Genomic DNA, 60,948 nt, shown 5'->3' on the forward strand with positions numbered 1-60,948 from the left:
TGCTCCTGCTGCTACTACTTTGAGTCGGTCATTCCGCTAGCAATCCATCGGCGAAGCCATGTCCAAGAGAAAACCATATGTGCCCACTCTTCCAACGGCACAGAAGCTTAAATTGCTCCTGTCCAAGTCGCTGGTGCTACAGTCCCTCCCTTTTCAAGTGGTGGACTTTAAACCTTTCAGAGAACTGATGGCTTGTGCCGAGGTGGAAAGTCCCAAGCCATCATTTCTTTGCAAAAAAGGCAGTACCAGCCCTGCACAATTTTGTGGAACAGAAGGTGGGCCAGTCCTTGAGCCTGTCGGTGTGTACTAAAGTGCATGGCAGCGCACTTTAGTACACACCGATGGTCTCTTCATGCTGCCACCACCTCTGGGCTGTGACATTAAGCCACTATATGGTCTCCTCATGCTGCCGCCAACTTGAGGCTGTGTCACTGTACCACCATATGGTCTCCTCATGCTGCTGGCACTTTAAATGAAACTTTTTAGGTTCATCTATTTGAAATCTTCAATTTAAATGTTAAAAAATATCTTTAATCTTTTCAATTGTGAGGCCACTTCCACGCAGGGGCATTCAGCCACTATATGGTCTTCTCATGCTGCCGCCACCTCCAGGCTTTGTCATTCAGGCACTATATGGTCTCCTCATACTGCCACCACCTTCACGCTGTGTCATTCAGTAAAACATATGGTCTCCTCATACTGATGCCACCTCCAGGCTCTGTCATTGTGCCGCTCAGCGACAGTGATTCTAATAGCGACACTTCTAATCTGCATGTCATACTGAATAACAGTATTATTTCACTAACCCATCACACACCCTATTCGTGTAACAGCAAGGCAAAGCATTCTACACCCCTATTGACGCTATCTGTAGGCCATAAATAGCTGTTTTTAACCCCTTAAGGACCACAGGTTTTTCCGTTTTTGCACTTTCGTTTTTCCTCCTCACCTTTTAAAAATCATAACCCTTTCAATTTTGCACCTAAAAATCCATTTCATGGCTTATTTTTTGCACCACCAATTCTACTTTGCAGTGAAATCAGTCATTTTACCCAAAAATCTATGGCGAAATGGCAAAAAAATTAATTGTGCAACGAAATGGAAGAAAAAACGCCATTTTGTAACTTTTGGGGGCTTCCGTTTCTACGCAGTACATTTTTCGGTAAAAATTACACATTATCTTTATTCTGTAGGTCCATACAATTAAAATGATACTACTTATATAGGTTTGATTGTGTCGTACTTCTGTAAAAAATCATAACTACATCCAGAAAAATGTATACATTTAAAATTGTCATCTTCTGACCCCTATAACTTTTTTTTTTACCGCTTATGGGGCGGCATGAGGCTAATTTTTTGCGCTGTGATCTGAAGTTTGTATCGGTACCATTTTTGTATTGATCGGACTTTTTGATCCCTTTTTATTCATTTTTTCATGATATAAAAAGTGACCAAAAATATGTTATTTTGGTAATTGGAATTTGTTTGCGCATACGCAATTGACCGTGCGGTTTAATTAATTATATATTTTTATAGTTTGGACATTTACGCACGCGGCCATACCACATATGTTTATATTTATTTTTATTTACATGTTTTGTTTTTTTTTATGGGAAAAGGGGGGTGATTCAAACTTTTATTAGGGAAAGGGTTAAATGACATTTATTAACTTTTTTGTTACACTTTTTTTTTGTAGTGCTATAGCTCCCATAGGGGGCTATAACACTGCACACACTGATCTTATACCCTGTTCACTGCAAAGCCATAGCTTTGCATTGATCAGGGTTATCGGTGGTCGATTGCTCAAGCCTGCATCTCAGGCTTGGAGCAATCAATAGCCGAGGGGACACGCCGTAGGAAGGTAAGAGGTGGTCCCGATCAGCCCCACTGAGCAGCCGGGAAGCTTTCACTTTCGGTTTAGACGCAGCGTTCAACTTTGAACGCCGCGTCTAAAGGGTTAATAGCTCGCAGCACTGCGATCGCTGCCGCGCGCTATTAGCCCCGGGTCCAGGCTTCAGATACATCCCGTGACCGCGTGACCCTGCGTTATATCGCGGGAGCCGGCCAAGGACGTAAATATACGTTAAGGGGTTGATAGCGATTGGCCGCGAATAAATTCAGACCGAAACAACGTTTTGGGGAAAATTCAGTGAATCTGGTGAGTCTAATTTTTCAAAAATTCGCTCATCTCTAGACATAAGTATTCAGACCCTTTACTTCATACTTAGTTGAAGCACCTTTTTCATCAATTACAGCCTCCAGTCTTCTTGGGAATAATGCCACGAGGTTCAATTTGGGGATTTTCTGCCTTTTTTTTCCTGCAGATCCTGTCAAGCTCTGTCAGGTTGAATGGGGTCCATTGATGGAAGCCATTTTCAGGTTTTTCCAGAGATGTTTGACTGAGTTCAAGTCAGGGCTCTGGCTCGGCCACACAAAAACATTAACAGAGGTGTTCCAAAGCTACTCCTGTGTTGTCTTTGCTGTATGCTCATGGTCATTGGGGGGGATTTATCAAAACCTGTGCAAAGGAAAAGTTGCCCAGTTGCCCATAGAAACCAATCAGATTGCTTCTATCATTTTGCAAAGGCCTTGTTAAAAATGAAAAAAGCTATCTGATTGGTTGCTATAGGCAACTGGGAAAGTTTTCCTCTGCACAGGTTTTGATAAATCTCCCTCATTGTCTTTTGAAAGGTTAATCGTCTGCCCAGTCTTAGGTCCAGAGCACTTTAGATCAGGTTTTCATTAAGAATATCTCTGTAGACATGATACTTCTAAATTGCACCAAAAAAAGTACAGTCTTTTTTTTATCAGACCAGAGAATCTTGTTTCTTACATTCTTTGAGTCCTTTAGCTGCTTTTTACAAAGGTTGGCTTTCATGTGCCTTTTAGAGAGGAGAGGCTTCCTTCAGGCCACTACGCCATAAAGCCCAGATTGTGAAGTGCATCAGTAATGGTTGACCTTCTGGAATTTTCTCCCTTCTGTACACAGGATCTTTAGAGCTCAATTTAGTTATGTGGGACGGCCAGTTCTAGAAAGAGTCTTGGTTGTTCCAAACTTAACTCCATTTAAGAATTATAAAGGCCACTGTGCTCTTAAATCACAAGACTGCAACATAACTAAATATGAAAAAGTGACTGAAAACTTTGTATGTGAATTTAACACACATAGAACAGCGGATCCTAAAAACTCACCTAAATCGATAGATGCAGATATACAAAAAGACCTGTATACAGATACACAAAATGACCTGTATACAGATACACAAAATGACCTGTATACAGATACACAAAATGACCTGTGATTAATTAAATACTGGAGAGTGGAATTCATCAATGCTGACACAAGAAAACTGTTGTGAAAAATAGTACTTTTTGTTTAAAATTGTTTCACAAAACACAGAAAAGTGGCATAAAGTAAAGTAAGGTGGCTGGGCGCTTCTCTCACATCTCAATCATTACTAAACAAGACGGACTCAATAGTAAATCTATGAAACCCATTGTGTTCTGCAACAAGTGGGATGGGGAGCACAGGACTTATGTTAGCATTCTAGTGATCAGAGGGAATCTGAGCACCAAAACTTAACGTGTCTTTTTCATATTTCAAGAGTTTATTTTTAAGTACCAGGGACATCTGAATCTTTTCCTACAAACCTATATTTCAGTCTGTTTATCTGCTGCTCTAGAACATGTTGTTACAGATAGAACATCATGCTCAGTGTGACAGGTTCCCTTTAAAAGGATGTGCTAAGTAAATTATATTAAATCTATTAAATTACTAAAGCTTAATTTTTCTGGATACGATCCAAATTGTGTAAAGGTGGAATTGCTATCATGTAATTATGAACTGTGCTACCTTTATAACACCGACACATTAAACGGTTCCTTCCTCTAGGGTCTGCTAATAAAACTGCCAAGGTGAACCCTCACTGTAATGAAGTCCATATTCAATGCTGTGATGCTGATTAAATTAAGATCAGGACAACAATATTGATAGGGCCCTCTAATAAGTGTCATGTGACTGCAAATCACTATTGACAGAATTCTACAGATATCTAGTACACTAACACCAGTCCAGCTTTGTCTTAGTATGCAGAATGTGTCACACCTCCCATAAGAGAATACAGTACTGTATATCACCCAGCTCTATATGCTATATTTTCTCATTCTCATATATAATTTTAATATTTGATATCTACCAGGAGCTACAGTCAAATTGTATTGAATCTGGGCCAGGCTGCTCTACTACAAGTGTTAAGTGACACACACGCAGACAGTAATAGTAGAGAAGGATTTTATGAGTGCACTCTTAAGTACCTTAATAGAATCAACAGATGTCTGGAACACTTTAATAACTGGCACTGGCACTGCCAAAGTCACTATAACAACCAAGTCTTTACATAACTTAACCAAATTATTTTCCAAATATTTGTACCCCACACTTAGACGATACAATAATGATACATAACTTTCTTAAGTGGAGAATTGGCCTTAAATAATCATCTGTACTATGGAAAGTGAGAGATGGAAAGTACCTGTCGCTCACATCTAAGCCCAAGTCTATCATGCTAAATGATCAATCTGCAGCTACAATAAATTCTTCACTATGGCACAACAGTGGGAGGAAGTGATTTGTAGATATCTCTGTCTGCCTGATATGGTCCTGACATTAAGTGACTGAAAGACAAAGCTCTGAATTAACCTTTCCATCACAGAAATACTGGCTTGAAGTCCCACTGGAGTTCTACTTCTCCAGACTAATTACTGCTATCCACACTGCACACTTTACTTCTGCCAAGGATAGCACAGCAAGTCAGTACCCACATGCTGCAGGAGGGAGTGCGCGCAGCTCACAGCTGCTTCTTGCTGCTATCAGAAGAGGTTCTAGCCTCAGAACTGTTTAAAGACAGTCAGCCTCTGTCTGTCCTTCTTTTACTATTGTTATGTACTTAGTACATGATAACTTCAAGGGGAGATGTGAAGACGTGAATCTTTACATTATAAGTTAATCTTTTCATTAATCTACAAGGTTACTGAGATGACACAGATTCAGACTAGTTAATCATGTATCATTCTGCAAAGAGGGTTAAATTATCTGCAAAAAGGGATGAATTATCTTATCTTATCTGAGAGCAGGATATGATAGAGGGAAAGATGCTGAGTTCTGAAATATATAGATTTATATTATATATAGGGCACAATTTCTAAGAAAGTAAATCCTGACAGTACAAAAACACACAAGTATTGTACACCTGGCACTGCTATGGACCATCAGGTATGATGTCCTCAGTGTAAGACGCTCTTTCTTCCAGGAACAATGGTGCATTCTAACAGACTGTTCATGTTGCTTGCCGTAATATAGCCAATAGTAGTACTCAAGGTAGAAAAGATATTGCTGCACTCCCCAGTCTATAGTAAATTATTTTATTCATCTCACCGACATGACACACAAGGTAGCAGACGGTGTGAAGAGAGAGCAAGAGCGTCGTAAGGCAACAGCTGTTTCGTGCCTCCACAAAGCGGCTGTTGACTTACGACGCCTCTGCTCTATCTTCACTTCCTCTGCTACCTTGTGTGTCATGTTGCTGAGACAAATAAAATCATTCTCCATGGACTTATGAGTGCTCCATTATCTTTTCTACCTTGAGTGACTGTGTAATTCCTAACAGGATTCCTAGGAGAGAAAAAAAAAAAGTCTGTCTTGCCCGGCCCACACTCTGTAAGCGACTGCCTTTTCTGTTCACACACTCACACACTGATACAGAGAAAGCTGTCAGTCATTGTGTAAGGACATGAGTAATCACAAGTCTCAGTGTGTCTTCTAGAAGTCTTTTAGGATCTACTCTGCTTTTTATTCAGAAATCCTTAAAAATGTATATATCACAGGGCTTAGCTTATCTTCCTCTATCAAACACTAGGACAGTATAAATCACCTGATAGGTTCACTTTAAAGGGGGTCTAAATATAAGGAAATGTAGTCTATAAGTTAAACCTTCCCAAAATGGCTGCAATGTAAAGATATGAACAGGGATGCCATGAGACTGTTTTAGTTTATAGCTTCTGAAATTAATCCCAGCCTCAAACCAAGTAATAAAAGTTTTTGATTATCTATGTTCAGCCTGGTAAATATTCACTTGGAAAGAATAATCGTAAAGGGAACCTTTAAAATATTGCTTTTAATTTATCCTTAAAAAATGTACAAAAAACAAAATAATGAATGAAAGATTTTTTAGGAAAAAAAAAAAATTTTTTTTGAAAAATTATTATTTTCTTGACCGCCACCAGTGTATATAATTTACTATTGTTCAAACAATGTTCATAATTCCGTAATAATTCTGAAAGTTCAAACAATGTTCATAAGTTCCTGTGTGTTAAAGGTCTATTGATCAATCTCAGTATCGGTGCCTATTCACATAGGTAGCCGCTGTGTCTGCGTTATTATCCTTTTCTTATTTCGGTATATAATAGGTGCATCCACATTGGAATACCAGTACAATACAACAACAATTCCGTAATATATTGCTCATAGTGCTGTGTTAAATTGCAATTAATCCCATATTGCTATATGCTTGTTCACATTCATGCCGGTTGCGATATGTTGGTCGTACTCCACATGGGTGTGTTCATTAGTACACAGGATTAGTCGCCATCCCGGGCGTGTATCCAACACCCTATATGTGCGCTTGTTCACACTCCTGCTAATGGATCGTCAACCTGGGTATATGTGCGAACCCCTATGTATGTGCTTATTCACACTGCTGCCGGTTGATTGCCCTTCTGGGCGTATGTCCAACACCTTATGTAGGTGCTCATTCACACTCCTACTGGTTGTGATATTTGAATAGTTTTCAGATTGAAGTTCTTAAATAAATCGTTTTATCACCGGCTAAGGCGTATATCCTCCACTGTATAACACTCTCCGATTGGGATTAATTTAAATCACATATGAACATATACGGTCCTAGTTATTCATCCTCGTATTTGTTTTATTTTTGTAGTTCTAATATCCAATCTGCGTTATTAGGTTTTAGCTTTCTGTTCACATTGGTGTATTCATGTCTCAGCCTTTTTTAACCCTCTCCATGAGACATTCACAGTCACCACAGCACCTCATTCATACAGTGTTATCTGTTAATTACTATTATACTGAGGTGTATATATTCACTGCACTGTAGAGCTCTATATAGTGAATATTCAGGGTGTAATTCATACACCTCGATTCTTCACTATTACTTGTAGTGAGTATATTACTATGTATGTGAGCCCATCAATCATCACAATACCAATAAATCACCACATGCATATTTCACACAATTTGTAGCCTTTTTGTTACTCATGCACAAATAGATTCAGGTATGATTGGACGATTGCATATAAACCTCTGAGTACGTAAAGACTCTGTTCACATTGTATTGCGGTCACACATATTGTTCAGCATATATGGAGCCAATTGCAGATGTGAGGATATTATCCAGTTTAATAATTTGTAGAATTCAAACGTTAATAGTCATTGATTGTAGTTGTATTTAGTATGCACAGTCTATAATGCGATTGTCAGCAACTTATGACCTTTATCATATTGATATATTTAAATATGCACTTATTTCTTTTTGTTATCCATTTGCATATTTGATATATTTTATACAAGTGTTCCGTAATTATTATTCACTTAGTATCATATTTCCTTTCCCACAGGAATCCATTTACACTTTGCATGCATGCATTGCCTTATATCTTGTTTAAGAGAGGTCAATAGAAAAAAGTGCAAATGGAAAGAAAAACCTGGTGTAGATCAAGGATGCAGTTCACATTGTCTAGGTTCGACGCGTTTCTTTTGCCAGGTCTTCAGGAACCATATTAGGCCATTCTCTTTCATCAGAAGTATAGAGCCATGTTGTTTGATGTCCGACACTGATGGCGGTCAGCACCAAATGCCGCCATTGTATCTTCTTTAAATAGGACGTCATTCCCACTCCACCCTCCTTCCTTTCTGGTTCTACCTATCACTGCTTGCTACGTCAGTTACCTGGCGTGTCTATGTGCAGAGAAGGTGATTGGGACCAGGTGTGTGGGGGAGTGTATTCTGGTCAGGGTTAGGGTATTACTACACGTTCTAACCATTCTGTCAGTTTCTGTTTAGATGGATTTATTGAGGCTGCAATGATATATTAATACAGAGATTTGCATTGTTACCGAAGAGCTGCAAATTCATTGACCGATCCGATATATAACTATGAAAAATTATATATTTATTATTTACTTTATTTTGTTGGTCTTTCTTACTTTGTAAGAAGCATAATAGGGACGCTAGGGGAGGGATTATTTATTTCTCATTTAAATGAAGCTTGAAAATGCTATGAATTCATTCAATCCCTTGGGTCTGACTGAATCCATAAGAAATGTCCATTTAGCTTCTACCTGCAAGAGAATTTTATCCCAGTTCCCCCCTCTAACTGGGGGCTTAACCACTTCCAGCACCTGTACCTTAAGTTCTCTAGGGTCACCGTCGTGGCTACATGAGAAGTGATTTCCCACTGGGGTGTCTCTTCGATGCCTTATATCAGCCAGATGTTCCTGTACCCTATTTTTCAATGTTCTAAATGTTTTACCTACATAGTTGACCGGGCACGGACAACTCAACACATAGACCACCCCTTTCGTGTTGCAATTTGCCCAATGCTTCAGGGGAAATAACTTTTGATTAGTAGCACTCACACAGTGATTACCCCTTTTGATATGTGGACATACAATGCATCCACTACATGGATAGGTACCTTTTGCTCCCGTTTTTAGCCAGGTCTCCTGGTTTGTTTCTGGTTCCAAATTGCTTCTAATGAGTCTATCTTTTAAATTTCTACCTCTTCGATATGTTATAGAGGGATCTTCTGGTAGCACTGTCGCCAGTGTCTTATCTGCCCTCAGGATCTCCCAATATTTATGGAAAATTTCTTTTACCTCCCTCGATTTAACATCATAGTTGCCTACTATTCTGAGAATCTCCTCTCCATCCTGTTTAGGTTTTGGAATCAATAGTTCTGTCCTAGGGCTATTAAGGGCCCTATGATAGGCTTTTTTCAGGACTTTATTGGGGTATCCCCTTTCCCTCAATCGTTGTCTTAACTCCATAGCTTTGGTTTGAAATTCCGAAAGACTTGAGCAATTGCGCTTTACCCGTAGGTATTGTCCTGTCGGTATACCCTTCCTCAGGGGGAGAGGGTGATGACTCTCCCACCGAAGAAGGGTATTTGTGGCTGTCTCTTTCCTATGAAGCGTGGTCTCAATACTGTTACCTACGGGTAAAGCGCAATTGCTCAAGTCTTTCGGAATTTCAAACCAAAGCTATGGAGTTAAGACAACGATTGAGGGAAAGGGGATACCCCAATAAAGTCCTGAAAAAAGCCTATCATAGGGCCCTTAATAGCCCTAGGACAGAACTATTGATTCCAAAACCTAAACAGGATGGAGAGGAGATTCTCAGAATAGTAGGCAACTATGATGTTAAATCGAGGGAGGTAAAAGAAATTTTCCAAAAATATTGGGAGATCCTGAGGGCAGATAAGACACTGGCGACAGTGCTACCAGAAGATCCCTCTATAACATATCGAAGAGGTAGAAATTTAAAAGATAGACTCATTAGAAGCAATTTGGAACCAGAAACAAACCAGGAGACCTGGCTAAAAACGGGAGCAAAAGGTACCTATCCATGTAGTGGATGCATTGTATGTCAACATATCAAAAGGGGTAATCACTGTGTGAGTGCTACTAATCAAAAGTTATTTCCCCTGAAGCATTGGGCAAATTGCAACACGAAAGGGGTGGTCTATGTGTTGAGTTGTCCGTGCCCGGTCAACTATGTAGGTAAAACATTTAGAACATTGAAAAATAGGGTACAGGAACATCTGGCTGATATAAGGCATCGAAGAGACACCCCAGTGGGAAATCACTTCTCATGTAGCCACGACGGTGACCCTAGAGAACTTAAGGTACAGGTGCTGGAAGTGGTTAAGCCCCCAGTTAGAGGGGGGAACTGGGATAAAATTCTCTTGCAGGTAGAAGCTAAATGGACATTTCTTATGGATTCAGTCAGACCCAAGGGATTGAATGAATTCATAGCATTTTCAAGCTTCATTTAAATGAGAAATAAATAATCCCTCCCCTAGCGTCCCTAATATACTTCTTACAAAGTAAGAAAGACCAACAAAATAAAGTAAATAATAAATATATAATTTTTCATAGTTATATATCGGATCGGTCAATGAATTTGCAGCTCTTCGGTAACAATGCAAATCTCTGTATTAATATATCATTGCAGCCTCAATAAATCCATCTAAACAGAAACTGACAGAATGGTTAGAACGTGTAGTAATACCCTAACCCTGACCAGAATACACTCCCCCACACACCTGGTCCCAATCACCTTCTCTGCACATAGACACGCCAGGTAACTGACGTAGCAAGCAGTGATAGGTAGAACCAGAAAGGAAGGAGGGTGGAGTGGGAATGACGTCCTATTTAAAGAAGATACAATGGCGGCATTTGGTGCTGACCGCCATCAGTGTCGGACATCAAACAACATGGCTCTATACTTCTGATGAAAGAGAATGGCCTAATATGGTTCCTGAAGACCTGGCAAAAGAAACGCGTCGAACCTAGACAATGTGAACTGCATCCTTGATCTACACCAGGTTTTTCTTTCCATTTGCACTTTTTTCTATTGACCTCTCTTAAACAAGATATAAGGCAATGCATGCATGCAAAGTGTAAATGGATTCCTGTGGGAAAGGAAATATGATACTAAGTGAATAATAATTACGGAACACTTGTATAAAATATATCAAATATGCAAATGGATAACAAAAAGAAATAAGTGCATATTTAAATATATCAATATGATAAAGGTCATAAGTTGCTGACAATCGCATTATAGACTGTGCATACTAAATACAACTACAATCAATGACTATTAACGTTTGAATTCTACAAATTATTAAACTGGATAATATCCTCACATCTGCAATTGGCTCCATATATGCTGAACAATATGTGTGACCGCAATACAATGTGAACAGAGTCTTTACGTACTCAGAGGTTTATATGCAATCGTCCAATCATACCTGAATCTATTTGTGCATGAGTAACAAAAAGGCTACAAATTGTGTGAAATATGCATGTGGTGATTTATTGGTATTGTGATGATTGATGGGCTCACATACATAGTAATATACTCACTACAAGTAATAGTGAAGAATCGAGGTGTATGAATTACACCCTGAATATTCACTATATAGAGCTCTACAGTGCAGTGAATATATACACCTCAGTATAATAGTAATTAACAGATAACACTGTATGAATGAGGTGCTGTGGTGACTGTGAATGTCTCATGGAGAGGGTTAAAAAAGGCTGAGACATGAATACACCAATGTGAACAGAAAGCTAAAACCTAATAACGCAGATTGGATATTAGAACTACAAAAATAAAACAAATACGAGGATGAATAACTAGGACCGTATATGTTCATATGTGATTTAAATTAATCCCAATCGGAGAGTGTTATACAGTGGAGGATATACGCCTTAGCCGGTGATAAAACGATTTATTTAAGAACTTCAATCTGAAAACTATTCAAATATCACAACCAGTAGGAGTGTGAATGAGCACCTACATAAGGTGTTGGACATACGCCCAGAAGGGCAATCAACCGGCAGCAGTGTGAATAAGCACATACATAGGGGTTCGCACATATACCCAGGTTGACGATCCATTAGCAGGAGTGTGAACAAGCGCACATATAGGGTGTTGGATACACGCCCGGGATGGCGACTAATCCTGTGTACTAATGAACACACCCATGTGGAGTACGACCAACATATCGCAACCGGCATGAATGTGAACAAGCATATAGCAATATGGGATTAATTGCAATTTAACACAGCACTATGAGCAATATATTACGGAATTGTTGTTGTATTGTACTGGTATTCCAATGTGGATGCACCTATTATATACCGAAATAAGAAAAGGATAATAACGCAGACACAGCGGCTACCTATGTGAATAGGCACCGATACTGAGATTGATCAATAGACCTTTAACACACAGGAACTTATGAACATTGTTTGAACTTTCAGAATTATTACGGAATTATGAACATTGTTTGAACAATAGTAAATTATATACACTGGTGGCGGTCAAGAAAATAATAATTTTTCAAAAAATTTTTTTTTTTTTTCCTAAAAAATCTTTCATTCATTATTTTGTTTTTTGTACATTTTTTAAGGATAAATTAAAAGCAATATTTTAAAGGTTCCCTTTACGATTATTCTTTCTAATTAAATTTGGGAGACCTAACCTACGCAGTGGTCAGTACCACAAAAATCTTTTTTAAATATTCACTTGCATATTATGAAATTGCATTACCAGTAATTTACAAATAAACATCTATTACCCAAATTGCTCTTTTCACAAGAAGAAGCTATTTGTAAAAAAAAAGTTGAAAAAATGTGCCTGTAGTCTGTTTATTCAAGGAGCAAAGTGAATATCAGGATGGCTGGCAGCACACTTGAAATTAACAGAATACAGGTCCTGAAAACAATGCCTATATTCTACTGAGAACACCGTGAAAAATATTTTCACATGATTGACTGATGTACAGGGCCAATGCTTGATCCCAATTTCTGTATAACAATCATGCAGGGCAGGGTGGGGTAGAGTAGGGAGTAGGCATGCATGATGCGGCTTGGGGTTGCCTCTATGACACTTGAGCTGCTTGGGAAAAGAATGATAACTTTTTGAATGGTCATCAGAAGACAGAATGGCATGATTACTTTTCTCACCCTAAGCAATATCCACAAAGGGTGCACCACCTATAATAAACAACTGTAATGTATATATCGGGTGCAAGCCTGCATTAAAAAATACAAATGCACAACATGAAAATTGATCATGCGTAAACAAATGGCTGCACAACTGAAAGATTCCAAACCAAGTTAGAACTAGAGATGAGTGAACCAAACCCATGGAACTCAAGTCTGTATTCAGTTTGGATAGAACTCAAACCTTCGGGAAGTTTGGTTCAACAGACCCAGATAAAATAACATTAGCCACATGGCAAAAAGGAGAATAAGGAAGGATAATATGACCTCAAGGAATTCCATAATGCCTTTCAAACAGCTCTTCCAGCCAATCAGGAGGCAGTTTGGAGGTGATGTCAAAGCCACTAAAAAACCTATGCGCATAGTTTAAGAAACCATTTTAGAGATGTTAGGTGAAGATCTCTGTGAGGGACACTTAGCAGTGAACAATACAGATAGCAGTAGGTCCACACATGTAATTGCAGTAAAGCAGCTGAGAACATTTTAGAACTGTTCCGTCAGTGCCAAATCTATTTAAATTGGAAGTTAAGTGTGTAGGTTTTTTTGTTTGTTAGTTTTACACTAATTATGAAAAGCCTTTGGATAGGTGATAAGATGTCTAAGCGCCGGAGTACCCCTTTAAATCCATACAAAAAAAAAAGGTACTAACACTACCAGTCTGGTCCATATGGTCAGAACCCCTGCCCACTGGGCAAATTCCATGCACTAAATATGTTTTTGGTATGATTTTAAATGTTTTTAATTGTATTCATTCTATTTTGATTTATACTATTATCAGATTCAGAGTTTTTCTGTTGTGCAGCCATTTGTTTATATAAGACCACTTAGGGGGAGATTTATCAAAACCTGTACAGAGGAAAAGTTGCCCAGTTGCCGATAGCAACCAATCAGATCGCTACTTTCATTTTGCAGAGGCCTTGTTAAAAATGAAAGAAGCAATCTGATTGGTTGCTATGGGCAACTGGGCAACTTTTCCTCCAGACAGGTGTTTTGATAAATCTCCCCCTTAGTGTCTAGAGGTCTGTACCTGGTACAGTGCTGACAGATTCCCTGTAAGTATTTAAACTTTGACTATTCCAATGTTAGGCTGGGGTCACAAATTTTATTTTGATTAGTATTTGGTCAGTTTTTTTCGTCAAAACCAGAAGTAGATGTAAAACACAGAAAAAGGTGAAAATCTTTCTATTATAGCTTTTCTTCACATTGGTTCCACTCCTGGTTTTGGCTACAAATACTGACTAAAATACTGCATGTGACGTAAGCTTAATGATGTCATATTCTTAAGATAAATGATGCCATATCATTGGGATATGCCATAACACAATCAATAAAGGTTTGACCTTTCTGACCCATCTGTTCCAGAGAACAAAAGGGCAGAAGCTTCTTAGACAGTTTCTCTACCCAGCCATTCAAGTGGGGTTGTTGTTATAGCGGATGCAGAGTTAGTAGGTGCACCTGGGCCCTGCTCTCTGGTGGGCTCAGCAGTTCTTTTGCCATTTAAATTTCTCTGCCATATAAGGTTTGGTAAGGCCATAAGTTATCAAGTTATGGTAGGTCCACCCCATAAAAACCTTTGGTACCTTTCTTGCTGCTGTAGTAATTGCTAAAGAAAGTGATCATACAGTAATACAATACAAGCAACAAATATCTGAAAAAGGGTATTTGAAGTGTAAAGAACTTTTACATGTTTAACCCTTTTTTAGAGCTCATTCAGTATATTACAAATCACAAGAAATGAAGGAAGGGTGATTGTTTGAGAGCACAATGTGAGACAATACTAGACATCTGTTGTCTCCTAATTTAATGGATACTTCACATATAAAATTGTGCCTTTTTTCTCTCCTTGACATATTTCACGCTATGCTGGATTCCCTGAAAATACTACAAGCCAAAACAATCAGATCTAAAGAATGAAAAGGTTTGGCCTATGATTAAGTAACCTGTTGACCTCTCCATAGCTTTGTCATTACCTCCCACCAATCCTGTTTCCCAACTCTATCATGGGCAACGTCTCTGGGGGTCCATTGCTTTTCTTCATCTTATGATGCAGAAAGAAATGATCAGAGTTGGTAGGCCAGCTATTCTGCACCTAACTGAGCCTGGAAGAGAAGAGCAGCAGAAATGTCAGTTATCTTGATGCAGTATTGATTTGTAAAGTCCAGTAATTCTAGGCTTCGATCTACTTACTTCCTTTTATCTTGACCATGGCTCTGCCCTTTATATTGTAGTCAGCAGGCGATGTAGGTTCAGTTTGCCTGAAGGTGTGTGCTTCTTCATCTAGCTCTTCTTTCATCTAGCAAATTTAGAATGGTGTTTCATAGTCATGTGAAACTATTCAGCGGTGATTTCCATTTAATTTATGCATAGCAAATATGTTCTGAAACATGGTAAACACAAATGTGACAGTAACTGCAGCAATAAAGTCTACTCACGCAGTATAAATAAACAGCCCTCTGTAAACGTATGCTGCAGCCTCCCAATGTGCAGCAGTCAACAGATGTATCATGGAGGATATATTTACCTACAGGAATCAGAACTGTTACTAAGCAACTAGTTACATAGTTACATTGTATGGTTGAATAAAGACCGTCAAGTCCGTACATCAAGTTTAACCAAGGAGGTTAGGGGAAAGAATATGGCTGAATAATTGAGAGGGGATGTGATTCTGTTTTTCAGCATATGCATTAAAGGGGTATTCCAGGCCAAAACTTTTTTTTATATATCAACTGGCTCCGGAAAGTTAAACAGATTTGTAAATGATCATCATTTAACAGTTAGACAGAAAACTTCAGAAGCTAATAACTATTGGAAGGATTAAGATTTTTTTAATAGAAGTAATTTACAAATCTGTTTAACTTTCCGGAGCCAGTTGATATATAAAAAAAAGTTTTTGCCTGGAATACCCCTTTAATGATATTTTGCTCTAAGAATGTATCTAAGCCTGTTTTCAAGTCTTCAACATTCACTGTGATCAGTTCCTGAGGTACACTGTTTCATAAATTCATACTGTAGTTCTTATAGTAAAGAAGAATTGTCGTTCCTGGAGACTAAGGCTATGTTCAAATGAGGGATTTCAATGGGATTCTGCGGCACATTTCACATAGCAGAATTTCCACACCGGAAACATGTGGGGAAGAAATTCAAATTCATACACATGCAGGCCTAATCTTTCTGCAGACAACGCATGGAATGATGAACGCATGATATGCTGGCACTCCACATTCATGGGGAATGTCCGCATGAAGATTCTCTGTGAGGACATTCCCCTGTGTGTACACAGCCTAAACTCTTTTTTGCTCTCCAGTAGAAGCGAGTGTCCCCTTATCTTTTGAGGCAGTTTAGCAGATACAGGTTTTCCCCATATTTTTGTATGGGCCGTTTACTTATAGATAATAGATTATAGATGAGTTGATCCTACCTCCCCTCATCTCTTCTCAAGACTAAACAAATCATATTATTTGTATCTTTCCTCATAACTAAGATTTTCCAAGCCTCTTATTAGTTTAGTTGCTCACCTCTGTACATTTCCAGCTCCAGGACATCCTTTTTATGAAGCTCTCCGCAGCAAATTTTTGGCAGTGGAATTTCCTCTGCAAAACATCCGACGCAGGCCCCATTGAAGTCAATAGGGACTGTGAAGGATTTGCCACAGTGAAAACTCTGCTGCTGAAAACGCTGCGGCCCATCCCCATTCAAGCTCGCAGCAGTAAGCTCGCTGTGAGTTTAAAATCCCATCCACTTGTGTGTACGCAGCCTTAAGGTACATTTGCACATACAGGATCTGCTACATATTTTGCTGCATACTTTCTGCAGCTGATTTTGCTACCTATTGAAGTTAAAGGGGTACTCCGGTGGTCAACTTGTTTTTCCATTTTTGGCTTATCCTATTTGTTTTGTTTCATTTCTATTCTTGTTGTTTCGGCTACTCTATTTCCGTTCTTTGTTGTCTTTTTATCCCCCACTTTGTTTTCCTATCTTTGCTTCTATTTCCTGTTTCTTGCTGTTCTGAAAACTACAAATCCCAGCATGCCACATGCCTTGCTGGTTTGTTCCGCCCTTTACCCACCCTACTATTTTCCCGGGTCGGCCCTATTATACACAGCACACTAATATAATCAGCCTTGGTTGAGATACACTGTCATACACACACAAAAGGGACTACAGCTCCCAGCATGTGTCTTCAGGAGTCTTCAGTCTGTGGTATAACACCAGCATGTTACCTCTGTAGTCTCCTGGGGGTTGTAGTTCACCACACCTCTATAAGGCATACACCAGTGTTTCCCAACCATTGTGCCTCCAGGTGTTGCAAAACTACTACTACCAGCATGCCTGGACAGCCAAAAGCTGCTGGGAGTTGTAGTTTTGATACAGCTGAAGACACCCTGTTGGGAAACAATGCACTTTGTTTGTAATATACTGAATAGGCTAGGCTAGAGTTTCCCAATCAGTGTGCCTCCAGCTGTTGCAAGACTACAACTCCCAGCATGCCCAAAGACTGTCAGGGAATGCTGGGAGTTGTAGTTTTGCAACAGCTGGAGGCACACTGGTGTGTAAACACTAGCATACACACATAACAGGGACTACAACTCCCAGCATGTGTCATTCAGGAGTCGTCGTCCCCCTCCTTCACACACAAAAATCATCCCCAGTCCGAGATTTATTCCCATGCCGTTTATACATCCCCAGCTCTGCACTTTGTTATCCTCCCCTTCACATAACACTCTCATCTTCCCTGTCTTCTTTCAGTGCAGACTTGCTTCCTCAGAAGACCGAGCAGGGGTAGGGGAGGTGAGGAGCTGTGTAGGAGCTTCTTGCTCTCATGCACACCTGCATCCTCCAGTAGGGGGAAATGAGGGGGCGTGGTTTATATCTCTCATGCAGTTCTGAAAGAACAGAGGGAAAAAAAGCTATGACATCTTGTCCACAGCCCAATCCTAACATGTGGACAACAGTAAGAGATCCAACACAGAACTACAGAACTTCCTGGCCCACAGGTAAGAAAAAAAGACACATGATACACAAACATATAATGCATTTCAATTGCAAAAAACAGGAACATTAAAAGAAGATGCAAAATAGCCAAAAATCTTAACCACCGGAATACCCCTTTAATGGTTAGCAAAATCTGCAGCAGAAAAAATTTGCCAAAATATGCAGAAGATCCTAAATGTGGGAACACACTAAAAAGTGGTAATATTATATCCCTGTCCCGTGAGTCTATGTCTCTTAGGGTATGTTCACACTGAGGAATTGGAGCAGAATTGAAGAGGAATAATTTCAGTCCATTTTTAGTTCATTTTATGCAGAATTCACGTTGAAATTGTGTGGAATTTGCATGGAATTTGTGCAGACTTCAATGGGCTTTTACTCGTGGATTAATATTCTATCTTCATCAGTGTTCAGAGAAAGAGAACGGAGCACTCCCCTCTTCAGTACTGCAGTCGTGTGAACGTCCACTGTGTCCTGGTTCATCTGGCTCAATCAGGATGGCATCAACAGGTGGCAGTTGTTTCAAGGCAGGGGAAATTGCTGGACACCAGGTGACAGTGTTTCGCACTGACCTGGCGCTTTCGCAAGCCCTTGCTAGCATCGCTCTGTTCTGCTTAAAGGGGCTATCCACCATAAGGTGATTTTAGCACGTACCTGGCAGACAGTAATGGACATGCTTAGGAAGGCTCTGTGCTTGTCTTGGGGATAAATGGCCATGTCATGAGATTACCATGACACTGTGGCTAGCTTTTTGTGAGCTAGTATTTCCTGTTTGACTTTTCTTTTTTTGACTACAAATTCCACAATTCCATTTTCCTCCCTTCCACACATCAGCCACCCCACCCATTGAAACATAAATGAGCTGCAAACCTGTGGTTTTCAATCAGGGTGCCTACAGCTGTTGCATTAGTTGCAGATTGATCTCTCTACCACCAAGCGATCCCTCCACCCATTGAAGCAGACAGGCTCCCTGTCATCAGCTGACTAGTGAGTCAGGTCTCGGCCGCATTGCAAGCTGGGAAAAATCTGCGACAACCGTCATTTTGTATGCTGTTAAAAATAAATAGTGGGGTGAAAATCACATAAGAATTGTGAGAAAACCGTCACACACAGCTATAGACACTATATTATGAACTACACTGACTTTACAACCCCTGTAGCATAGGCAAACAAAAATATTCCTGGAATACCCCTTTAAATAAACTGTTTCTATGAATGAATGGATAAGAGAGAGGGTGTTACGTCATCTTCAGACATACTAAACAATTACAAACAGGGAACGATCTGCAGCCTGTGGTAAATACATATATAGATCTTGCTTGTTCCGTTTTAAGAATGCTCTAAATTCATTTTTGTCATTCAGTCCCAATGGCCCAGTGGCATTTAGACGAATTAATCCATAGTAACCCTTTCTGTAATAGACATTGGTGGCAATCTCCCCCTGCTGGTGAGGTGTCCACCCTTCCTGTCCCTAGAAACCTTAGGCAGGATCCATCAGAAGCATGATGTATGTTCATGTGATTTATAAAGCGGGTGGCTCCTATCCCTGTTCTTAGGGAGCGTAAATGCTCTTTAATCCTCACTATCATTTGCCGTTTGGTTTTGTCTAAGTGGAACATGCCTCATGGACAAACCAGGGCATAAACTACGTAGGGAATTTTACAATTGATGAATTGATTGATTGTGAAATAATGACCACTCAACCAAATATTTTTACAGACAATAGTTAAGAACACAGGGTGAAATTCCCGCACCTATAGTTTCCTACGAGGGCTGCTTTGTTGAGCCAACCTGAATTCGACTTCTTTTGCTTTTTATTATTCAGAGATTTTAGCAGTGTTCCTATTGTGTGGTCCCTATGATGGGTAAAGATGGGTGGCACTGTTACTAGTTCTCTTAAGTCTTCATCCTGTTCTAGGATATACCAGTTGCATCAGACCACATCCCTGATGAGGTTATTCATTGGGCTGTTGTCAAACGCAAATGTGAATCTAGATTTGTGTTTTTTACGGGATTACTTGGTATTAATTAACATAGGAATTAGACAAAGTAAGGCGAATTCCCAAATACCTCAAGGCAGTGTCTTGCCATTTGTAAGGAAAATGCTTTTTCAACAACAAGGTCAGTATCAAAAATATTGACCGGTAGGGCCTCAGTCTTACTTGGGTTTATTTTATAGCCAGAAAGTTTTCCGTAATAGTTAAGGGCACAGTGGAGATAGGCAGAGAAGTTTAGAGATTACAAATAGAGAGGAGGACATAATCGGCAAACAGTGATATCTTGAATATTCTCATATTTATCTGTATGTCTGGGTTATTCCTAATATGTGTGGCAAGGGGTTCTATACATAAAATAAAAAGGAGTGGGGATAAGGGGCAGCCCTGACGGGTTCCATTTCACATAGTAAACTTTTGGGAAGTTGCGCGGGGCAATCTGACTTGAGCTGTAGGAGTAGTATAAAGGCTGGACACGGCAGTGGCAAACGGACCAGAAATACCATAACTTTTTAATGTTGCAAAGAGAAAAGACCAATTTAGCATTTTAAAAGCCTTTTCACCGTCTAGGCTCAAAAAGATTCCAGACTTCTTGGTCTTATTTAGGATAGCGATAAGGTCTATGTTTTGCCTTGTACCATCTCCAGCCTGCCTATGTTGAACGAAACCGACTTGATCCTTATGAATCATAATCGGTAAAACTGTACATAGCATATTAGCTAGTTGAGCAGTTGCTATCAGTCTATAGCTACCATAATCAGCCGGATCTTTACAGGGTTTCGGAATTACTGTGAGATATGAAAGTAACATAGTGGTTGGAATGGGTGTATCGCATAGAAAATAATTAAATAGACTGTGTAGGTGTGGGATTAAAATATTTGAAAACAACTTATAATATAAATAAGTCAGACCAACAGGTCCTGGAGATTCCCCATTCGGCATATGCTTTAGTGTTTACTGTATTTCATCTATCGAAATAGGTGAGTTCAATTTTTGGAGATCTGAAGGGGAAATTGTGGGGAAATGACATGCTTTCAAGTAGTCATATATCTGGGTCTTCCTATCCCTTGAATCATCAGCAGATGTATTATATGGTAGGTTATAAAGGCTCATATAATAGTCTTGGGAAAGTTTGCCCATTTGGCTTGGGTCATAAATTAAAGGACCCTTTTTGTTTTTCAATGCAAAAGGGCTAGATTGTGCGGAACGGGAATGTAGCTGAGCTGCTAGGAGGGTATGGGCCTTGTTAGCATCTGCATAGTATTTATGCCTAGTATAAGATAGCAATTTCTCTATGTGGTGAACTGTCACATCTTTTAATTTATTACGTATACAAACTATTCTTTTTAAAGTGGTGGTCATAGGTCGTAGGAGTTTTACACATTTTATTTTCCTGGTGTTTAAGTTGTTTCTCCAACTGGACTGCTATATTTGTAGCTCATATTCTATCTTCAGGCGAAATAGAATTCAGCGTCGGAATTCTACTGAAAGAAATTCCTCAGTGTTAACAGGGCAAAGGAATGTCCATTCTAGTCAATGGAACTTTCATTGTTGCCTGATTTGGAGCGGAATAGGTAAGCGAAATTTAATTCAATTCCTCTCCAATTCCTCCGTGTGAGCATATTCTTATAATCCATGAGCATATTCTGCTAGCCTTAGAAGCTTGACATTGCATGCTGTTCTGAAGTCTATGATCTACAAGTACACCAACATCTTTCTCTACCAGTGACTGTCCCAGTTTGACTCTGCCTGAGACATATGATACAGTATAAGAAGCTTAGGGGAGAAAGAGGGTGCTAGCTCTTTTTGTCATCCAATCAGCACTTACATGACAGGACCGCTTATGGAAAAAAGATATATATATATATGTCACGATTCGGCTGGCTGGAGGTGGATCCTCTGTGCCAGAGAGGGATTGGCGTGGACCGTGCTGGTGGACCGGTTCTAAGTTGCTACTGGTATTCACCAGAGCCCGCCGCAAAGCGGGATGGTCTTGCAGCGGCGGTAGCAACCAGGTCGTATCCACCAGCAATGGCTCAACCTCTCTGACTGCTGAAGATAGGCGCGGTACAAGGGAGTAGACAAGAGCAAGGTCGGACGTAGCAGAAGGTCAGGGCAGGCAGCAAGGATCGTAGTCAGGGGCAACGGCAGGAGGTCTGGAACACAGGCTAGGAACACACAAGGGAACGCTTTCACTGGCACAATGGCAACAAGATCCGGCGAGGGAGTGCAGGGGAAGTGAGGTATAAGTAGGGAGTGCACAGGTGAGAATACTGATTAGGCCTGCTGCGCCAATCAGTGGCGCAGCGGCCCTTTAAATGGCAGAGACCCGGCGCGCGCGCGCCCTAAGGAGCGGGGCCGCGCGCGCCGGGACAACACAGACGGGGAACGGGTCAGGTACGGGAGCCGAGATGCGCATCGCGAGCGGGCGCGTCCCGCATCACGAATCGCATCCCGGCTGGGAGTAATATCGCAGCGCACCCGGTCAGCAGGTCTGACCGGGGCGCTGCGAATGAGAGAACGCTGTGAGCGCTCCGGGGAGGAGCAGGGACCCGGAGCGCTCGGCGTAACAGTACCCCCCCCCCCCTTGGGTCTCCCCCTCTTTTTGGAGCCTGAGAACCTGAGGATAAGACTTTTGTCCAGGATGTTGTCCTCAGGTTCCCAGGATCTCTCCTCAGGGCCGCAATTCTCCCAGTCGACCAAGAATAATCTTTTACCTCTGACCGTTTTGGATGCTAGAATCTCCTTCACAGAAAAGACGTCAGAAGATCCGGAAACTGGAGTGGGAGAAACAACTTTGGGAGAGAAGCGGTTAAGGATGAGTGGTTTAAGGAGAGAGACATGGAAGGCATTGGGAATACGGAGAGAAGGAGGAAGAAGGAGTTTGTAAGAGACAGGGTTGATCTGGCACTTGATTTTGAAAGGACCAAGATAGCGTGGTCCCAGTTTGTAACTGGGGACACGAAAGCGGACATATTTAGCGGAGAGCCATACCTTGTCTCCGGGAGCAAAAATGGGGGGAGTTCTTCTTTTTTTATCAGCAAATCTTTTCATCCGGGATGAAGCCTGTAAAAGAGAATTTTGGGTCTCTTTCCATATGGTGGAAAGATCACGAGTCACTTCATCCACAGCGGGCAAACCAGAGGGCAAGGGAGTAGGGAGGGGAGGAAGAGGGTGACGTCCGTACACAACGAAAAATGGGGATTTAGCAGAAGATTCGGAGACTCTGAAGTTGTATGAGAATTCGGCCCATGGTAGAAGATCTGCCCAGTCATCCTGGCGGGAGGAAACAAAATGCCGTAAATAGTCACCCAGGACCTGATTAACTCTTTCTACTTGCCCATTGGATTGGGGATGATAAGAAGAAGAGAAGTTTAATTTGATCTTGAGCTGTTTACAGAGGGCCCTCCAGAATTTAGACACGAATTGGACGCCTCTATCTGAGACGATATGCGTGGGCAAACCGTGAAGGTGAAAAATGTGTATAAAAAATTGCTTTGCCAACTGAGGCGCTGAAGGAAGACCAGGAAGAGGAATAAAATGTGCCATCTTGGAAAATCGATCAACGACCACCCAAACAACTGTGTTGCCACGGGATGAGGGCAAGTCCGTAATAAAGTCCATACCAATCTGTGACCAAGGCTGTTCAGGAACAGGCAGAGGATGAAGGAGACCAGCAGGCTTCTGGCGAGGAGTCTTATCCCGGGCACAGACAGTACAGGACCGCACGAAATCAATAACATCAGTCTCCAGAGTCGGCCACCAATAAAATCGAGAGATGAGTTGCAAGGATTTTTTGATGCCCACATGGCCTGCGAGGTGGGAGGAGTGTCCCCATTTGAGAATCCCGATACGCTGGCGTGGAGAAACGAAGGTCTTCGCTGGAGGAGTTTGCCTGATGGAAGCTGGAGAAGTGGAGATCAGACAGTCCGGAGGAATGATGTGTTGCGGAGAGACCTCTACTTCAGAGGCATCAGAAGAACGAGAGAGGGCATCGGCCCTAATGTTCTTGTCAGCAGGGCGAAAATGGATTTCAAAGTTAAAACGGGCAAAGAACAACGACCACCTAGCCTGGCGAGGATTCAGTCGTTGGGCAGACTGGAGGTAGGAGAGATTCTTGTGATCAGTGTATATGATAACTGGAAATTTTGATCCCTCCAGCAGGTGCCTCCATTCCTCAAGCGCCAATTTAATGGCCAGTAGTTCTCGATCCCCGATGGAATAGTTTCTCTCCGCCGGGGAGAAGGTCCTAGAAAAAAAAAACACAAGTCACAGCATGCCCGGAAGAATTTTTTTGTAGAAGGACAGCTCCAGCTCCCACTGAGGAGGCATCTACCTCCAATAGGAAGGGTTTAGATGGGTCAGGTCTGGAGAGCACGGGAGCGGAAGAAAAGGCAGACTTGAGATGTTTAAATGCGTCTTCCGCTTGGGGGGACCAGGACTTGGGATTGGCATTTTTCTTGGTTAAAGCCACGATAGGAGCCACAATAGTGGAAAAGTGTGGAATAAACTGTCTGTAATAATTGGCGAACCCCAAAAAACGTTGGATAGCACGGAGTCCGGAGGGGCGTGGCCAATCTAAGACGGCAGAGAGTTTATCTGGGTCCATTTGTAGTCCCTGGCCAGAGACCAAGTATCCTAGGAAAGGAAGAGATTGACATTCAAAGAGACATTTCTCCATTTTGGCATAAAGTTGATTGTCACGAAGTCTCTGAAGAACCATGCGGACATGCTGGCGGTGTTCTTCTAAGTTGGCAGAAAAAATCTGAATATCGTCCAGATAAACCACAACACAGGAATATAGGAGATCACGAAAAATTTCATTAACAAAGTCTTGGAAGACGGCAGGGGCGTTGCATAGGCCAAAGGGCATGACCAGATACTCAAAGTGTCCATCTCTGGTGTTAAATGCGGTCTTCCATTCGTCCCCCTCCCTGATGCGGATGAGATTATAAGCACCTCTTAAGTCCAGTTTGGTAAAGATGTGGGCACCTTGTAAGCGATCAAAGAGTTCCGAGATAAGAGGTAAGGGGTAGCGGTTTTTTACCGTGATTTTATTAAGTCCGCGGTAATCAATACAAGGACGTAGGGAGCCATCTTTTTTGGACACAAAAAAAAATCCAGCTCCGGCAGGAGAGGAGGACTTGCGGTTAAACCCCTTTTTTAAATTCTCCTGGATGTACTCCAACATGGCAAGAGTCTCTGGAGCAGACAGAGGATAGATTCTGCCCCGGGGTGGGGTAGTACCCGGGAGGAGGTCAATAGGACAGTCATAAGGCCTGTGAGGAGGCAAAGTCTCAGCTTGCTTTTTGCAAAAAACGTCAGAATAGTCCATATAAGCCTTAGGAAGACCGGATACAGGGGGAACCACAGGGTCACGGCAAGGAGTACTGGGCACCGATTTAAGACAGTCCTTGTGACAAGAAGTACCCCAGTTCTTGATTTCTCCTGTGGACCAATCAAGGGTTGGGGAATGGCGTTGAAGCCACGGTAATCCAAGAAGAATTTCAGAAGTGCAGTTGGAGAGGACCAAAAATTCAATTTTTTCGTGATGAGGTCCGATGCACATTAGGATAGGTTCCGTGCGGTAACGCACGGTACAGTCCAATCTTTCATTGTTAACAGAATTGATGTAGAGGGGTCTGGCGAGACTGGTCACCGGGATGTTGAACCTGTTGATGAGAGAGGCCAAAATAACATTTCCTGCAGATCCGGAATCCAAGAAGGCCGTAGCAGAGAAGGAGAAGGTAGAGGAAGATATCCGCACAGGCACAGTAAGGCGTGGAGAAGCAGAGTAGACATCAAGAACTGTCTCATCTTTGTGCGGAGTCAGCATACGTCTTTCCAGGCGGGGAGGACGGATAGGACAATCTTTCAAGAAGTGTTCGGTACCGGCACAGTACAGGCATAGGTTCTCCATGCGGCGTCGTTTCCTCTCTTGAGGTGTCAAGCGAGACCGGTCAACTTGCATAGCCTCCACGGCGGGAGGCACAGGAACGGATTGCAGAGGACCAGAGGAGAGAGGAGCCGGGGAGAGAAACCGCCTCGTGCGAACAAAGTCCATATCCTGGCGGAGCTCCTGACGCCTTTCGGAAAAACGCATGTCAATGCGGGTGGCAAGATGAATAAGTTCATGCAGGTTAGCAGGAATTTCTCGTGCGGCCAGCACATCTTTAATGTTGCTGGATAGGCCTTTTTTAAAGGTCGCGCAGAGGGCCTCATTATTCCAGGATAATTCGGAGGCAAGAGTACGGAATTGGATGGCGTACTCGCCAACAGAAGAATTACCCTGGACCAGGTTCAGCAGGGCAGTCTCAGCAGAAGAGGCTCGGGCAGGTTCCTCAAAGACACTTCGGATCTCCGTGAAGAAGGAGTGTACAGAGGCAGTGACGGGGTCATTGCGGTCCCAGAGCGGTGTGGCCCATGACAGAGCTTTCCCAGACAGAAGGCTGACTACGAAAGCCACCTTAGACCTTTCAGTTGGAAACTGGTCCGACATCATCTCCAAGTGCAGGGAACATTGCTTAAGAAAGCCACGGCAAAACTTAGAGTCCCCATCAAATTTATCCGGCAAGGATAATCGTAAGCCGGAAGCGGCCACTTGCTGCGGAGGAGGTGCAGGAGCTGGCGGAGGAGATTGTTGCTGGAGCTGTGGTAATAGCTGCTGTAGCATCACGGTCAGTTGAGACAGCTGGTGACCTTGTTGCGCTATCTGTTGCGACTGCTGGGCGACCACCGTGGTGAGGTCGGCGACAACTGGCAGTGGGACTTCAGCGGGATCCATGGCCGGATCTACTGTCACGATTCGGCTGGCTGGAGGTGGATCCTCTGTGCCAGAGAGGGATTGGCGTGGACCGTGCTGGTGGACCGGTTCTAAGTTGCTACTGGTATTCACCAGAGCCCGCCGCAAAGCGGGATGGTCTTGCAGCGGCGGTAGCAACCAGGTCGTATCCACCAGCAACGGCTCAACCTCTCTGACTGCTGAAGATAGGCGCGGTACAAGGGAGTAGACAAGAGCAAGGTCGGACGTAGCAGAAGGTCAGGGCAGGCAGCAAGGATCGTAGTCAGGGGCAACGGCAGGAGGTCTGGAACACAGGCTAGGAACACACAAGGGAACGCTTTCACTGGCACAATGGCAACAAGATCCGGCGAGGGAGTGCAGGGGAAGTGAGGTATAAGTAGGGAGTGCACAGGTGAGAATACTGATTAGGCCTGCTGCGCCAATCAGTGGCGCAGCGGCCCTTTAAATGGCAGAGACCCGGCGCGCGCGCGCGCCGGGACAACACAGACGGGGAACGGGTCAGGTACGGGAGCCGAGATGCGCATCGCGAGCGGGCGCGTCCCGCATCGCGAATCGCATCCCTGCTGGGAGTAATATCGCAGCGCACCCGGTCAGCAGGTCTGACCGGGGCGCTGCGAATGAGAGAACGCTGCGAGCGCTGTATATATCTCACATGCTGGAGAATATATGTTTTTTACTGTCCTTACAAGAAAAATAAGTCATATGTACCCAAAATGTCAAAAGAATAAAAAATTCTTATTAAGCTATATTGATAGAAAAATAAGACAGGTATAGTAATCAGATTTTGCACTTCTCTGCACAAACTTGGCTTGGATTATGGTGTGGTATAATTTGTGGCATAATTTAAAGCCATTTTTGGTGCAAATTACACCACCATGGAAGCAGTCACGCATTTTCAAAATTCCATCTGCCACTTGGAAAGTGTGGTGCACGGAAAAATGGAACAGGCATAGACAAACTGAGAAATGGCTCCAAACAAACCACGTTTTGACTATCCCTTCCCCACTGAGAGTTATTTTTCCCTCTTTGTATGGCAGTTTTCTAGTAAAAAGATGTGACTTAACGTTTATACTTGATATGCCATATAGTGTAAAAAATGGGCAGGGCTTAGCAGGAGGGATAGGGTGCCCTATGCTCCACTGAATTTACAGAATACTGGCATAATAATAGCAGAAATACAGAAGAGCCAAGAGCTAGTCATAGATACAGCAAATGTATTTTCTGGGTAAGCTAAGCTTCTTTGTATCATCACAGGCACATGAAACTCTGGTCTTAATAAATTCCCCCCACCACCACCATTATGTGCATGGGAAACTTTTATAACATAAAAAAAAAAATCGGAGGCACTTTCAAGTTTCTCCACTCCATGTATCTCGCTTTAATACCTTGTATATATAATGAAGTCTAATTTCAGGACTTTATGAGCCCAGGCATATGTATAATTGAAATTGGATAGTTATGAATGAAAAATGCCCTGAAATACCTTGATCTTGCCATCATCTGTGACAGAATCGTGCTGCTCTTCAAAGGATACAGTTTTGCTTTATCAATGCCTAGCCGATGGAAATTAGAGGCATAGCAACAATAGGTAAGTTGTCACAAGTAAGGCATCACATTAAAATTCCAAAAGAGAAATGTTGTGCTAAACATGGTGGAAAATGACCACATTTATGTTTGTTTTTTCTGTAAACAGCTCACAGATCAAGAATGTATTGCATTGAACTGTATTACTGTCTTAATATATATATATATATATATATATATATATATTTTTTTTTATTTTTTTTTATTTTTTTTTTTTTTTTCCACATGTTTTTGTCCCACTGGGGGACATGAACACAATAACACGTCTATATTGTAGTGTGTTTTGATTTTCCTATAACCCATAACACCCTGGAAAGAATGGGAGTCTGAGGGTCTATTCACATGTACAGTATTCTGCCAAGATTTGATGCGCAGGATTTGAAGCTGTGTTTAGTCTTTCAGTTTACATTGAAATCTTGCGCATCAAATCTTGCGGATCAAATTTGCACAGGATACTGTATGTGTAAATACATAATTAACATGGTGGACTGGGGAACCCAGGCTTACCATAGGTTAAATAACCTGAACTGAAGGTATTATGCTTGTGTGAAACTAACTAGAGGTCAAGGTTGGTATTGACCATGGCATCTGATGGATTAAAGGGGTACTCTGGTGGAAAAATAACATTTTTTTAAATCAACTGGTGCCAGAAATGTAAACAGATTTGTAAATTACTTCTATTTAAAAATCTTAATCCTTACAGTACTTATTAGCTGCTGTATACTACAGAGGAAGTTCTTTTCTTTTTTAATTGTGTTTCTGTGTGGCCACAGTGCTCTCTACTGACACCTTTGTCCATGTCAGGAACTGTCCAGGAACAAATCCCCATAGACAACCTATCCAGCTCTGGACAGTTCCTGACATGGACAGGGGTGTCAGCAGAGAGCACTGTGGTCAGACAGAAAATAACTACTCAACGTTCTCTGGAGCATACAGCAGCAAAAGTAATTTGGCAGCAGTTTAAAAAAAAAATGTTTTCCACCGGAGTACCCCTTTATACAGCCAAAAATTGAGTAATCCCAATGTCTGAAGCTGCAAGGGTGTGTCAGCTGTAGAACATAAAATACCCCTCCCCCACATATGAAATATTCTGGGCCCCTGAACCATATTGCCCCCTCACACATAAATGGACAAGGAATACCTTAGACTGTGTAGTAATTCTTTTCTTAATGACAAATTCTATTCTGAAATATACTTTTTCAGTTCATCTTTTGATCCACTTTTTTTCCTTTGTATCAGTTTTGACAAATCTCTCCTACAAGATGCATGTAATGTATCTAAGATACAAATTGAAAAGGTTCCAGGTGGGACAAAAATAGAAACATGAAAGATTTTTTGGCAGAAAAAGACAATTTGGTCAATTTAGTCTAACCTTATATTATTTCCTCTTAGGATAAAGATGTACCTCAGGCATGTTGTTGTTGACATTCACTTGGTGTGGTGATTTACCAGCCACATCTGCTGGAAATTTTTACCGAACACCTACTACTCTTTCAGTAAAATAATATTTTCTCATGTTGCTCCTATCTTCATATTTACCCCAACAGATTGTGTAACTTTCAGTTTCACGTGTCAGTTTCTTACTAAAATCCCTTCTAAGCTGAACCTCATTTAATCTTCTAACATATTTAAAGGGTTCAAGTCCCCTCTTTTCTCTTCTTTTCTTCAGGCAGGAATGTTTTATCCTTATCTGGTATTCTGGAATAAATTGTGACATTTGTTAGAATGGGATGGAATAAACTTTATGTACAATAAGTCAGGAGACCAATTGGTACAGTGCTCTCTAAGCACCACTTCTATTCCATTCTATAAATCGGGAGAGAAGTCACAACAGTCACAGTCCAGGGACAGTTTCATCGATGTCTTTAAGTTTTTCCTTCTTCGCCTTCTAAAATCCTTAACTCATTTATTTTTCCATCCACAGACCCATATGAGGGCTTCTTTTGCAAAACCAATTTAACTGTGTAATGAAATCACTTATTTTACCATAAAATGGACAACATTTTTTATATGTGGCAGGAAATTGAAAAGAAAACAGCAATTTTGCAACTTTTGGGGAATTTCATTTTCACGCACTACACTTTAACGTAAAACTGACATCTTCTCTTTATTCTGTGAGTCAATGCAATGTTAATGATACCCATGGTTAAATGCTTTTCTATGTTTTTTTTTTTAAGTGTTTAAAAAAAACTCACACTTTTTAATCAAAATAAGTATGAGTAAAACTGTACTATTATTATCCCCTTTAACTTTCTTATTTTCTCCTTATATGAGGCTGTATGACGACTTTTTTTTATTTTTATTTTTTTATTGGTAGCACTTTCGGTTACTTTTTATTCCTTTTTTTCTGGGATTTGATGTGACCAAATTTCAGCAGTTTGCACTTTGGTATTTTTTTTTTACATTTCTGCCATTCACCATATGGAATCATGAACATTATATGTTAATGGTTTGGACATTTCTGCATGCGACGATACCACGTATGTTGATTTTTTTTTAATTGTAAAATGGAAAAAGAGGGTGATTAAATTTTTTATTAGGAGTGCAGCTTATTCACATTTATTTAAAACCTATTTTTACTTTTTTTCACTTTACTTTTTCTTGCTGATACTGATTAGTGCTGATCAGTAATATTGGCAGACCAGAGGAGAGGATCACCAGAGTGAGAAAAGAGGCAGGTGAGGATACCTTCAGGCATCACAACTCACTATTGACCAAGGCATCTGAAGGGTTAATAGCAGGCTCGTTGATGTACACCATTACCAAAGGGTCCTCGACTGCTATCAGACCCGCAGTCTAGGAAGCGAGAGCAGTTAATGCACTTGCTGCATATATTTGACATGTAGCATGACATAAATGTAAACTCTGGTGTCTAAGTACCAGGCAGCCAGGGCATACATTTATGCCCTGTGTCCTTTAGACATTAAAGGGAATCTGTCACTAGTACTAATCTGTTGGTATAGGCTTATCGTATGGGTGACGGTGATTCTTACACTGTTATTTTTTTCGTTTGTGTGCTCCCATTTGGGAAAAATTGTGGAAAATGTAATCATGTAAATTAATGTTTTGTTGCACATGGTTTTCAAGCCTCAAGGTCCCAAGGTGCATTGTCAGGCCACCTTTCTTCTTCCTCTACTAAGCTTGAAGGGAGCTCGCTTAGATGTGCATGCGTGGTGATGCTTTGGGTTGACAGTCATTGAGATCTCAAAGCACTATGGGCTACATGTTTAGGGGAATGAGATATCAATGTTTAGGAAGAGGGCATTACCAAGGAAGAAGCGGGCCAGTGCCCCTCAGAACCCCAAGTGCACCAGCCAATTTATTTACAGTCATGGCCATAAATGTTGGCACCCCTGAAATTTTTTAAGAAAATGAAGTATTTCTCACAGAAAAGGATTGCAGGAACACATTTTGCTATACACATGTTTATTCCCTTTGTGTGTTTTGGAACTAAATCAAAAAGGGAGGAAAAAAAAGAAAATTGGACATGTCACACCAAACTCCAAAAATTGGCTGCACAAAATTATTGGCACCCTTAACTTAATATTTGGTTGTACACCCTTTGGCAAAAATAACTAAAATCAGTGGCTTCCTATAACCATCAATAAGCTTCTTACACCTCTCAGCCAGAATGTTGGACCACTCTTCCTTTGCAAACTGCTCCAGGTCTCTCTTTTTGGAAGGGCGCCTTTTCCCAACAGCAACTTTAAGATTTCTCCACAGGTGTTCAATGGGATTTAGATCTGGACTCATTGTTGGCCACTTCAGAACTCTCCAATGCTATGTTGCCATCCATTTCTGGGTGCTTTTTGATGTATGTTTGGGGTCATTGTCCTGCTGGAAGACCCAAGATCTTGAATGCAAACCCAGCTTTCTGACACTGGTCTGTACAGTGTGACCCAAACTCCGATTTCATTATGCCTTGCACACATTCAAGGCACCCAGTGCCAGAGGCAGCAAAACAACCCCAAAACATCACTGAACCTCCACCATATTTCACTGTAGGTATTGTGTTCTTTTCTTTGTAGGCCTCATTCCATATTCGGTAAACACTAGAATGATGTGCTTTACCGAAAAGCTCTTTTTTGGTCTCATCTGTCCACAAGACGTTTCCCAGAAGGATTTTGTCTTACTCAAGTTAATTTTGGCAAAATGTAGTCTTGCTTTTTTATGTCTCTGTGTCAGCAGTGGGGTCCTCCTGGGTCTCCTGCCATAGCGTTTCATTTAATTTAAATGTAGACGGATAGTTTGTGCTGACACTGATGCTCCCTGAGCCTGCAGGACAGCTTGAATATCTTTGGAACTTGTTTGGGGCTTCTTATCCACCATCCAGACTATCCTGCATTGACACCTTTCATCAATTTTTCTCTTCTGTCCATGCCCAGGGACATTAGCTACAGTGCAATGGGTTGCAAACTTCTTGATAATGTTGCGCACTGTGGACAAAGCTAAATCTAGATATCTGGAGATGGACTGGTAACCTTGAGATTGTTGATATTTTTCCACAATTTTGGTTCTCAAGTCCTCAGAGAGTTCTCTTCTTCTCTTTCTGTTGTCCATGTGTATTGCACTCACAGACACACAGTGCAAAGACTAAGTAAACTTCTCCCCTTTCATCTGCTTTTAGGTGTGATTTTTATATTGCCCACACCTGTTGCTTGCCCCTGGTGAGTTTAAAGGAGCATCACATGCTTGAAACAATCTTATTTTTCCCCAATTTTGAAAGGGTGAGAATAATTTTGTCCAGCCCATTTTTGGAGTTTGGTGTGACATTATGTCCAATTTGCTTTTTTCCCCTCCCTTTTCTGGTTTAGTTCCAATACACACAAAGGGAATATATATATATATATATATATATATATGTGTGTGTGTGTGTGTGTGTGTGTGTGTGTGTGTGTGTGTGTGTGGATAATGCTAATATTTTCTGTGCCACCATTCCCAAGATATTGAGAAAATATATATATATATATATATATATATATATATATATATATATATGTGTGTGTGTGTGTGTGTGTGTGTGTGTGTGTGTTTTCTAAGACCTTTTAAGTAGTGCATAATTCATTACTCATAGTTTTCTGTGTTTTCTATAAATTAAGTTCAATCATTGTATTGTACAGTCCTAATACTAATACACTAATACAATTTAAGTCCAAGTTAAAATAATAGTTTTTAAGCTAACTGCATTGGAAGCAAGAAATCTTTTTATTTGACATTGTACAACACTGCTTCTTAATCTCTATACACTATGTCATTTTTTCTGTGGTTTTGGTAAAAGAATGTCACCATTATTTAGGTATTATACTTTTTTGTGCTTTCGAAAGGGTACCATATGCATTACGTTAAATGGGGGGGGGGGGGGATTTGCCAACAGAAGGTATTTATTATGGTGAAAACTGCAGATTTTTTCTATATATCATAACTAAAGGATTTACAGTATCTTATCTGTCCATATGCCTGATAGATATGTGAATGTCATAGAGAAAGTCATTGGTTTGAGACCTTACTCTTACAGCCAGATTGGAATGCTGCTGCAAAGAAACTCTAAACAATGTGACACTATGCAAATTATTCATTTTTTGTACGTGTTTTTTAAGATAACTGAGCAAATGGTGTATTGGTAGGAAAACTTAATTATCTCCCTATGTTTCTGTTTGGGTATAAAAACTATGACTAGGGCATAAAACTATAGAATAGAAATACAAATGGAAGCACATAAAGGAAAGTTTATTCAGTGGGAACCCCTTCATGTAAAGGTTGTAGCATTTCTTCACACAAAAATATTAAGAAAGATACCATTGTTTTATGCTTTTTAGGTGAAGATTTGTTCTTGTATCTGATTTCTCAGTACATTGCTCCTGGCTTTGTGAAAAAGCATTGTACGCAATATAAAATCGTACATAATATATTATCATGCCGTAATACAGAAAAAGGAGACAGAGGTAATCATATTTTTATCTGCCATTAAGCACAGAATATCACCCCTGGGACACTACGGAAATTGTATCCTGGAAGGCTTTAGGCACACAAGCTCAAGAATAGATATAGGTGTTAGTTTAAAGTATAATGTGTTCTCATAGTTAAAATATTTGTTATAATATATCTATATGTAAAAAAAATCCTTATTATTTGCATTCATTTGCAGTTCTAATACTTATAAAGAGTTTTCTGGTATATATGAAAAATACAGTTAAAGTGCTATCATATTATTTAAAATGAAAGAAGGTATAAAGCAAAAGACATTAAATCAAAAATATCTCCGTACTAATGTGTCTGCTAGGAAAAAAGTCACTTAGATTTTGACTGCAAGAAATAGGAGGAAACAAAGGGTCCTCTGAGAACAATAAGCAATGTATTTACAGCTCAAGTATTGTAAAGTAAAAAAATAACAACCAACACAGACAATGACTTGTAGTGGTCTCTCAAAATACAATGGCCCCAGGTTACAATATTTTCACCATACAGTGTTCTTTTCTGTAAATGGAACCCATACTTAGCATGCAATGCAACAGACAGTCCAAATATGAGGTATGTGTCAATGGCTGGGCAATATGACCCATCAGAGTGGACATTTCACTGGTTAAACCTGATGTGCATGCACTGGCTGTGTAGTAGCGCCTCTCTTTGTGTCCCGTCACTGTCTCCAAGTTACTCAAGTGTATGGTTGTCATGTGGCTGAGTAGCTCTCTATCTATATGTCGGAACTTATCTCTAAGTTTTGTGAATAAAACTGGTATAATTTGCCATTGTGTGTGTGTCGCATTTCGGCCTCTTCATACACTGTATTATAAAGAATTGTTAGGCTGAGTTCACATTTTCTAAGTAAAATTCCATTTTGAAATTCCACTTAGGAATTTCGGTGCAGCAGAGTCCCATTGCTGGCAACTTTTTAAATGTTCTGGCCTATTTACCCACTGCAGACATTGCCGTCTATGGGGACGGCAATATCTGCGTAGTCCTAGTGTCAAGTTGATCAAAATGATTCTGACTGTCGATCAATATATATATATATATTAGTACTTATATATTTATATGTAATTTCTAATGTTAAAAAAAGATACATGTTACCTACTTTTAAACTATGCACCATATTCCTGAGCTTGCAATCTGCTCGTGACTAAGAAACCTTGGAATGATGCTAGAAGGCCAAAGATGAGACGTTGGAAGTCAAAACATTTGAGGAAGAGGCAGATTGTATAAGATGGGCAAAGAACTCGCATTTTCCAGTATTAGAGCAAGAGGGCTTCATAAATGAACTTTAGCCAAGAAAGAAATAAAATACAAAATATGCTAATATATACAGAGATAAAGCTCAAATAACCAATCAAAATGTAACATGCAGATTTTTGACGTCATAACTAACCCTCCTCTTTTTTCGAATGTAAAAACCAAATGTACTTTCTGAATTAAACATAACTCCTTGGGCAGCTCCTTTGTGAGTATGCTGAGTAAGGAGATATTATACCAACATCCCATCTGGTGTGAATCTCTTGCGCCAGCCCTCAGCATATGCAGCAGCGGTCACTCATATTTTAATGCCTCACCTCAAGTAATCCCTGACACTAGGAACTGGCGACACTCCTAAAATCTCCAGCTGGATTTTATTTGGCCTTGGCGTGAACCTGGCATTAGAGTTAAAACGTCATTCTTTACTGCCACCAATGGTGAGCTACACTTGTAAGGATGCATGAAACATTGGTCACATGACTCTCCTCGGATAAGTTTCTATGTAGAAACTGCTAGAAATTTCTGAAAGAGAAGTCTCTCAAGTCCAACACTCTCTCCCCAGAGAGCTGAAATCAGTCAGAGTCTATCTCTAGCTAGATTGCCAAAGAGACTGTCTACTTCCTGGTTACATGAGGTCAAATGAGGAGGTTTAGGCAGTTTAGGCATAGTTCAGGATAGTATTCTTTCCAGCTACATGTCTGATGTGAAGCAAAACTAACCAAGTCCTGGTTTTAACAGTTGTTAATCTATGTCAGATCTGAGTCACCCACGATAATCACAATACCACTTGGCATTTCAGGAGGTTTTACCCAAGACGGTCTCCAATCTACAATCCTGCTCCTGTTCTGAGATGGAGAATGCCAATTTAATGATTGCATGGCCTATATGTCACGATTGTCTTTATTGTACACTCTGTGATAGAGAATCGCCTCGCACTTCACCATGAGTAAAATCTTTTCAAATATCTTCCCCACAGTCATCCAGTCTGTGTAGGCTTTCCTCAGTAGAAAAACTTCCATCTGGACTGTGCACGCATTTTCACTAGCAAGCATATCTAGAAACTTTCTGCCAGTATACCTGCTAAAAAGGCAACTCAAATGGAGATGTGACCAATTTCCAAGTATCATCATAAACTTGTAACTTTACAACCCTGTAAATAGGAAAATGTATAGTCTGTATTTTACAATGTGACATTTTGAGTTTGTCCCTGTTTGTCTGAATTGTCTGTTACATACACCAACATGGGTACACCCCTCAAGACACCATATTATATGCACTCCAGGCCAATGACTTCCTATCTAGAGCAAACCCCATAAAATATAAGGTTAGTGAGGCACAAAGCCAACTAAGACAATACAATAGATATTGCCCAAGGGACTATTACCCTAAGCTGCCCTAAACTATTTCATCCATCATCCATGTGGGTACTACTCTTTACTGTCCTTTACTGCTCTTGACCTGTTTTCTTTGGACACCAGATGAGGGCTACTTAATTTAATGTTTCTGGTACCCTGTGTGTTCTGAACAGTTCAGGACCATGAAGAACCTAATGTTATCTTCATTGATCAAATGATGTACAGCTTTCAGCAGCCCCGTCAGACATTTTTTTTTATCTGTACTAGATATCAGCTTTTAAATGAACATTTTGGGGGCTTTAGAAGCAATTGCTAGTTTTCCGAAGTGTTTTGGATTTTCCACTTACAATGGTCATAATAATGAATATTGTAAGTTGAGGGGTCATTGTGGATAATTAGAAAGTCTAAAGAAAAAAAACAGAAAGCCAAATTATTTTAGAATATTTTTTTAGGGGCTTGAACTAAGACACAGATCAAAAGTTTCCCTTCTAGAAAGTCGACAAAATGTAAGGCATAAATCTCAGCAAAACATACGTAGTTCATGAGGATGTCATCAATAAACCAAAACGATTAGGTGCACCTGAAGGACATAGAGGGCATCTTTTGGGCTGAACTGTGGATCAGGCTATACAAAATTAAATACGGAGGTTGAAATCTGTTACATTTGAAAGTCCTTTACTTCTATCCTTTGCCAACTGAGTTTTGACCTTTTTCATCTTATCACATGGTTTATGAAGATTAATATGTCTGGGTAAAGGGGTTAAATATTGTATCTCTTCAAAACATGCTCACCTCTCTAAATCCACAATCACAAAGCTTTCTGGGTGACATATCGTAAACATACTTTGCATGGGCATCAGGTGCTCAGACTCTAAAACATTGTTGTCATTCGAAATGTAGAGAACTCCAAACTTAATAAATTATTTCTGGGTAACAATTTTAGTCCGTTCTACAAAAGAAATGTATGTTCTTAGAGAATTATCATCCATGTACAGAAAGAAACACACTTAAATCTAAACCTGGGTTTTTGTTTACTGTGCTATAGTAATATTTTATACTCCATAACAGACACACACTTAGGATGGCTAAGCATGAGAGAATTAGGGGTTAATTTTTTCCTGAAAAAGAACTTCAACATAAATTGATATCTACTTCAATTTTAAATAAGCATGTGTTTTGCAAAACAAACAATAAAAAATAAAAAATTGGATGAACAAAACAAATGTGTTATAACATCTGCTTGTCTACATGTAAACAAGATACAGAACAATAAATAGCATAAAGTGTTGTTATGGAAATGAAATAACATGGAATGCACACAAAGCATGAGCAATACAAAAGAAAGCTAATAATTTATTTCACTACCAAAAATCATAAAACAATCATTCTGTAATGGTAAAGGGGTTATTTTTTTTATTTTTTTTTGCAGAAACAGCACCACACCACAGGCTGTGTGTGAAACTGCAGTTCCCTGTCGTCCTAACCAGCAGCACAAGTGGGGTGTTTCTGCCCCTGTGAAGCTGGCAGGACGGTGGAATTTTTAATTCCGCCCAAGCAATTAACATAATTGAACCCCCCATATAAGGCCTCCTCCCCAGGCCATAGTGCTTTTTTCTGTCCTGTGCTGGACAGCAGGACAGGGCAGGCTCATTAAGCCTGCCTGGATTTATATACTTTTTATACATATGTTCTGCAGCGTGGCTGCTTTAAGCTTGGGCTTTTTAGCCCTTTCCTTTAGAGGTCTGACCTGTGCTTATCTCCTCGCAGCGTTCGCTGCGCTTCTCCGGTTGCGGTGCTCTGTGTCAGTGCATTCCCCGTGCGGATATGCACTGTTTGAGAGCTCCGTACCTGGTCAGTGATTCAGGTCGGAGCTCCGCTCTGAGATCGCTGTACCGGCTCCCCCCTTTGGCGCTAGCGGTGTCGTGCGCAGCCGGACGTCGGGACCGGAAGTGCGTCACTTTCCACTTCCGTCCCGGCGTATTCTCTGGTATTCTCTGATATTCAGAGTTTTCACTCCGAATATCTATAGGACCTTTTCTTTATTATATCTAAGCCTGTGGTAGGCTTATATTGGCTGTTATTATTAGATTTTTGTGTAGGAGCGCTTTTGACCTGGGAACTAGTTTCCCTTCCTGTATCTCATTTCTGGGGGTGGAGCCTATTCAAAGTTGGCGCCATCCCCTTCCCTATATAAAGCAGCTCTTGCCTGGTTAGGGTCTCTGCTGCGCTCAGCTAGACCCGTGACTGCAAGACTGGTGTATTTCATTCAGCTTGTTTTCTTCTCAACTAGGCTTCCTTGCTTAGGTGCCGCCTATTTTTTCTTATCTTAGGGTGGGGTTTTGAGAAAAAAAAATTTTTTTTTTTTCCTTAACGGTTTTTCTCTCTCTATCTTTATAGAGGATGTCTACTCCACCCTCCGGTGACCAGTACTCCGTAAGTAAGGCGTCTTATAAAAAAAGCGTCACCTTACTTGTGCCGATTGCGGCACTCCTCTTCCGGACACCTATGAATATAATAAGTGTCCTGGATGTAGCCCTCCGGCAGATCCTGCAGAACCTACCATCCAGGACATGTTTATATGGATGAAAGAGTTCATGGGGAACTCAATAAATGAGATTAAAAGCTCCCTCTCTGCCAAGAGACCTAGGACATCTCCTAGTCCCTCCTCCATCGTAGAATATACAGCCATGTCCGTGGGAGACCATTCGGAACAGACAGTGGAAGAAGTCATCTCCCCCTCCATCTTTCCTCTTGAGAAAACTCAGCGTTTACTAAGATCCTTCCGGTCAAGGGACCAGGATGCGGATCAAGGGGAAGCCTCAACATCCACCCCTAAAGAACCGTTGGTTTTTAAAGTGGATGACTCCTTAAAAAAGTTAATGACCACTGAGTGGAAACATCCGGACAAACCCCCTGTCCTTACTCGGAGGTTTAAGCTCATGTACCCCCTGGTCGAGGCGGAGTCAGAAGCCTGGGTCCCACCCCCCAAGGTGGATATGGCTGTTACCAGGATAAACAAGCGCTTCCTTGTTCCCGCGGATGACGGTGGCAACTTCCAAGACCCCCTTGACAGGAAAGTGGACTCCCTGCTCAGCAGAAATTACTCTGCTGCCTCAGCCTCTGCTACGGTGGCCATTGCCTCTAATAAGGTGGCCAATTTCATCAAGTATCGTATCCTAAGGATCCAGTCCAATATCGATGGTAATGTCCCCAGAGAAGACATTTTGGACTTGTGCTGACTTTCTTTGTGAGGCCACTCAGCAACATCTAAAATTGGCCGCAAAGTCTATGGGACTATCCTCTGCAAGCAGACGCCCCTTCTGGTTACGCCCTCGGGTGGCAGATACCACCTCCAAGATAAACCTTTGTGCCATGCCTCTTGAACACAATAGGCTCTTTGAGTCCGAGCTGGACCGAATTATGGAGGGCTTTGCCGACAAAAAATGCAAGTCCCTTCCTGTGCAGACCTTTCGTGGTCGCGGTAGAGGCAGAGGGGGCAGATCTCAGGGCTCCTCTGGGACCCAGAGGAGCCAAAATCAAAGATCTAAGCGTGGTGGCGGACGCGGTTGGGGCAAAGACCGCAAGTCTGAGCTATGACTCTCACCCAGATCCCACCAACGTTTCCCCTCCAGAGGTCCTGACAGAAGTTCTGTCTCCAGTTGTTTCTCCAGTAGGAGGCCGTTTGAGTTTATTTCTCTCCGCTTGGATGAAGGAAATCCAAGATCCTTGGGTTCTAGAGGTAGTCCGATCGGGCTACAAAATAGAATTTGTTTCCCCCCCACCAAGGAAATTTTTGCTAACAAAAAGACTCCCTCAACCAGAACAGTCCATTCTGGAGGAGTCGGTACTATTGTACCTGGAGAAACGGGCCCTGGAGGAGGTTCCTCCAAACCAGAGAGGCCTGGGAGTATACTCCCCTATATTTTTGGTACCGAAGCCCTCGGGCACTTGGCAAATGATCATAGATCTTCGCTTTCTGAACCGTTTCATAAAGAAAAGAAAGTTCAGAATACAGACTATTCGGTCAGTCACCAGCATTCTGAATCCTCTAGATCTGATGATCACCATCGACCTCAAGGACGCCTACCTGCACGTCCCCTTACATCCTGCTCACAGGAAATTTTTGAGGATTGCTGTCACCATAAAGGGTATGGTAAAGCATTATCAGTTTGCCGTGCTGCCCTTTGGGATCTCTTCCGCTCCCCACACCTTTACAAAGGTTGTGGCTCCGGTTGTGGCCGCCTTAAGGTTAAAAGGCCTGGAAATCATCCCTTACCTAGACGACTGGCTTCTAAAAGCCGCATCTCTAGATGTACTGCAGTCTCATCTTCAACTGGCTCTGGATTTTCTCCAGCATTTAGGCTGGATCATAAATTGGGACAAATCAGAGATCGTCCCCTCTACCTCCAGAAGGTTTCTGGGGTTCATAATCGACTCCTCTCACATGACCTTATCTCTGACCCCAGAGAGGAAGGAGAAAGTTAGAAGAGCCGCCGAGTTCTTAATGGTTCCCCAAAGGGTCTCCCTCAGAACTCTGATGAAAATGCTAGGCCACATGTCAGCGTCTGCAGAGGCAGTACCTTGGGCCCTATGGCATCTCCATCTACTTCAAGATCAGCTCTTGAGTGTCTGGAATCACAACCCCAAAGGGTTGGACAAAAGATGTTCCCTGTCTGTCGAAGTCCGGGCATCCCGCAGATGGTGGAAAACTCTGTCAGATGGGAAGTCCTTGATTCAACCTCATTGGATCATTCTGACCACGGACGCCTCCCTTGTAGGCTGGGGAGCCCATCTGGACAAAACTCCGGTACAAGGTACGTGGACTTCTCAAGAGAGACTCCTCTCTTCCAACATGAGAGAGTTGAGAGCAGTCCGTCTAGCTCTCTATAACTTCGCTCCCCTAGTTCTAGGGCAAGCGATAAAAGTCCGTTCAGACAACACGACTGTAGTGTCTTACCTAAACAAACAGGGAGGCACAAGGTCCAAAGTTCTCCTTGAGGAGACCGGACTAATTCTCTCTTGGGTAGAGACCAATCTATCCCACCTCTCAGCAGTTCACATCATGGGGGATCTCAATATAGTCGCAGACCGTCTGAGCCGCGGTCTTACAGTCCAAGGGGAATGGTCCCTGAACGAGGATATCTTCCGCAAGATAACCCGGAGGTGGGGTATGCCAGAGATAGATCTCATGGCAACTCGTCTGAATGCCAAGGTGGACAGGTTTTGCTCTCTTTACAAAGAGGACAATCCTGTGGCAGTAGACGCTCTGTCCATTCCATGGAGGTTCAGGCTGGCCTACATTTTCCCTCCACTTTCCATGATGCCGAGGGTATTGATGAAAGTCAGGCAAGACCAGACCTCAGTAATCGCCATCATACCATTCTGGCCAAAGAGGTCCTGGTTCACCCAGCTCATGAGGATGAGTCAAGGGTGTTATTGGAGGCTTCCCCACGTGCAGAACCTTGTGTCTCACAACACAGGCTCCTGCCTAGATCTGAGGAGACTCAATCTGACAGCCTGGAGATTGACAGGACCCTACTAGGTAGTGGTCTCTCATCGGAGGTCTTGAGAACTCTTGCTCACTCAAGAGCAGAATCGACTAATAGAGCTTACTCCAGGATAAATCAGATTTTCCTACAATGGTGTGCTAAGAAAGAGGTAGTTGCCTCAGATCCTCCTCTTTCTGCTTTGCTTCAGTTCCTGCAGGATGGCCTTGACAAGGGTCTTAGCCCATCCACTCTAAAAGTGCAGGTTGCTGCATTCTCTGCCTCTCTAGGCAGATCTTTATCTCAAGATCTCCTAATCAAGAGGTTCCTCACAGGAGCCGAAAGACTTAAGCCTACAGGCCTTAGGCCTATTGCCCAATGGGATTTGTCTGTCATTCTCAAGGGGTTGAGTTCTCCCCCTTTGAGCCTTTGGACCAAGTGGACTTTAGGTACTTGTCCCTTAAAGTCACCTTTTTGTTGGCTATAACCTCAGCCAAGAGAATTGGCGAGCTTCAGGCCCTAGCGGCTTTTGAGCCTTATACTCTCTTTTTACAAGACAGGGTCTTGTTGAGATATCTGCCGACCTTTGTTCCCAAGGTACCAACCTTTTCCAATATTAACCAGGTTATCTCCTTACCAGTTTTGTGCCCAGACCCTTCCTCTTCTGAGGAAGCTGCTAACCATTCCTTGGACATTTCAAGAAGTCTCAAGATATACATCTCAAGAACTGGTGAATTCAGAAGATCCGAAAACCTTTTAATTTCTTTTTCAGGACGGAACAAAGGTCTAAAGGCCTCCAAACCCTCTCTGAGTAGATGGGTCAAAGAGGCAATCATGGAGGCATTTATAGCTCAGTAGTGTTGAACGGCATAGGCCATATTCGAATTCGCGAATATTCGCAAATATATGGACGAATATTCGTCATATATTCGCGAATATTCGCATATTCGTTATATTCCCGTTTTATTTTCGCATATGCGAAAATATGCGTATGCGAAAATTAACACATGTGAAAATTCGCATATGCGAAAATTAGCATATGCGAATTTTCGTATATGCGAATTTTCGCACGCCAGTCTCACACAGTAGTATTACAGCCTTCTTTACACCACACAAGCTGGAAGGAGAGAGGGGTGATCACTGTGATGTGTACTGTGAAGAAAAAAAAAAAAAGAATATTCGTAATTACGAATATATAGCGCTATATTCGCGAAATTCGCGAATTCGCGAATATGCGATATTCGTGAATAATATTCGAATTGCGAATATTCGCGAGCAACACTATAGCTCAGGAGCTTACTCCTCCTTCTTTTGTTACTGCCCACTCTACCCGGGCAGTTGCTACCTCCTTTGCTGAAAGAAGGTCTGTTCCACTAGAACAAATTTGCGCTGCTGCCTCCTGGAGCACACACAACACATTTATCAAACATTACCGGGTTAATGCCAAACGTATGGGAGAGCTGGCCTTTGGGCATTCCATCCTAAGTGCCACTCCTCCTTAGTCCCTCCCTATTTGAGATTGTTACTTGCTAAGTCCCCACTTGTGCTGCTGGTTAGGACAACAGGGAAGCATTAATTTCTAATGCAAATTTGTTTTCCCTTAGTCCTAACAGCAGCACACAAATTTCCCGCCCTTGTAGTTTGTATAATTTTGCTTGTTATTAAAGCACTATGGCCTGGGGAGGAGGCCTTATATGGGGGGTTCAATTATGTTAATTGCTTGGGCGGAATTAAAAATTCCACCATCCTGCCAGCTTCACAGGGGCAGAAACAAATTTGCGTTAGAAATTAACGCTTCTGTCCCATTGGCTTTAATGGAACTGAGCTGCAATACCACACACAAGCTGTGACAGGAGTGGTTTTGTTTTTGCAAAAAAAGAAGCAACATTTTTTCTAATTCTGGACAGCCTCTTTAAAGAGGTTATTGGGGATGTAGAAAAAATAGTTATAAATTAAATACAATCTATACTTACCTCTCTTGGAACACTGAAGCAGCCACGCCAACCTTCATGGTGACTGGTTCTTAACCAAAGGGACAGTAACCCATACATATCAGCTTTAACCCCTTCCTGACCTATGACATACCCCCATGTCATGGGTCGGGTGAGGGGAATATGACTTGGGCCCGTGGGTTGGTTCGCATCATAACCAGCAGATCCCAGCTGCTATCAGCAGCTGACATCTGCCAATAATGACAGACATCGGAGCTGGCTCCAATGTCTGACATTGAAATGATTAAATGCTGTGATCAATAGCATTCACGGCATTAAAACATTAAATGTCGACAAACCCTGGGGTCTAGGGGATCATCTGCAGATCCGCGATGTAATTGTGGGCTGCAGATGGGTTACTGAGGAAGAACAGGGACTTAGCCATCCTTTTTGGTCCTCAGTGGATCGCCTTTGTCAACCCTAACCAATCGAGTGCCGAAAACATAGATCAATGTAATGCAATAGCATTACATTGATCTACGTAAGCCATCTAATGATGTCTTATGATAGGCCCCTAATGGGGCCAAAAAAGGTGTTTAAAAAAAGTTAAAAAGTTTTGTCAAATACAAAAAAATCCTTCCTCACCCTACTAAAAGTTCAAATTACCTCCCTTTTCCCAAATCATATTTGGTATTTGGTATTGCCAAGTGCGTAATTGTTCAAACTATTAAATTATGATGTTCCTGATCCTGCTCGATAAACAGCCTTAATGCAAAAATATTCCAAACACCAAAATTGCTGATTTTTGGTCACATCATGTCCCAGAAAAAAATGTAATAAAAAGTGATCAAAAAGTCATACATACGCAAAAGTGGTACTGTTAAAAACTAAAGCTCATGGCGCAAAAAATAAACAATCCTAACATAGCTCCATAGGTGGAAAAATATAAAAGATATAGTGGTCAGGACACGGCATTGAATAAACTTTTTTTTTCTTTTTTTAAGTTTTCAATTTTAATGACCCAAGTTTGTTATCATTGGAATCGTACTGATTAATAGAACAAAGTAAGCATGTCAGATTTACCATATTGTAAACCCTGAAAAAAATTGCACAATTCCATATTTTTCTAAATTTTGCCTTAAATATATATTTTTTCTGGCTCTGTAATACATTATATTATAAAAAATAAGTGTGCCAACAAAAGTATAACCCTAATACAACTTTGTCAGTGAAAAAAAAAGTAAGGGTCTTAGAATGTGAGGAGCAAAAAAACATGAGTCAAAAAGAAAAAAATTGCTGGGTTATTAAAAAGTACCAGTCATATGGAGGACATCATGCCGTAGGCACACACCGGAGGGTTCCTTAACCCCTCCCCCCCCCTCTCCCTGGAGGCTGCGATACTTCTCCGTGCTGGGGAGGGAGAGCATGGGATGGAACGGTCTACGGTATGTTGAAGTGCCGGGCTGATGGTCGCTGGAGAAAGGGAGACAGATTGTGGAGGAATGTGAGAAGGGCCGTGGTGAAGAGAAGAGCTGCCGGGGGAAGAAGTGGTGAGATTGGGCAAGTTGGAGTATGGGGAACATGTTGTCTGCCCAGAATTGAATCTACTGAACAGTGCCGTACATTGCTGGTATTAAACATGTCGGAGGGGATGCCTCCCAAACCTACACAAAGAAGATCAGGTGGGAGCAATTCCCACAAGCACTCCGTACTTACAACATCAGGAAAAATTGAAAAGAACCTTAAGACCCCCCCCCCCCCCCCTCCGGTAGCCTTAAATACCCGTAGCAGCAGGCATACAGCTCCATCTTAAAGTCAGTTTAAACAAACAAATGCTATACCAGGATCATGTTATTCAGTTCTGATGCAAGAAGGAGACATGGGAGGAGAGGAGGAAGATCCTGGGGTCAACCCCCCCCCCCGTATTAGAAGCCATATTAAAAGAGGTCCAGCAGTCCAACCGTGTTGGATTTGAACATGCAAGTGGGAACACTTTCTTCAGAAATGTCTTTTATGAGAGAAGATGTGGGTAAATTGAGAGATAGAGGACAATGTTAATGGAAAAATCGGTCCCCACAATGGAAAAAGACCTCTTGAATCTCACAGCGGAAATCAATTCTTTGAAGTAGGAGGTGGAAAAGTTGAGATTGAAAGTTACGGACATTGAAGATTGGAATATACGGAATAATGTCAGACTTGTGGGAGGGGATATAAAATCTTTCTGTATAAAATGGTTTGAGGAAGTGTTTGGGGCTCAAGGCTTCTTGGCATGGTTTGCCCTGAGATATAGGCCCCCTGGAAGGTCCTACATGGGAGAAAGTCCTGTATAATGTCATGTTGTGGTCTTCGAATAAAAAATTCCAGTATTTACAGTTAAGGATTGTTTATAGACTATATTATTCCCCAATGTTTCTTGAGTCGATTAGCTGTAGGCAAGACTCCACTTGTCCAAAGTATTCGGAAGGTCAAGAAAATGTTATACATTTAATATGGAGTTGTAAAAAGGTGAGAGGTTTTTGGGGGCATATAGAGGACTGTCTGGGGAAAAATATTAAGAAGAGAATAAGTTTGGGTGTTAGGTCAGCAATATTGGGAGATATGAATGATTTTGGGAGCTTGAAGGATCTTGCTAAATACTTGATAGTATGGAAATGGTTTGACCCTAACCCCCCATATATTGAACAGTGGCTATGCCTGGTGGAGAGGAGTACATGCTACGAAAGATTTAAAATAGGTAAATCAAAGAAGAAACAAAGAGTTTGAGAGGGTATGGGGTAAATGGTAGTGTGGGCGAGAACACAGTTATAAAGAGGAACTATAGCCAGGAACTTCCCAACTGGCAATGTTTAAATAACGAATTGTTCTTTTTTATTTCATTTTTTTTCCACACTGGGAGCAGGGGGGGGAGGGGGTATATGTAATTTGTATAATGTGAACCAATTTAAACTGTAGGAATATAAAATAAAAATAAAGGAATAAAAAAATTAAAAAAGAGTACCGGTCATGATGTTAAAGGGGCTATCCACCATGAGGTGATTTTAGTACGTACCCGCCAGACAGTAATGGACATGCTTAGGAAGGATCTGCGCTTGTCTTGGGGCTAAATGGCTATGTTGTGAGATTACCATAACACCGTGGCTAGCTTTTTGTGAACTGGTATTTCCTGTTTGAGTTTCCTTCTTTGCCTACAAATCCCATAATTCAATTTTCCTCCCTCCCACACATCAGTCACCCCACCCATTGAAACATAAATGAGGTGCATCCATTCAAAAGACCTGTGTTTTTCAATCAGGGTGCTTACAGCTGTTGCAAAATTACAATTAGTTGCAGATTGATCTCTCTCCCACCAAGCAATCGCTCCACCCATTGAAGCAGAAAGGCTTCCTGTCATGAGCTTACTAGTGATGTCAGGTCTCGGCCGCACTGCAACCTGGGAAAAATCTGAGACAACAGTAATTTTGTATGCTGTTAAAAATAAATACTGGGGGGCAAAAAATCCCATAAGAATTGTGAGAAAACCATCACAAACAGGTACAAACACTATATTATGAACTACACCAACTTTACAGCCATGTAGCATAGTCAAATTAAAAACATTCCTGGAATACCCCCTCAAATTTAATAATCCTCCCAGTTCACTGCCCCCATCATGATAAAATACCCCTGCCTTTATCGTTATTATTTTTTAGTTCTCTACCTTGATATTGCTCTGTATTTTCTGCTCAGTTAGATTCCCCAGCAGGCATGACATCATATGAAGCTATACAGGGAAGAACTTCCTCCCTCACTCTGCTACACACAGCCCAGAGCAGTTCAGTGTGAGATTAGCTATGATTGGCTAAGACTGCAAACACCTCCTTCAGCACTCCAGACTGCATTTCCTGGTTGTGGCCAGACAAGCAGGAGTCTAAAGGATGTGCAAGAGATGGGGGGGAATGTGCTCTGGACAAGTAGGGAGACACCTAGTGTCAGCTTTTTCAAACAAATAAAACATAGAAAAATTCATTTTTTTTAAGACAAAGAACATTAGAAATACTTTTTATTTACCATAAGGAGTACAATAGCGAAACATTTTTTAATGACAGTGCCAGTTTAAGAGGTTGACTTAGTAACTTATAGCTACTCGCTCTCCTTAGGAAAATTCAAATTGAAGATCTAAGCAAGTTTCAAAGTGTGGTTTGGACTATGAGATTGTGAAAGAATTTGGGAACATAGGGGGGAATCATCAGTGGTATCATTTTTTTTCGATGGAACTTTTTCATCACTTTTTATAAAAAAAAAAAAAAAATTCTGATATTTCTGGTGTTTTGTATTTTTTTACATTAACAATATTCACCATGCAGGATAGTAAATTTTATATTTATTTAACACCTTTTTAATCCCCATAGGAGACTATTAAAGGGGTACTCTGGCCCTAATACATCTTAACCCCTATCCTCAGGATGTATGATTATCACACCCCCCCCTATAGACTTGCATTGAGGGGGCGAGGCGTGACATCACATGGGGGCGGAGTCATGACCTCATGACTCCAGCCCTGTGGTTGTCATGCTACACACCTCCATCGCTGCAGAGAGCTCACATAAGTGGGTGCGCAATGAAAGATTGCGGGGGTCCCCAAGTGGCAGGACCCCCAAGATCATACATCTTATCCCCTATCCTTTAAATAGGGGAAAATATGTATTAGGGCTGGAGTGCCCCTTTAATAGCAATCATTAGACTGCTATAGTACTAATCAGTACAATCGACAATCTTCTTGTACAGCCTGGCTCTCCAGGCTGCACAGAAGGATCTGCAATCCTGAACACCGGAGGAAGGTAAAAGACCTCCGGCAGCCATTTGCACTTACAAGACCACCGGTTTAGCTAAAGATGCTGTGATGTGCATTGATCACAGAATCAATAGGGTTAATGGCAGCCATTAGTGTGATCACTGATGTCCGCCATTATTGGTGAGGCATCGGCTGATGATAGCAGCCAGAGCTCACCTGCTATGTCGCGAGTGTAGCTCATGTGCTCAATTCATAGCTGTGCCGTAAATGTATGAAGCTGTGTGCAAAGTTACTCACTGCAGCACCATACATATGCAGTGTGTGTCCTGACGGAAATAAATTGACTCAGCTATTGATAAATCAACTACCAAAGTATTCGTCAAAGAATATTTGACTTATAGGGGTATTGCTTGAAAAAATTATTATTATTTTTTTCATACCAACTGGCTCCAGAAAGTTACACCTATTTGTAAATTACTTCTATTTAAAAAAAAAATTAATCCTTCCAGTACTTATATGCTGCTGAAGATGAGCTGTTATTTTCTGTCTGACAACAGTGCTGTCTGCTGACACCTCTGTCTGTCTCAGGAACTATCCAGAGTATCAGAAAATCCCCATAGCAAACCTAACCTTCTCTGGACAGTTCCTGAGACAGACAGAGGTGTCAGCAGAGAGCACTGTTGTTAGACAGAAAAGAACAACTTAATTTCAGCAGCAGATAAGTATTGGTAAGATTAAGATTATTTAATAGTAATTTACAAATCTGTTTAACTTTTTGGAGCCAGTTGATATAAAAAAAATGCTTTTCATGAAATACCCCTTTAATCTTAAGGAGTTTTGCTAAAATATTGAATAAAAAGTGGAAAAGTTGTAAACATTTTTGCGCAAATTGCAGTTTGCACAAAGATTGCAAATGTACACAAAAAAGCTGTGTAAAGGCAATAATAAATTGCTCCCATTGAGATTTGTGTTATCAAAAATGTGCCACTTACTGTCTGTCCTTTCTGCCAATAAAACAATATCCCAAATGGCTGAGGCTGTGTTCTCACGTTGCTGGTGAATTGACTTTTTTGATTGCCTAAAATGCTAACAGGTTTGCAACATTGAATCAATTATCGGAATAGTCTGTGTATTTTCTGAGACAATTACGGTCCTGTTCTAAGCAGACATCTTGCTTGTGTTCCTTGATTGACAGATAATTACTTCAGAAAATATACATTCTATCTAATCTAATAATTGATTCAGTGTTACAAGCCTGTTTGTATTTTAGGCAATCAAAAATGCAATTCAACTGCAACGTGAGAATACAGTCTTAGCTAGGTATCTTCTGACATCTTCTGACCCCAATAACTTTTTTATTCTTCCACATATGGGGCTGTATGGGACTTTTTGATTGCTTTTTATAAAAAAAATGTTATGGTATATGAAGTGACCAAAAATTCGCAATTTTGGATTTGGTATTTTTTTACGTGTACGCTGTCAACCGTGCGGTTTAAAGGGATACTCCTCTGGAAACATTTTTTCTAAATCAACTGGTGCCAGAAAGTTAAACAGAATTGTAAATTACTTCTATTTAAAAATTTTAATCCTTCCATTACTTATCAGCTGAAGTTCTTTACTTTTTGAATTTCCTTTTTAGTCTGACAACAGTGCTCTCTGCTGACACCTCTGTCCATGTCATGAACTGTCCAGAGTAGAAGCAAATCTCCATAGCAAACCTCTCCTGCTCTGTACAGTTCCTAAAATGGACAGAGGTGTCAGCAGAGAACACTGTGGTCAGACAAAAAGGAAATTCAAAAAGAAAAGAACTTCAGTTGATAAGTAATGGAAGGATTAATATTTTTAAATAGAAGTAATTTAAAAATCTGTGTAACTTTCTGGTACCAGTTGATTAAAAAAAAAAAAAAAAGGTTTTCCAGGGGAGTACCCCTTTACCGAACCTTATATTTGAATAGTTCTGACATTTAAGCACGTTAGCACATTATTATTTTTTTTAAAGGGGGGGGGGATACAATCTTTTATTAGGAAGGGGTTAATTCACTTTTATATATATATTTTTTTTACACTTTATTTTTCTTTTTTAGTTCCCATAGGGGGCTATACCATACAATCTTTTGATTGCATATACAGTTCAATAGCATGGATCAGTGCTATCTCTCGACCACTTCTTAATCTGTGACAACTTGTTGATGAGAAATATCCCTTTCCCCTGGGAGTTCCCTTCCTATAACTTTTTTATTTTTCTAAGGGCCTTATTTTTTGTGCCGTGATCTGTATTTTTCATCTGTACCATTTTTGCATTGATGTTACTTTTTGATCGATTTTTATAATTTTTTTTCTGATATATGATGTGATTAAAAATCAGTATTTTTGATGTTTGATATTTTTTTACATTTAGGCCGTTCACCGTTTGGGATCATAAACATTATATTTTAATCAGGGACATCTTTAACGGGGGCAAAAGGGGCAGCTGCCCTGGGCCATGTCATTACTGGGGGCCCAAAGCAGCTAGCCCTTTAGCCCCATGCTAAAGCAGCTAGCCACCGCCGCCAGTCCAGGCAGGTCCGTCCATCTATGTCACTTGCTGTTTCTGTATGCCGATCTGCAGGTCGAGCTCACAGAAATGCATATTCATTAGCAAAATGTTATAATACCCACCCGATCATGTCCCCACTGCCCCGCCATGGACCGCCCAACTCTGGATGGGTTAATTTGCTGGCTGCATCAGTCAGTGGTAGGTGACGTGGGTTGCGGGGCATGGGCGGAGCGTGACTGGCGGAGCGGCGCTCACTGACGTCCATTACGTCAATCATACCAGTGCAGTGGAGTGTGTATTTTGAGAAAATGGAGCAAAATCTACAGGAACAGCAGCACAGCAGTGAGGGATTGCATCCTGCTGGGTGAGCTACGGGGCTGGGGGAGCCAGGTGTGTTGTGGGGGTAATGATGCTGATGGGTGTTGGGGGTGTGATAATGATGAAGGTGATTTTCGCATATGCAAATTTTCACACGCCAGTCTCACACAGTAGTATTACAGCCTTCTTTACACCACACAAGCTGGAAGCAGAGAGGGGTGATCACTGTGATGTGTACAGTGAAAAAAAAATAATAATAAAATAAAAAAAAACGAATATTCGTAATTACGAATATATAGCGCTATATTCGTGAAATTCGCGAATTCGCGAATATGCGATATTCACGAATAATATTCGAATTGCGAATATTCGTGAGCAACACTACTAGTAATATATTCAGTGGACGCAGTGTGTGGCAGTATTATATTCAGAGGGTACAGTCTGTGGTAGTATTATATTCAGAGGGTACGGTGCGTGCTAGTATTTAGAGGGCACATTGTGTTGTAGTATTATATTCAGAAGGAACAGTGCATGGCAGTATTATATTCCGAGGGTATAGTGTGTGACAATATTATATTCAGAGGGTACAGTGTCTTGTAGAATTATATTCAGAGGGTGCAGTGTTTGACATTATCATATTCAGGGGCACAGTGTCTGGCAGTATTATATTCAGATGGTAAAGTGTGTTGTAGTATTATATTCAGAGGGTATAGTGTGTGGCAGTATTATATTGAGAGGGTACAGTGTGTGGCAGTATTATATTCAGAGGGTATAGTGTGTGGCAATATTATATTCAGAGGGTACAGTGTGTTGAACTATTATATTCAGAGGGTAGAGTTTGTGCTAGTATTATATTAAGAGTGTACAGTGTGGGGCAGTATTATATTCAGAGGGAACAGTGTGTGGCAGTATTATATTCAGGGGCACAGTGTCTGGAAGCATTATACAAATTTTTGTTTTCATATAGAGGATCAGAATCTGCTGACATAGTGAGAAGCCAATGACATCTGGGTATCAAGTTCTTCAGAGAGAAGATCTAGCTAGAAGAAGTCACAGCGATATGTACCATCTGGATAAGGAAAGGCTTTAAAGAAGAGAACGTCACTGATATCATTGCATATTCTGACTGTCCCATCGGATCTGTAGTCATTTGTGAGTTCTGCAGCAGTAATGGGTGAAACTATAACTCCCAGCATAACCTCACCACTGCTTATCATACTGGGAGCTGCATTTTTTACATGTTAAAAACTTGTTTAGTGCTGACTGCTTTATTGGCATTTACTTTATTTAATTATTATACAATTTTCCCCGACACGCTACACCATTGGCGTCCAACACAACAGGCTAAAAAAGTAATTGGAGGGGGGTGGCGCAGCTGATGCAATGTATAAGGTGACACCATTTTCTACTGCATCGGCTGACACCAACCCTAGCAATGCCACTGCGGCCGGGACTAACGGAGGACGTCACGCAAGTGATGTTCCTCCACAGACCCACAAAGGAGGACGTAAGCGACGTCACACATGAGTCCCGGCAGCCGCAGGAAAGATGAAACCACGGATGTAAAGTGCTTTGCTGGCGCACTACAGGGCTCAGAAGAGAAGGAGCGCCATTGGGCTTTTGGAGAGAGCATGTGTCTGGAATTGAAGGCCACGTGCGTTTACAAAGCCCCCATGGTGCCAGAACAGTGGACCCCCCCACAGGTGACCTCATTTTGGAAACTACACCCCTCAAGGAATGTAACAAGGGTTGCAGTGAGAATTTCCACCCCACAGGTGTCTGACAACATTTTTGAACAGTGGTCCTTAAAAGTAATTTTTTTCATTTGCACAGCCCACTGTTCCAAAGATCTGTCAAATGCCAGTGGGGAGTAAATGCTCACTGCACCCCTTTTTACCACAATGATCCCCTTAGGGAGCCAGGAATCACTATATTATCTAAATTACAAAAACCCAGGGCACAAAGTCCGGCCCTTTAGAGACAACCCCCTTAAAATTTTACTTTTATTAGATGTATAAATTATAAAAATCTTCAATATACACCACGCGACATTAGTTAAAACTTCAGTGTCACAGATCCAGTTGTAAACATTACTGGGGATGTACCCCTAGTCATTAGTATGTGGGGAACTGCAGTCTTCCCTATCCCTGGATAACTGTGACACACATTTAAATCACCGAATTTGCCCCCCTCTTCTAGTTTCGTTGCTTTCTAGTTTCTAGAATAACCGTAACCAAAATTAATATATGTTATTATTATCTTATATATTTCCTGTTATGTGACTGTAATATTCTCTCCAACAGATGCCTCCTTATATAGGAATAAAAAGTATACCATCCTCTCCATTTCCACCTGATAGTAAGAAGGGTCCCCAATCAAGTCCTACTTATAAGCCTGACCTCTATCTTAAGTAAGATCATTCATAATGATGATATTTCGTCATTTTGTCATATTTTGTTGTAACAAATTATTTTACAGACCTTAGGTACTGTTTATCTTAAAAAAGAGACACATGAATAACCGCGATTAATTAATTGGGCACATATAAATACTATGAATAGGAACATTGGATGCAATTGGAATATTTATAAAAACAATAAAATAACAGCAATACCCTGATCAGCAAGTCCTAATTAAGATATAAGATATATTAATAACAGTAAAAACTATAAGGACATGGGACATGATTAGTATGTCCAGTAAAACAAAATACAAATATGAAATATATGACAAACATGTTTTGCTCCTTAGCTTTGCCCAAATATTATAAACATCTAAAATGTGATGGTATTCCGTACTTATAACTAACATCTAAAGATACAGGGTCACTGATAAAAGGATGTTTTATTGTAATTGTACAACATAGTGACAAGTGGAAGTAACACAGGTATATGCGCGAGCGCAGAATGAGTTCTAATATACTGTTTAAAACTAAATTTCTTGCACATGCGCGAGTGGTCATGAGCATAAGTGCAGAATTATTTTCCATACCGACTGAGTATAAGTTTAAGCGCATGCGCGAGCAAAGACAAGGCTTCCAGCAGACAGAAGTGCGGCGCATGAAGATAGAGTTAGTAAACAGGTAATAGACTGACAGTTAAAAGAGAGATACTCATATGTGGTTTCTTGGACAGGTAAAATAAAAGCAGGACATTGATTGGGCTATAAGAATGGAGGGGGTGATCGGTAGGAGATAGGCGCAGGTTGATGACAACCTGACACCTATCTTATATAAGGACGTGAGGTCCACGTGGAGGGATGTTTGCCCATACATCCTCCTGAGGATGGTGCTGAAGCACCCAAACTAGTAGAGGGGGGGCAAATTCGGTGATTTTAATGTGTGTCACAGTTATCCAGGGTTAGGGAAGACTGCAGTTCCCCACATACTAATGACTAGGTGTCTATCCCCAGTAATGTTTACAACTGGATCTGTGACACTTAAAGGGGTTATCCAGGAAAAAACTTTTTTTTATATATATCAACTGGCTCCAGAAATTTAAACAGATTTTTAAATTACTTCTATTAAAAAATCTTAATCCTTTCAGTACTTATGAGCTTCTGAAGTTAAGGTTGTTCTTTTCTGTCTAAGTGCTCTCTGATAACACGTGTCTCGGGAACCGCCCAGTTTATAAGAGGTTTGCTATGAGGATTTGCTTCTAAACTGGGCGGTTCCCGAGACACGTGTCATCAGAGAGCACTTAGACAGAAAAGAACAACCTTAACTTCAGAAGCTCATAAGTACTGAAAGGATTAAGATTTTTAATAGAAGTAATTTACAAATCTGTTTAACTTTCTGAAGCCAGTTGATATATAAAAAAAAAGTTTTTTCCTGGAATACCTCTTTAAGTTTTAACTAATGTCAAGTGGTGTATATTGAAGATTTTATCATTTATATATCTAATAAAAGTTAAATTTTAAGGGGGTTGTCCCTAAAGGGATCTTGTGCCCCAGGCTTTGTGCCCCGGGCTCTCTCCAAAAGCCCAATGGCACTCCTTCTCTTCTGAGTATTGTAGTTAGCACCCTAAATGCAAGTCTATGGGAGGGGAAGTGATGGATGCCACGCCCCCTCCCATAGACTTGTATTAAGGGGGCAGGCAGTGACATCACGAGGGGCGGAGTTGTGACATAACAATGCTCCGGCCCCTGTATTACCCGTCATTACACACAGAGCAAGCGTGCTCTGTGCAGTAATGATAGCGGGGTGCCACAGCCGAGATCCCGGGGTCCTCAGCAGCGGGACCCCGGCGATCTGACATCTTATCCCCTATCCTTTGGATAGGGGATAAGATGCTAGGGGCGGAGTACCCCTTTAAAAGGTTAAGGACCCAAGGCATACATGGTCCTTAAGTACCTGGACACAAAGGCATACATGTACGCTCTTCATCCTTAACAGGTTAAAGGGCTACTCTGCCCCTAGACGTCTTATCCCCAATCCAAAGGATAGGGGATAAGATGTTTGATCACGGGGGTCCGGCCGCTGGGACCCCTCCGCGATCTCCTTACAGCTTGATGCGGGTGGCTGTGGTCATGACATCACGCCAGGCCCCCACAGTCTAACCATAGCAAATGCATTATTTTTCCTCATTTCTCTAGAAAGAAAAATACCAAAAAATCACATTAGCTATCACTCTATGTGAAAGAGACCGCACCAAATAATTTTTGCATTTGCCATCTATACTTGGCTATGTCCCAACAGTAACATAGTTTCATTAGAAATATTAGACTCTTTAATGCTAGAGCTCTGGAAAAAGGATAAAAAAGAGGATAACATTTTCCTAGCCACTTATATTCCATCAAGCAATTAGTATTAATTATACATTTAAATAGACGTGAACTTTATCTAAGCTTTGGCACAGGACCTAAAAAGTAACATGCTTTAATGGGATCTTTTAAGCTGATCAGGCCTTACTAACTATAGGCAATATCACTGAAAGAATTGGCACTTCACTGTGTGATCTAGACAGCAAATAGTAACATAGACCAAGAGATTGGTAAGACTTAATATAGCCTTGATTGTTCAAATGTTTTGTGGCTACAGCTCCTATGCAGACCTATGTATCTCTTTAGTTACACACTCAATACAAACCCGAGGGGAATGTTTTAAGCAGCTATGCCTTCTTTTTAGGTGTAGAAAATTTGCACATTTTTGCCTCCATTTTGCATAAAAAATTAGCATTTCCCCCCTTTTACACCATTTGTCTGTTTATAAAAGCAGGTGTGGCCTTGCCTAATGGGGCGTGTCCTAATCCCACATCTAATTTGTTACAATATAAACCAGGGAGCTAGTGTATTTGGTAGCTGAAATTTACACCAGCTCCGAGCTGGTGTAGATTTCAAAGCACCATGGCGGAGATTTATCAAAACCTGTTCAGAGGAAAAATCGACCAGTTGCCCATAGCAACCAATTGGATTGCTTATTTTATTTTTTTTAGAGGCCATGTTAAAATTGAAAGATGGAATCTGATTAGTTGATATAGGCAACTGGTCAGTTTCTCCTCTCCCCCTATGTGTGGGACCGCAACAGCAACACCTGATTCATAAAGAAGCTAAAACCTCTTATTGAATGAATTGAATTGAGTGAAATGCTACCTCCCAGCTGCTGACATGTTAGCACAACTGCTGAGACCGGGATTGCATAGGTCTCGGCAGCACTAACCCCATAGGATTGACAGAGGGAGAGGACTCCCCCTGTTCCCCAACAAAGACCCGCAACGCAATTGCAGGGTCCCCTTGGTTGCCATGGCAGCAGGAGGTCAGCTGATGGCCACCTGTCTGCCTAATAAGGCAGCTTGTGAGGTCCAGCTATAGACTATATCTCACAGACTGAGCGCAGTGTAAGGCTATGTAAACACGGGTGTAAAATGTGCGGAATGTCTGTCAAAAAATACCTGTGGACATTTGAAAAATCCGGTGTGTGCTAGGACCACTTGAAAATGTGCTGTCTAATAGACGCCAATGCATTTCCTTGTGGACTCCACAGATAGGATAGACTTGTCTATTCTTTCTGCGGATGCTGAAACCAGAATTCCTGTGGCCGAAACATTGGGACTGATGCCGTGGAATGTCCATGTGGAATATTCCATGCAGACTTTCCGCACAAGTTCCACCTGTGTGACCATACGATAAGGCCGGGTTCACATGGGCGAAAAATGTGCGGAATGTTAGCCCAGAAAACTAGTGAAGACATTCCACACATTTGACTAACCGGGGGGCACTAGGACTGCTCGGAAATGTGCCATCTAGATGAGTCTAGTATTTCTGTAGACACTGGAATCTGAATTTCTGCCGTGTGAACAGGTCAGCAGAATCCTGACCTGACCTGCTACAGCGAAATGTTCATGTGGAATATTCATGCACAATTCTGCACGGACACTCTGCCGTGTGAACATAGCCTCATACTGACAAAAAAAAAAAAAAAAAGCAAGAAGAGCAAGAGCAAGAATCGCTAATTTTAGTAAAATAGGAATGGAATAATTTAGTTTGGGAAAAAGTAGCATGTATTGCAAAAATGTAGACAATAAAAAGTACAGCTTGTCTTTCAAAAGCCCTCACACAATGGCATTTGACAAAAAAAAAAAAAATACTTATGGCAACACAAAAAATGGGGGGGGGGGAGATTTTGTTGCGAAAAAAAAACAGAACTAAGCTATATAACTTGGGCATCACTATAATTGTACCGACCCACAGAATAAAGACAACTTTTTACAGAACAGTGAGCATTAGTGTTGAGCGGCATAGGCCATATTCGAATTTGCGATATTTCGCAAATATATATGGACGAATATTCGTCATATATTCGCTAAATTTGCATATTCGTAGTATTCGCATTTATTTTCGCATATGCATAAATACGCATATGCAAATATTAGCATAAGCGAAAATTCACATATGCGAAAATTGACATATGCGAAAATTATCATATGTGGAAATTGGCATAAGCAAAAATTAGCATATGCGAAAATTAGCCAGTCTCACACAGTAGTATTAGAGCCTTCTTTACACCACACAAGCTGGAAGCAGAAGGGGATGATCACTGTGATGTAAACTGTGAAAAAAAAGTATATATATAAATATTTGTAATTGCGAATATATAGTGCTATAAAATTTGCATTGCGAATATTCGCGAGCAACACTAGTGAGCATCATAAACAAGAAAAATTTAATAAAAAATCTGCTGGGCCCCCTGGCATTGGCAACACTTTCAACTGAGTCTCTGTAGGTGTCCACAAAAATCTTGCCATAATACAGATGGCATTACACACTCTGTGCCAGACCAATGAAATAAATGGCATCATGCTGCTCAGTGGTTATAGCTCTATGGTATTGTGAGAGAAAATTGGGGGGATGGAGAAGGGGCTATGGAGAGTGAGGTGGCCCATTCACTCACAGTTGAAGGGAAAGTCCAGGATATACTCACAGATCTTATAAAGCCCAAGAAGGCCAGTTGAGCAATATTCCAGCATCTGTGAAAAAAATGAAAAAATAATTTGATTGGAAGAATCCATCCACTTCTTGTTCACCCTACTACACTTTAATTACAGAAGTGCCAGCATGTAGAAGGGCATCATAAGGATTCTTTTACACAGGACAAGTCCACCACAAATGAAATTATACTTGCAATTAGCAGTCTACACACAGATAAATCCACTGTGGAAAATGTACTGACTGGTGGGAGTTACAGTATCCAGCGGACAGCAGGCAGTGGTGGAATGGTGGTAGCAGTAGTATCTAGCGTACAGCAGGGGTGGTGGTAATACTGTCTAATCAATTGCATCTGCCACAGGGTTTTAAATTTGTCACTGATCCATGCCTGATGCATTTAACAAATGTCAGTTTTTTCCACATTGCTGGCAGACAATCTTGTTCTTTAGGGGTAATGCCGCCTGCTGCTCTGAGCACTCTCTGATGCTGCACTGGAGGATTGGCGAGATAGAACACCTATGGCAAACTGGGCATAAATAAGAAAAGGAAAACTCCAATCAAAATAGAAAAGGGAATGCTAGCAACACAACATCAAGTCCTAAAGATATTTTTGTTATTTTGGTACTTTAAAGGGGTACTGCGGTGGTCAACGTGTTTTTCCGTTTTTGACTTACCCTATTTGTTTTGTTTCATTTCTATTCTTGTTGTTTAGCCTACTCTATTTCCATTCTTTGTTGTCTTTTTATCCCCCACTTTGTTTTCCTATTGTTGCTTCTATTTCCTGTTTCTTGCTGTGCTGAAAACTACAAATCCCAGCATGCCACATGCCTTGCTGGTTTGGGGCAGCTCCTTTTTTTTTTTGTTTGTTTGTTCCGCCCTTTACCCACCCTACTATTTTCCCAGGTCGGCCCTATTATACACAGAACACTAATATAATCAGCCTTGGTTGGGATACACTGTCATACACACACAAAATGGACTAAAACTCCCAGCATGTGTCATTCAGGAGTCTTCAGTCTGTGGTATAACACCAGCATGCTGCCTCTGTAGTCTCCTGGGGGTTGTAGTTAACCACACCTCTGTAGGGCATACACCAGTGTTTCCCAACCAGGAGGCCTCCAGGTGTTGCAAAACTACAACTCCCAGCATGCCCTGACAGCCTTTGAGCATGCTAGGAGTTGTAGTTTTACAACAGCTGGAGGCACACTGGTTGGGAAACACTGGTGTAACATGATGTGTATGCTGAATAGGCTAGAACAGTGTTTCCCAACCAGTGTGCCTCCAGCTGTTGTAAATCTACAACTCCCAGCATGCCCAAAGTCTGTCAGGGCATGCTGGGAGTTGTAGTTTTGCAACATCTGGAGGCACAATGGTTTGTAAACACTAGCATACACACACACAACAGAGACTACAACTCCCAGCATGTGTCATTCAGGAGTCCCCCCCCCTCCCCCTTCACATATAGGGGGAGATTTAGCAAAACCTGTGCAGAGGAAAACTTGACCAGTTGCCCGTAGCAACCAATCAGCTTGCTTCTTTCATTTTTATGAAGGGCTGTGAAAAATGAAAGAAGCAATCTGATTGGTTGCTATGGGCAACTGGGCAAGTTTTCCTCTGCACAGGTTTTGATAAATCTCCTCCATAGAGATCATTCCCAGTA

The 60,948-nt window shown here is 41.2% G+C and overlaps 2 long non-coding RNA genes across 2 annotated transcripts; both read right to left on the reverse strand.

Annotated features, from left to right (window-relative positions):
* Positions 1–14,626: 14,626 nt before the first annotated feature.
* LOC130355995 (uncharacterized) lies at positions 14,627–29,515 on the reverse strand. Its single transcript, XR_008888726.1, has 5 exons — positions 29,384–29,515; positions 28,142–28,211; positions 15,306–15,394; positions 15,061–15,166; positions 14,627–14,972 (listed from the first exon to the last, which is right to left on the reverse strand). It is a non-coding gene; the product is annotated as an uncharacterized LOC130355995 (long non-coding RNA).
* Positions 29,516–37,626: 8,111 nt separating this feature from the next.
* On the reverse strand, positions 37,627–59,662 carry LOC130355996 (uncharacterized). Its single transcript, XR_008888727.1, has 3 exons — positions 59,533–59,662; positions 59,284–59,329; positions 37,627–37,773 (listed from the first exon to the last, which is right to left on the reverse strand). It is a non-coding gene; the product is annotated as an uncharacterized LOC130355996 (long non-coding RNA).
* Positions 59,663–60,948: the final 1,286 nt, after the last annotated feature.

Source organism: Hyla sarda, chromosome 2 (assembly GCF_029499605.1).
Source record: "Hyla sarda isolate aHylSar1 chromosome 2, aHylSar1.hap1, whole genome shotgun sequence".
NCBI classification, from domain to species: Eukaryota; Metazoa; Chordata; class Amphibia; order Anura; family Hylidae; genus Hyla; species Hyla sarda.